Here is a 72,089-nt window from a genome sequence, read left to right on the forward strand (position 1 = left end):
AAGGAAGTATAGGTTTAAGGAGGAGGTCACTGTAGTTCGTATGTAGAAAGAAGAGGCAGCTCTTTGAGGCAGCAGTTTGATTTTTTTTCAGTGACAGAAAACATATTTTTCACAAGGTAAGTAGCAAAATCAAGGCTTTCATTAATTATTTGATGTGCTTTGTGTATGACACACGTTAGACATTTGCTTAGTAGGCAGAGGACCTGCAGATTTTCTGATATGCTCTTGTGTCTAATTTAGTTTGATGCAGCCTTTCTGCCTGGTCCCCAAGAAATTAGTTTTTTAAGATGAGATTCCCCAAGTCATTTCCTATCATCTGGGACCCCAACCCAGGAGCTCTGGGTTTCGCTTATTGGAGCCCTCTCAGGTTTTCCAATAATTTGTTTATTCAACCAACAACAAAGCCACCGGCTTCAATGATTTTAAGCTTTAACCCTTACCTTGAAATAACAGGGCTTTGTTTTTTCTGGTATATTTATATTGATTATTAATAATAAATACATTATTTGGTTTTATCCTCCACTAATGGATCATGAGCAGCAAGAGTGCAGAGATGAAAGAAAAAGTTATTTCCTATTTCAAGTAAATTTTATGAATTGGCTAACCCTTAGTAAACCAAAGATGGGAAATCTGACTCTTTGTCATAACCCACATTGATCAGCACTGTTGTAACCATATGTATTTAGCTATTTTTATCTAACACCTGGCAGCAACTTTTGTATCACTACTGAAACCATCAATGGAACTATTAAGAAGGAGGACGCATTTAATAACCCCTGCAGTTCTCATCGCAGCAGGGCTAAGCCTAACAGGGATGTTCTTACCATCAGCACTGAATTTCAGTGCTTTTTATTACATTGGCCGTGTTTCATTAGAATTCAGCCTTCTTCAGGCTTCTTACAAAACATATACTTTGTACTTTGCAGACTCTGTTGGCTGTCAGGGGCGAACTTGTGTGGCCAGAAGACCAAATGACAGTGTTCACAGAAGAGAGGGAAAAGTCAATTTAACTTTAAAATATAAGCACTTACTGAGGCTAGAGATGAAATAATGGAGGCAGGCTCGTCTGCCTAGTGTGACAGTGGGATCTGAAAGCAGAATAAGACAGAGAGGAAAAACAGGGTAAGCAGCTGGAGTGAAATGCCATGTTTGTTAGGCAGGAAATCAATAATCTTTGATGGTCAAGTCTTATATAAACCTTTATTCTGGGCCTGCTATGTTTGGAAATTACAACAAAAGAAACAAAAGCTAGTTACTTGGAAAAATCCAACCTCAGGTTGTTTACTAAGCTGAAGGAGTGCCTGGAATCGCTCTTCTGTAGAGGAAAAACAAGTGAAAAGGATTTTGCTGCTGAAGGCTGAATATGTACTCCTCTGGGAACAGAAAACACATGGATTTGATCACACCTCTTTCTCCTGCTTCCAGATATCCGTGCTTGCCTAAAGAACTGCACTCTCTCTGGGATAGCTCAGAAAACCAACATGGTCATTAACTTTTCCAAAGATAGCAGTGGAGAAGCAGCAGCTGAGGCAATGCAGTGACTCAATATGTGACCCTCTGGAGTCCCTGGTGCATCTTAGAAGGTCATTTCAGGAGATACATTCTGGTGGGACCAGTGGGAAGTGGACCCTAGGGAGCAGCTGGACTGGAGGATGATGTGTTCCAACCTGAGTGCTCAGATTGCAGCACTGCCAATCCCAGATGTTCACAAACCATGAGGAAAGTCTGAGAAAGGCCTGAGATTGAGTAAAAACTTAAAATTGAGATTTTAAAAAGAAAATAAGTTTAGGGTGTGGTTTATTGCCTTCAGGTTTCTTAGCCTTTAGGGTGCACTTGAGTCATGTTTTTAAGTTTCTCTTTGCTACCATGAGGTCTAGGAAACTTACTTAAAACCGTAAGCCAAGATTCTCACCTAATCATTTGGTTGTGGGAGCTGAAAAATACAAAATTATGAGAGGTGCAGCACTGACTGGTGGGGCCAGGCATATGGCAAGTAGTTGGGAAAGGCCTCTTGGAGAGGGAGGGCAGGCAGCCTGTGAATGGGGTGCAGCAAAGAGGCCCGTGAAGTCAGTGGGGAGAAGTGTTGAGAGGCAGGTAGGAGAAGAGGATCAGCACTTGAAGAAAGTGAAGTTGGACATATCAGGAGATGGGAAAATGTTTCCTGCAATAATCTCCATCAGTTAACCCCTACGAGTCCTTGGTGGAACAAAATGAACTGTTTATCAGGTAAATTTGCTTTCCCACAGAGACTGAGATGATTTCATTGATTTACAGAGAGAACATGCCAAAATAAGTATGTCAGCAGGCCAAGGAAAGTGATACTGCCCCTCTACTTAGCCCTTGTGAGGCTGCATCTGGAGTGCTATGTCCGGTTCTGGGCTCCTCAGTACGAGATACATGGAACCCCTGGAGTGAGTCCAACAGAGGGCTAAAAAAATGATTAAGGGACTGGAGCATCACTCTTATGAGGAAAGGCTGAGGAATTTGGGCCCATTCAGCCTCGGGAAGAGATGACTGAGAGGGGACCTCTTCGATGTTTATACATATCTGAAGGGAATGTGCCAAGAGGATGAAGCCAGGCTCTTCTCAGTGATGCCAAGTAATAGGACAAGAGGCAATGGGCAGAAAGTTCCACCTGAATATGAGGAAGAACTTCTTTACTGTGCGGGTGACCACACACTGGAACAGATTGCCCAGAGAGGTTGTGGAGTCTCCCTCACTGGAGATATTCAAGAACTGTCTGTACACAAACCTGTGCAATGTGCTCTAGGCTGACCCTGCTTGAGCAGAGAGGTTCAACTAGATGACCCACAGTGGTCCCTTCCAACCTTACCCATTCTGGGATTCTGTGGTTCTGTAATTGTTACTCAGAGAAGTGGATGCTTGGTCTGAGCAGAGTGAACTGAGGATGATGAGTGGCAAGTCCATATTAAAACTAACTGATAAAAAGATAATCTGTGGCAGCCCTAACTTAGCTTTTCAGCATAGTAGTAGAGTAAAAATCTTTAGAGCCTGCAGAAAGCCAAAGAGCAACTGGACTGAAAAGATGAAACAGTCTTAAGGCCATGAACATTTACATTTTACAATTTCCATCTTTAAAAAATCAAGTTGAGACAGGAGTGGATGAGAGTGTTGAGAGCTGTGAAAGGCCTTAGCTTTGAATTAGCCTTCCTTTAGCTGTGAGGTGCTTCCAAATGCAGTGCAGAAGTGTAGATAAGACTGCCTCACAGTTCAAACACAGGGTGAAGATGTAAAAATTGCAGTTGTCCTCTCAACTCAGCCACCAACGGTGGGATGAGTGTGCTCAGTGTGATCGATTTTATAGGTGAATGTAGGGAGCTATGTATGCAGACCTTAATAATTCCTCCATGTCCTTCACTGTGAAGCAAAGAAGTGGCACAAAACACTCTATGATGTGTTTTACTCACAGTTCAGCAATGCCTCCCCTCAGAAAACCCTCAGCTGAATGCAGAAATTGCATTGCATTTCTGCATGCTCTGTGGAGTCTTTGCCCAACCCAGTGTTAGGCATGTAACTTAAAGGACTGGTCTCTGTCAAGCAGAAAAAATAAATTCTTGCAGGTGGTGAATGAGAGCGCAGCCTTCTGTGTCCTCTTGCAGTGCTGGTGGCACAAGTGCACTAGCTGGACCCTCAGCTGCACACATCTGTGTGTGCAAATACCCCTTTTCTCTGTCCAGAAGCATCCTTGGATGACTCACGATATTCAAGGATGGAAGTTCTGTTCTGTCTTAGACATTAGAAAAAAATTGCTCTCAAGAAAAAAAAAAGGAAAAAAAAAGAAAAAAGGAAATAAAGTTTTGTTCATTTTCTTTTTGCCACACAAATACATACTCCATTGGATGATGGTTTTATTATGCTTACTGCTGTACTGAGCAAACTCCTTGCTGCACGGAGAGCTAGTTGGTGTTTTGGGTTGACTAGCTCATACTTAACCATGTCTTCAAAGACTCTGCAGTGATGCTGCATACTGAAAAAAAAATGTGCAGATTAGGCACTTTTGAAAATCCCATTTGAAGGATCAGTTCAATACATTTTGTTAAGAAACTTGAACTAAAATAGAACCATGAAATCAAAGCCTAGCTAGCATTAATATTCCACGAAAGTAAAAGTGGAGCATTACGGACATCAAATCAAAATCAAGTCAACAAATTGACTGCAGCACTGGATCAAAATGAAACCAAATTGCCAACTTGATGAAAACCCACAGTGTTTATGATCTCTGAGGATCTATGAAAGCACGTCTGTTTAGCTAGAAATTTCAAAAAGCACATTTTTCCAGAGCCAGACAGAAACATAGGACCGAGCTGGGTTATTCAATGGTGAAACCACTATTTCAGAGCCAATTATCTAGCTTCCTTCTTTGGATCCTCTTCCTCAGTAATGAGTAAATCCTAATCCCACCTCCTGAGTGCCATCATATATAGCACAGTCTCAGAAAAGAACACTCCTGATAAGCAGAAGTTTGTCAGAAGTTATTTACCAGAAATTGCAGATGACAATTTCAGGTCTTTTAGGATCAAACAGAGGCCCCAGAAAATATATTAAAGAGCAATTTTATGCAGTGTTATATATAACTTCTAAGCCTCAGGAACTTTCCTTCCCTCCTCTTCTCTTTTTCAGAGACATTTGTGCACATCTGGAAATATAAAGCTACATTTAAACACTAGGAAACTGAATAGTATAAAAAGACCTGGGTGTCTACTACCTAACAAAATAGGAAAAGAAAAAAAGATGACTAAGACAAAGGAATGTAACTGCTTCTTTAACTCTCTTACTCCTTCACACTTGCAGAAGAGAGGTAAGGACTACAGCTGAGGAGTGAAATGGCAGCGGTCACAACTCTCTTTGAGATTAAGGCTTTCCTGGTTTTGGGAAAGACTTGTGGAATACTGATGCTGCTGGTTGGTGCCATAATTCCAAATAGAAAGACTCTTGGAATACTAATGCTCCTGGTTGGTTCCATAATTCCAAATAGCTAGAGATTTTAGAGAGTCTGAAATTTCAGTACTTTTCCAGCAATACAGGTTGCTGTCCTGAAGTTAAAACTTGTTTGAATTTTCAGATGTCCCTCAGTCAGATTTGCAGTGTTTTCCTCAAAGGATGAGCTTGCAATTTGGTACAACAGGGCTCGAATGTACTCTTACACAGCAACTATAGTAAAAAAAAAGCTGTTTAAATCACAAGAATATTGCACTTTGAATGCCACAGAAATAGATACCTTAATAGACTCAAATGCATCATTCAGATGAATACATAACACTAAGTAATGGGAGCACATCTTACTGCTTTTGAGGGAGCTGTTACTATTTTTGGTGAGGCAGAGGTCCCAAGATGACACCATGCCATTATTCTATGGAGTGTTCAACACTTAAAAGAGTTTTTTTTAAAGAAGCTGTTTGGGAAAAATAAACTCCAGAACAACTTGGCAACGTGCGGTGTCAAGACTGTCAGCAAAATAAAGAATAAAAATGTACTGTGCATCTCATCAACTCAGCTGCATTTCAGAAGTTCTTGCTTTCTGTTTTGGAAATGAACTATAAGTCAGTTTCTCAGCAGGAATCTTTGTCTTCATATGCTTTATACAACAATATGTATCAATATAAAATTTGCCGCCAAATCTTACATTTTATATGCAGTCTACATATAAGCTATTTTTTCCAAACTATTTTAATCCTATATTTTCATACTATCATTTTTGAACTTGTTATCATTGTTGATCCTCTTGATTTTGATTGCCAGAGTCATTGCTATACGTTAAAATTCCAAAGAGATCAACGCATGACCTAAAGGGCAGTATAGTTCCTGCTGGAAAGCTGGTGATTTGATATCAGCTGTGCCCAATTTTGAAATGCAAAATTTTGTTGGAGTTTGTTTTTTTTTTTTTTTTTTGCTATGTTTTTCCTATTGTTTGGTATGGTAGACCACGTTGTGTCAACACTGTGGAAAAAATTGTGCAACTCCAGTTCTCACCCTTCTTATAGGGTATGCACACAGACTTTCTTCTCCCTTTGAACAAGCTACTACACCATGGTTTTTGTCTGTGTAACTGGGGTAGCAATACACATTTTATCTCATAAGAATTACTGCTTTTATATTTGAGATTTAAGGCATTGTGTATTTCCCATTTTATTAAGGACAAAATAAATGTTTAGATTTTCAGGTTTTTTTTCCAGTGGACATATAAATGTATATACACACACACACACACACATATATATATATTTTTTTTTTCAGAACTGTGCAGAACAACAGAGAGAGGGTGACTGGAGAATTGAAAGGAGAATTTTTGCCTAAACAAGAGTAGCTGAAGGAAAAAACCTTTGGATCAGTAATTTTTATTCTGATAAAGTTCCTTCAGAGTTAGTAAATTGTGAGGTTTACTTTTTTGACTGATGTTTTAAGTGAAATCTCAGGATTAAAATCAGTCAGTAAAAGAGAAACCTGCCTTTGTGAATCTTTAATTATGAAAAATTATATCAACCTTTTCACTTCCACATTGAAACTCTTAAACTGAGATTACAATTGAATGTAATTTAGAATGCACTGTAATATTAAGAAATCTTAAATATAAAATCATCTCCAAATCAGAAATCCCACAATCTGGAATTGTTTTGAGGGCAAAAGGACAAAAATCTGAGATTTTTGGAAGTCTAGGATTGCATCCAACTCCAGAACTCCATTTTTTTATTTTAATAAAACTTGGAAAATAGAGTTGATCTCTTGCTTTGTAGATATCAGCTGAAAAAAAACCCACCAAAAACCAAATCACAAAACTGTGCCCAGATTGAGTCTGCAAGTTAGAAACATGATGCCGTTATTTCTCCTGCACAAAGTTTTGCATAGGAAATTGCAGTTATGTATAAAATACTAGTTCAAAAATAGTTTTCCATAAGGGAACATACCTAAGCATAAATACAGAGGAGCGAGTTAAATTGGAACTTTCAGGTCAGCTTTTTTGGACTGAATTTCCTCTCTGGTAGAGAGAGGCAGCTAAAATGAATGATAAAGTGACTGGGTAAAAGCTCTTTTCCCAGTCTGTGATCCCAGCTATCACAAACTAAAAAAATGTGTTCATATTTATAAGCCATCAGAGCTTTTCCCTAAAAATACCATTATATTAGGTATTTTTTAATAAACACATAATCACTATAATTGGTACCTCTAATGAATGCAAAGGCTAATTCCAGTGCTTTCTTCCTATCAGAAAATATTTCCTGCCATTTTAATAGCAGAATTCAGTGGGCATTTACATCAGGTAATGCTAGTGACAAATTCCACTTTGGCTGCAGTGAGGACTGGGACCAATTTTTCTTATGTTTAAGACTTGTCTTTTTATCCCATTCAGTGTAAGGAGCAGAGATGAGCTTTCTTTTTGATGAGAGAGTTGTGAGTCTCTCCCAGAATGAAACCTCGGGTCCGGATGTCTCTTGCCTCCCTGTACCCCCACCTGTGTAGCTATTGCTCACCTCCTGCTTCTGATCAGAAAAATGGTGCTTTCAGTAGCTATTCCAGTTTTAAAATATTTCCTTAAGAGAGTTCTATACTACAGATTCACAAACACTTCTTTAGTTTGGAAGAAGGATGTCAATCAGCAGCACTACCACTTTATGAACTGCTCCTATTTCCAAAATCACCTCTGTTGTTACAGTCCAACAAACTACTGAAAGAGTTCAAAAAATTGCTGGCTGCAGGGGCTAATTCAGCTCCTTTTTGAGGTGCTTCGTTCTTTTCTCCTGCCATGATTACTGTCCTATTTTTTTCCCTGGTGGTTGTTAAATCACTAACTAATTATGTATTATCAAAGCTGCACATAACAGTGGAGTTTGTCTCCTGTTTGATGTATATAAAAACAAGCCGAGTGAGTGAGTCAGTCAGGGTACAGATGGCTGTACCGCTCCACCTGGTGCCTGTGTTAGCACTTATTCATGCCTTCCCTTTGTTCTTCTGGGCTCCTTTTACTTTTTACTGCACAGCTAGAATAGGTACTGACTGCTGCATTATGTGTCCTTTAATGTTTTTTTTATTATTACTATGGGAGAACAAAAACTCTCATAAAAGGTATGTTTTCTTTCTGGGAAAATTTCTCAGTAATGCAGTAGCTCCTGTGTTGGGGAACTTGAACCTTAAAGGACGTGACAAAGATTACTAGATGCCCACTTAGTTTCTCTGGTAGTTACTCAGGCAGTTATTTGGAAGAAATGAAAAATCCCTGAGCCTTCTTCCATGCTGATACGAGTTCAACAGTCTGCAAATATCAACATAGAAATTTACATGCTTATCCCTTGAGAAGTCTGTGCACATATGGTATTCTTTTTCAAATTATTTAATTAAAGCTCAAAAAACATGTGAAATCTGGAATGCTCACTTCCAAGAACACCTACCACATTAAATCAAACTCCCCAGGTTGACACATGGAGGCGTTTTCTAAAACGTAATTTAATTTTCCCTTCTGTATTCTTCACCCCCCTCCCTCCCCCAATTCCCTCACCTTAAGGAACAGTGAGAGACCTACATTCTCTTTGGCAATTTACTCAATTGCACAAGTGAACCTGGTCACAGATGAACTCATGCAATGCTGAAATGTGGAGGTTGCTACCTTACATGTTAACTCTTTTTTTTTATATAGAGGTATAAGTAAGGGTTTTTATTGTCTGCAGAGTCTTGTTCATGTTGATCAGTAGAAATTCTAAACTTTCAGGTCTCAAATGTAACCCAACAACATTCCTTCTTCTATATTTGTTTAATACTTGGCAGTTGAGGAAATATATAGCAAGGAAAGACGGAGATTACCCACTTTGAGGTAGGAGGTTGGGAATTACCTCCTATATTCAGCTGCCACTGCTTGGAAAGAGATACTGTGCTTGGCAAAGCACACTGCCTGTAATTATTAAGCCTGTCAGTTTGATTTCTGCTTTGAACAAATTGGAAAAAAAGGACGAATTCAAAGGAAAAGCTCCAACCCTTGCTAAAGAGATCATAACTATTTTTCAGACCATATGCTGTTTCATTTGGCAAGATGTTTACCTTGGTACCTGAGAACATGAGGAACAAATCCTGGATTTTTGCTAGACTGTACTCAAAGGAGCATACAATGGCATGTGGAGCCATTTCTGGCTATGAACACCCACAGCCTTCTGCGAGAAGGTTGTTCAACCAAACTGCTGGTCAGAGAGGATCAATATTTTTCAGCTCCAGCATTTATAACTTGGTGTTTTTTAATAGAGAAAAAATGGCACTGTGTAGCCATATCTGCTCTCTTGCCAAAGCTGCTCCAAATGTTCATATGGACATGCCCAACCTACCTTGAAACAGCCCACAGCCAAGGCCTTGCCAAGCATTTGACTTCCCAAGCAGTTGCAGAACTTGCTGCCGTGGCTGCCTGCCTTGCAGTGCTGGAAATAGGTACCTGAAAATTGCCTCCTTTATGGTACACGTAAGCTTTTGTCACGAGCAGTAACAAAAGCTCTAACTACATATGTAGGGTTATACTGATAAGTACAAGAAAAAGCGAATTATTGAAAACTCCCATTTCCACAGGATGATTCATTTGCCCCGTCTTGCTTCCCTCCCAAAGTGTCCCTCTGGAAAACATGCATCTAATTGTAGCTTGTCAAATTACCGGGGAAATTCAGATAGCTTAGGCAATCAGCAGAAGTTTCATTTTGATTACTTCTTGTGCAAGTTTTGTACAGAAATGATGCTCTGAAGACTCATTTTAGGGAGAACACTGTTATATTGATGTAGGTGGCAATTTCCCTCTGATACAGTAACTTTTGGGTTCAGTGAGGACAGCACCATGTCTGCCTCTTCCAGCAGTGAAAGCTGATGCCTCTTAAAATGTAGGACCCTTAAAACAGGAATGTGAGAACTAAATGATCACCTTGAGTTATAGACAGTGCTAATTGCAGAAGTGAAGGAATCATTATAAGCTGTAAATAGAGGTTTCTGCTACTTCTTTCTATGTGCTGTAGCCAGATGGACATATTTGGTTGGGGGACCCGGCAGTGAAAAATGCTGAGAGTGAAAAACATCTGAAAGTGACAGCCCAGGGAAAAATAGGCTTGAACTTGCATGGATAGTTCTTGGATTATTTTCATGTGAATGGCAGAATGAAATAATTTGTGATTTTAGATAATGTATGAAGCAATTACCAGAAATATGGTATTTTGGCCCAAGGAAATTCATGTTCAGGCAATAATTTCAAATGTTTTAAATTCTACACTTCTGTACTAGGTGACACAAAATCCTTTTTTGGTAATGGTTATATCACTAAGTCTGTCCTTGCATGCCCTTCCTTGTTAGCTGTTCAAGCATTAAAAAGATTTATTAACCTTGTCTTAGTTTTAGTAGCCTCTTTTTTCTGCTTTTTTAGTTTGCAGTATTTGACATGCAAAATGTTATGTTTTTTTAAACCAAGTGCTCCAAGTAGGAAACTACTGCATTGAAGAATAAATAGGCAACTTTAGCTCTGCTCACTTGGACCTGGGAAAGGCTGTACAGTTACAGAAATCCCAGCATTTATATTCCTGGTTAGCCTAGTCCAGCCAGTAACAGTGAAGATGACAATATTAGATATTCCAGAGGTATAAGCAAGATATTTCAAGATGAACAGTACAGAACTAAGTATAATGTGTTAATTTGTATTTTTAATTACTTTTAAACCTATCCAATGACTTTATGAAAATTTGGCAATCTAAATCAATAAATATACTTTCACCAAATCTTGAAAGAAGTTCTAGTCCACAGGACTAGTATCTTTTTTCCTTTATTGTATGGAAAAAGGATGTATTGAATTACTTTCTCTCAAAGTCCTTTATATACCGACTGCATATCATCTCTTATTCATTTTTCTCTTTAAATCTTTACAGTATGTCTTCTTATGGATAATATTCCAGTTTCTTTATCCTTTCAAAGTATATTTTCAGAATCCTTCCTATATGTACTTTTTTTTTTTTAATAACATAAGAAATACAGCATTCCATATAGAACACTGCAAAGAAATAGAATAAAAGTGTCAGTATTTTTGCTCATTCTTTGTGCTCTCTGCATTTTGCATCCTTTTGTATCTTCTGGGTTACACAGGTGACTCCCAGATCTTTTTTTTTCTGCATAGTGCTACTTAATTTATGTGCATAATATTTGAGGAAACTAGAATCAAAATGAATCCAGAGCAGAAATTGAAATCCAAGGAAGAAATAAACTGAGCTGCAATAAATGACCAGAGAAAATAAATAAGAGATCAGCCAACAAACCCCAGGTCTCTCTATTATTTATACCTCCTGGAATAAAAATAAATTGGCTTTGAGGAGACATGCATCAAATTTTTTAGCTGGTGTAAATCTTTGAGGCATTACGTCCATTGGGAGTGGGAGACCTGTGCAGTGACGTGTGCTGGAAGCAGCCATTTCATCAGTTTTTCCATCTGGGCACAGTCTGAAGAATGACACACCTGCAAAAGAGAAGCAAGCTGCAGTTTCCCAGTTTGCAGGGAGAGGAAAGTCAGGGGTGGCCTTCACCTCTGCCAGTTTTTTACATGACTGGACGTGGCAGTGGCCTCTAGCAGCTGGTGGCAAGATGCCAATGGGGAGCCTGGCTGGCTTGGGCTCTCCTTCTCTACCACCATAGGCAGCTTTGGCACACACCCAAATGTAGCTTAGGTACAATTGCAATGTTTACTCTTGAGGGGAGTTAGTGACAATTCCCATGCCTGATGTTGTGGAGGTCTAATCAGTGCCTGAGAAGAGCACAGCCGTGGGCTGTGTCCCCCCCACCATCATACCAGTGGTCACGGCTGTGGGCTCCTTACCTTGGGGCATGGGTGGACCATGCCCACAGCTGTGGTCCAGTGCATTTTGGTATATGTCTGCATCATAGGGCACTCCTGAGGTACCTACCCAGAGAGTGAGCCTGTAAGTGTAACCTTTCAACAGTGTCTGAAGTGCTTCCCTCCCTGGAAGTGTGGGCAACCCCACACCCTGTGGTGTGCCTGGTAGTCCCTACTTTGCACAGTTCTGTGTTAATGAACTGTGGAGCACACTGTTATCTGGACTGCTCCTGCAGCTGGCCTTCATCAGGAAAGAAACTTGGTTTGGGGTAAAAAATGTGAGGCCACATTTCAGTCTCAGCATCAGAGAAATGCAGTGAGCTCACAGGCAGGAAACACAGGGGGAACTTCTGCAGAGCATCCCACAGGGCCTGGTGCTTTCCTGCTGCCTTGGGAGAGCATGTCAGGGTGTTGGGGGAGCTCCAGCAGTGCCAGGCCTTCTTTCCCTGTACTGTTTGGGACAAGGCTGGCCCTGTGGCGTGTAGGAGAAGCTCTGGTCCCTGAGGCAGGTAGTTCCCTTCAGCCAAGAGGGGTAGGTACAACACACTCCTGCTGTCCCTGCAGCACATAGGAAAAGAAATTTGGGAAATCACACATAGCATCTTAGCATATCCTGAGCTGGAAGGGACTCACAAGGATCATCGAGTCCAACTCCTGGCCCTGAACAGAACAACCCCAAGAATCACACCACATGTCTGAGAACATTGTCTGAGCACTTCTAGAACTCTGACAGGTTTGGTGCCATGACCACTTCCCTGGGGAGCCTGTTTCAGTGCCCAGCCATCCTCTGGGTGAAGAACCTCTTCCTAATATCTAACTTAAATCTCCCCTGACACAGCTTCATGCCATTCCCTTGGGTCCTATCATTGGTCACCAGAGAGAAGAAATCAGTACCTGTCCCACCATTTCCCCTTGTGAGCAAGCTGTAGAACATGATGAGGTCTCCCCCCAGTCTCCTCTTCTCTAGACTGGATAAACCAAGCAACCTCAGCCACTCCTTATACACCTTCTCCTCTAGGCTCTTCACCATCTTTGTTGCCTTCCTTTGGATGCTCTCTAATAGTTTAATATCCTTCTTATATTGTGGCGCCAAAACTGCGCACAATATTCAAGGTGAGGCCAAGAGCAGAGCAGGTGGCGATGCTTTGCCTGATGGTCCCCAGGACAAAGTTGGCCCTCCTGGCTGCCAGGGCACTGCTGACTCATATTCAACTTGCCATTGACCAGAATTCTCAGGTCCCTTTCTGTGGGGTTGCTCTCCAACCTCTTGTTTCCTGCTCCGTACATACATCCAGGGTTGTCCTGTAAGACACTAAGGATGCTCCTCTTACCCCAAATGGGACACTAATATGCACTATAACAATACATGCTATAATACAGCTGTCTGCCTCAAGTGTATGTGGCATGCCTGGGTAGATGTTATTTTGTTATGACCTGACATCCTCTGTAAATTTCTTTGGATAAGAGAATCGTGGAGCCATTCTCCCAGCTACGGACGAGAAAAGAGCTTAAAATATGTGCAAATATTGCTTAAGTGCTGTAGATGTGTTAATGTGCTTTTTTTACCTCCCAGGAGTGATGTAGCATGACAGGGTGGGGATGTGATCAGTCACTGGTGTTACTGTTAGCTTTACAATAATGATCTTTTGATATTTGCTCTTAAACTCTGTCACATATTTTTGTTCCATCTTCAACAGGTGTTAATCTCTTTGCAGAAACAGCTGAGCACTTAACTTTGCTCAGCTGTTTCTAATCAGAGCCAAAGGCAGTCCTGAAGCAATTGTAGTATTTCTCTTTTTAAATTGTCTATGCATATTTAAAAGGAAATACTGCACTTCTGTGAGCCCCGAATAAAAGCGCATCTTCCCCTGCCTCCATAATACCTGCCTAGAATAATGCAGAACCAGCTGGAGGCTGGTTGCTCAGTTTTGCTTTTTCAGTACACACTGAAACATCCAGGGGATAGACAAAAAAGAGAGGAAGAGCCAGCAAGTGAGCCTGCCCTTCATTCTGAATTACTGCAGGGACCCAGTGCTCTGCAAGGGGGATGGATGGGCAAAGTCCCTGCAGGATAGGATCATCCACACAGTGGTGGTGGAGGCATGCACAAAGCAGGCAGCATCACTAGCTGTAATAACTGGAGGTTAACATACAGCAAAACATCTCTAATATCCTTGAAAACTAGTTACCTGGAGAGCAAAGAATATATTGCATATCTGCCACAGAAACACACTGCAAGCAGAAGCTTATATGATGTCTGTGCTCTGCTGAGCTTGCAACTGACTTCAGGGGTGCCACTGTCTCCTCTCCCTGACTGATGGGTTCATCAAAGAGAAGATCCCTGTGGGACCCTTCTGGAGTGGCCTTTTGGGATTTGGTCACAAGACGAATTTTTATCAGGCTGTACCAAATGTTTATTGTCAGTATATTTTGAGTTTTGGCTCTCGGTGTAACTAACAACTAGTATTTTTTGTAAGTCCCATCAGACTTTCAGGTCCACCATGGTTGAAATTAACTGACTCACCATACAAAATCTGTGCATTTGAGCACCATGTTGTTGCAACAACAACACTGCCAGGCTCTACTAGAGGGTTATTTGACTATCTGTAAACATCAAATTGTTTTACAGAGGAAATTCCAGAACATAAATCCAGGAAATTCCCAGTAAATATCAAATCTGGAAGAAATCCAAACACATATTGATATTGAAGTTCACATACCTGAGAAATGTTATTAATTTAGTTTGCAAAGCAGAGCATGCTGGTAAGTCAATTAGGCATTCACTTCCATTATCAGGAAGCATCCCTATGGAAAAATACTTGGAGCAAGTTTACCTCACTGAAACAGTTTGTGGTTCTGTGGTAACCCAAATCCTCATTTCTGTCTCTCTCTCTGCAGCTGCTCTGTCCTTGCCATCTGAAATGCCTTCATTGCTTTCCTTAATTGTTTTAACCCAGAGCCAGTCTTGGTGGTTGCAGAGTCCTGGAGCTGTCCACAAGGAACTGGGAAGAAGGAGGAGGCAGTGACCAGGGTGCAGGAGGTCTTCTGGCACTGCTGGATCACTGCCTGTCCTGAGGCTGAGGGGAATTTCCCTGTTATTCCCTCTTACCAGGTGTCCTACATATAACAAGTTACATCCAGGAAATCACAATAGTAAAATTTGTTGTATTTGTGTTGCTTCTCAGTGTGGCAGTAGTCCCTCAGGGTGTGTGAAGACAGAGTGACTTACAGCAGCCCTGAAAATGTCCTAATGGGTACAACTATTTCTCCACATTTGGTTTTTTTAATACCAAATAGATATGAATATAGTCAAAGCCTCCATTTTAAAAAATTTTTATTTGACATATTTTAGAAGTATCTCTATAATATCTCTATTTTAAATTGTGTTTCAAATCTGCGGTATTATTGAAGAAGTGTATTTCAATTTTTATGACATTCTGTGACACAGGCAAAATCATGTGCCAGGCCTATCTGTTGTTGTTTCTTGTGAAGTGCAAGAAGGGGGCAGGGGGAGTAGAATACCATCAGAAAGCTCTGAGAGGCAAGCTAGGTGTCATGACAAAAAATCTAGTAAATCTTACAATTAGAGTAGCAAATGTGGTGGGCTGTGCTAGAAGGGTTGCTCAAGAGTTAGGGAATCAGTGCATTTGATATCAATAGTGAAGGAGAGTGAGCTGATGCAGAACAAACTTGTAGTTTGCTGCAAAATGACAGGCTCTGTGTGGCCGTGTGGGAATTACAGACCTTTGGTCAGGGCTTGTTTGCCCTTGACTGTGAAACCTGCCCTCTTCTACTCTCCATGCATCCTCATTTACTCATGAGGATCCTGCTTACTAAGTCATTAAGTAAGGTCTTGAAGGTGCAGGGAGAGAAAGAAAATTGTAAGCTATTGACAAATGCAGGAAATAAAGAAGCACAACTGGGAAAGCATTAAAGAAGTAAACATTATTTGCTTGTTTTCTTCTTTCAAAATTAAACTGCCCAGTCTAATATTTTGCTTTATCACTTTGTAGATATTAAGCAAATAAGCAAGAAATGACAATGTGCCTCTCCAATCAAGACTTTTTCAGCACTATTAAAACTAAAGTTACTTCTCATCAAGTGCCTGAAGAAACGTTGCTCACTGTATACTGTGAGAAAGAGAATTTTCCAATTCCTATTTCTGCTCAGATGTTGTACTTGCATATGCTACACAAAGAAATTAAAATTGAAGATGGAGAACACATAGGATTACTTTTCTACAATAGGCAGACCACTGGACAAATCAATATCTGAGTTTCTATTTGCTTTTTCCTACTCCCTAGATCAAATAAAGCTATTAATTGGTGTTATATTCGTGGTGCTGTTGCCCTTTGCAAAATATACTCATTAAAAATGCTTCTTGGTTCAAATGGTTCTTCATAAATCGTTCTCAACCACAGTTTACAAATGAGATAGAGTGTTAAGAAAAAATACATAATGTCCAAGAGGCAATCAGAAAACAATAAATAGAAAGAGATTTATCTGCAGAGCACATGTAGCACAGTAACATTATTATACTTCAAGCCTAAAGAATAAAATGAAGAAAATCATTAGGTACCTATTAGGATTACCCAGAGCAGCTCTAGAGAGTTGGATGCCTTATTAAAAAAAAAGCAACATTATAAAATCACACCAAATTTCCTGCCTCAGACTGAAGTTCGTCATGGGCTTTATTGCACACCAGCTCTTTGTGCTAGAGAGTGCTGGTCATGCAACACCTCAAAAATGGGGCTGGGGTCCTGAAATCTGTTTCTTTACTGCTTGAGCAGCTGTCTCAGGATGGCCAGGCACAATGAAATGCTATGCATAATTATTTTATCCATGGCTGAATGATAGCCAGCTTTGCTGGAAAGCCAACAGCTGTTTAATGGTGTATAGTCACATGCTGTACCAGTCTATTGATGGAAGGGATAAATACATAATACAGCTGATGTTTTAGGTCATAGTTAAGTATCTCAGTTTGGAAATAATTCAGGACAAAGAATGCATCATGATGGGTTCAATTTTATTATTGAGCTCTTGGTAGCATCAGGGATGCCCAGATGATGCCCTTCACCCAGGTGGTGCCTGAGGAGTGTAATATCTCAGAGTGATACTGTGCTGAGTACTTGGCACAGGGCTGTTTAACAGCTGTGACACTCCTCTGAGTATCCTTTTGAGACTCAAACGCTTCATACATAATGTTTGAGAGGCTCTGTCTGTATTCTTAGGAAGGCTCCTTGCTCCATGTTTTCAAGGTAAAATATGTGTTCCCCCAATCTGGTCAGTGCTTGGTTCTACTGAGGACACGAGGATCAAGGTAATTTAATGTTTATTAAACATTACCCAGTTGGTCTTCCCAGCTGGTGGAGACATCTGCAGTGACCACAGCCCTGGAAGGGATGTGGTGAGTCACATCTACAGTCTTTGTGCAGGCTGGTCTCTGTGAAGGACCCCAGAGGGGAGAGGGGCTGAACCTCTCCCCCAGATGCACCTTCTCCCAGAGGGAGGATGGAGATGATGAGTAGGGCTGTCTGTCGACCCATGGCTGCCATGGCTGCGGGCCTGGATGCTCCCCTGTCCCCTGAGCAATGGCCCAGTGCTGGGGACAGATGCTTGCATGCCCTGCAGCCCAACATGGAGCTTAGGATGGCAGCTACCTCTTTGGAGGCCTATTTTGTCCTCATAATACCATTTTTTGCCTTTGCTAAATTCAGTGTTGTATTCATTCATACGTCAAATCCTAGTCTTATAAATAGTAGCATAAATCAAGTACAGGTAAAGCCACAGTCCTCTCTCCAAGAACTTCTTCAGCTTATGGCAGCTGGTGTCAAATGCTGCTGTCCGCCTCTTTTCCTTCTCCTGGTCTTGCACTTGATTGTCAAAGTAAAGTATAGAAGGTCCAGCCAGGTGTTGAACCCTTTTAGCAATGCAATGGATCCTACTTCTAATAAAACTTTGTCAGCAGAGCCTAAAGGAAGGAAAAACCTGACTTCTGTCTCTTCTTTTTTATTGCTACCTGTCCTATCTCGAATTTCCTCCCAAGGCCTAGTGGTTTTTGATTGTACTCCTGTCCTTCTGTGCCAGAGTGCTGCCTTCTAGGAAGGAGACTAGTTTGCTAGAATCTGTAAACTTGTTTCATTGACGAGGTGCAATGAGCAGCCCCAGTTGGTGGTTCATGCTGTCAGACAGGGTGGAGTCCTTAACCTGACAAAGGAGTAGGGCAAAAGTAGGCTGCTTGAAGCTTATTAATTGACCTTCAACAAAAGAATCTTTCAGAATCCAAAAAACCTCTACTATTTGTAGAGTAAGAACCATACACCAAGAAAGTAATCAAAAGTCACCTTTCAAAGTCACCATGGAACTGTGTGTAGTACCTTGTAATACAGAGAGAGACTGTGTTTCTCATAAATTAGTTTTTATATTGGAACTATGAAACATGTTATATTAAAGCAACTTTAATGCTAATCTAAAATCCAGACTCATCTGTTCTCAGGAATATCTTTGAAAAATAATGGCATCTTGATAATCCCCCTTATGTTTACCATCAGCTAAGACTGTTATATCAGAGTTCTATCAGTGTGAATAGAATGTCTTTCCTTCAAGAGAAAGGATTTCAAAACTGTGATTGGTGGTTCAATGTGACAAACAATGGGGAAAAAAATCTTCAGCACTGTGATTAAAGAAAAAAAATCACAGCATTAAAAGAATAAGCTATTCTCCAAGGAAAAATGTTAGGACAAACGAACAAATAGCCCTTATTTTGCAAAAGGAACATTAGAGGTCTTTCGGTGTTTTAATTACTTGTCAAGAATACTTCAAAATAATTTAGCCTCTCTCATAGTATTCTGTCATGTGGGGTACTTTCTAGCTCTGTACTCCTGGTCTAGGATCCTGTTTGAGAGGAAATGTTAAAATACAGGTTGTGTTTATCAGCAAACAAAATTAAGAAATTTTTCACCTGAGTAATGAATTTACTAAAAAGAATTGAACAAGAAAATGTAGGACACAGCAAATGTGCATGCTGCTGTAGAGCTTTATGTCAATTGAAGTATTGGTCTGCTTTTAATTGGATGCTGTATTTCTATGATCTCTTGCAGACAGATCTTGTGTTGAGATTGTACTCCTTTACATTAGCATAAAAATGAATGACTTTTGATCGCTTTGGTGCAGTGTACAGAAATATTTTCACAAAACCCAGGATCTAGTCATTGAATCACAGTAGCAAATAATTAGAAATGGAAATGCTCTTCTGGGTTATTCAATTCTCTCCTCTTAAAATGCAAATATATATCCAGTGATACATATTTTCTTTTTGTGAAGTTTACTCTTGAATCATGTTTCATGGCCATTTCATCATTTTCCTGTGCATATCATCCCACAGATTCAACTATTAAGTGCTTCACTTATGTCTCATTAATCCTAGTTTCATCTCTTTACTGTATCCTTGTTATCATGTTCTCTAAGAATTAAGGAGAGCTGTGGTAAAATCTGTTTGCATGAAATGACATTTAGATTTCTCCAAAACTGCAAATGTAACATTTTTGAGGTGCAAATATGTTTTGCTAACCTTTCATGTTTATTCATATTTGATTTTTTTCATTTCTGATCAGGACACGAATCTGAAATAAAAAATAAATGAAGAAAATTATTCTTATGGTATTTGGGGAAAGAAAGAAAATTAGCATCTCATAAAACTTCCCATTCTGTCTAGGTACATTTTGAGAACCAGAAGGAAAATTAATTAATTTTGCGTTCTTCTGAATACCCATGGAATTATCCCAATAAGTGTTTCATTTGGTGGGCTGTTTCCCATATGGTGGACATTAAATATGACCTATTCTTTAGAAAAAGCCTGAAAAGTAGAAATAAGAAATATACATCATTAATCACAGACATTAAGAGTAATCAAAATAAACTTTATCCTCTAAGTTTGGAGATTTTCATTTGACATAGCATTCTTGGAGCATAAAGATCTACTAATAGTCCTGGGTACAGTTAAGGGCGTAAGCTAGAAAATTACTGGTGTAGTTGGTGGTTTAGTCAAGTATTTTAATGATTTCTCTATGTAAAATAGCTGTAGCCCTAATAAGTCTAAATAAGTTACCTTAATAGGTGAGGGTCACTGTGCCATGGCTTGGGAAGTCACTGAGGTGGAACTGGCACAGGAGTCACCACCTGGATCTGAGAGGAAGTTCAGAAGCACCTTGCCATGGATATCTGGTCCTGTGGAACTCAGGAAGATTTTATGGCTGCTCACCAAACCACACGATGAGTAAGAGTCAGTAGAAGCAAGTGTCTGCCCTGGAAGAGGATTGCCCATGGAGAACAAAAGAGGACTGTTGCTGGCTGCTTCATACACATTATGAAAAATATGACTTTATTTAGAGATCCCACAGCTCTTCTGTAGGCAAAACAGCTGTTCATTTCAGGTCTGAGTAGCAACTCCAAATTCAGGTCCTGTCTCTGAATTATTCATCAATGGTAGCTTTATTTCTCCAGCTCCCTGGGAATATTTTTTGATCCTGGAAACAAGGGATTTGATATGCCAGAGTCCTACCTAGCCCTCAGTGCAGAGGGCTGCCTTTCATCTCCTCTTGTCCTGAATGCAGCAGCTCACCAAGGAACTGTTGGGACACCAATTCTTGTCCTTTTGTCCAGCCACACTTGATAATGAATCAGATAAAATTTAATGGAGATGATAATTGCTTTTTCTAGTCACTGTATTTTTCTTTTTAATTTCATTGTTGGCTAATGATCTGTCTATTCTTTCATCTTGCATGTCTGCAGGGCTGAAGAATAGCTCCTCAAATTGCTCCCAGGTGAATACATCAGCAAGTGGCTACTTCTTAGGCATTTTATGATACTCCATAACTAATTAAATCTATTTCAGGAGATGTAAATCAGGAACAATTTTTCTTATCAAGTACTTTACAACTGCATATCTGAAAACTTTCTACAAACAGAAGGGAATACCTTTATTCCTTTATGAGCACTTATGAAGCTTCTTTTTTATGATTTCATTTGTACCTCAGGTGTGTGCCTTGTAGGCCAGATGGACATTGCTGTTCTTGGCCTTGCTTACAGTCTTTATCCATGTTTTGGACACTTCTGGGCTATGGACAGTCTCTGCAGGAAACATAGGTTGCCATTATTATATATCATTTACAGCTGGGGACTCAGAGCTATTGCATGACACAGAAAATCTGCTGGACAGCTTGGAGTCCTGACTCAGGCTGAGCTTGACCATGACAGCTTTACTTTTTGGTCTGAGCCTTGTACAGGCATAGAAAACATATAAAGCCATAATAATTCACAGATGAAGAGCAATACTTTTGCATTTAGACAAAATGGACTTATATTTGCAGGTTTTAGGGGGACAAAGTGCTCTCCAGTACTGGTTTTGACCGTTTTTCATAAAGAAAACTGGTTGTTATAAGCTACTACTTTCTTTTTTCAGGGTTGTCCTGCCTGAGCGCAGGGAAATGGCAAACTGAAAACAACACATGACAGAAAAGTGTTCAGAGATGGCAAACCAGACTACAGAAGTTCTGGAAAATCAGAAAAGGGGTTTTGGAAATTTCTGGAGAACAAATAGACCCTACATGCTTTTGTAGGGTCAATCCAGTGGTGCTTCATTATTTAAAAGGAAGGCAGATCTCATATCTTGAGAAAATTATTCCTACCTTTCCTGTTTCCTGTCTTCCCTGTCTTTTAATGAACAAGATGCCATGCCACTCATTCATCATCTAGAGTACCTCAGTAAGGTAGCATATCCCCATGTGGCATTTACAAAATCTGGAAGGTTTATATAAATGTTGAAAAGCCAAAGTTTTCCAAATTGGTTTTAGCCCACTGTCTCAACATGCAGCTGCCTGTCTTCCATACAGTATTTGGCATTCATGTGCAGATACAGTCCCGTTTTGAAAATTGATCACTTCAAGTACGGGCACCTAAATGAACGTACCCATGAGATGATGAATGCTTTTGTATGTTTGCAGCAGCACAGTGGGGGGCTGCTTTCTTTTCCTGGTCAATCTTCTGAAGATAGAGAAGCAGAATGCAAATTATTTCTTACATATTTTTGTATTTTTATGTCCAAAAAAGTATTTGTTTGAGAATTTACTTTGATAATGAACTATGAACAAAATTTTCTGGCCATCACAAATTGAGGAAGCTTGGGATATGAGAGGTGGAGAGACTAGACAATGGCAGCCTGATTAGGGAACATAAAGGGCTGATGTTAAACATGGAAAATTTCCTTTGCCCTCTAACTTAGCCAAGGGGAACCTTGTTCATTAGTATTTGCAATGTAGCAAGTCCATTATGCAAATAGCTTATATGGGTTTATTGCTGTTTTCTTCCAATTCCTTCTGCTCTCCCAGTATATAAGCACAAGGTTGAAAGTCCTGGAGTTATCAAAACTATAATTTGTTTTAAATCCTTTTCTGTGGGGAAAAGTAATTTTCTTTCTTCTCAGATTAATTATGCCATTTAACATCCCCTTATTTCTGACAGTGCAAATCTTAGGGGAATCATGCTGAAGAGTGGATCAATGAGATGAGAAGTCAGCAAGGGCAACACCATGTTGGGCCTTCTCCGTTGATCCCTAAATGAGGATTATTATTTCAGCAGAATCGCCCCAAATGAAGATATTAGTGCTAAGGGTGAAGAAGGGTTTTAATTATGAAACTGTCCAGGAATACAATGAGGGAACAGTTTAAGTGGAGATGACTGTGAAGAGTTGGTAACTTTTCCTCAGAAGATGCAGAAAACAGAAGAGAGGATCCTGTATTTTTATTAAAGCCTATCCAGTAGGCCATGAGTGTCAAGGAGGGAAGAAAGGGTGGAGCTTCAGACTTCTGGAGTAAGAAGGAAAAAAACCAGTGAAAGAGAGACCATGAGTGGGCGGAAAGATGGATTCAGCTACATCAGAGGCCATCTTGCTGAGGTCCCTCAGGAAGCAAATCTGGGTAAAAGGAGCTGAAATGAATTGGTTATTGCTGACAGAAACGGTATGAAGAGCACAGCTGAAAATCGTCCCTGTATTAGGATTGTGAGGAAGGGTAGCTAGAGACCCACTGGCTGAATCACAGCCATTCACTTACCCAAGCCCAAGAAGGATTTGTACAGAAATTGGAAATTAGGATTACTTACTGAGTATAAAAAGTTATTACAGACAAAATAAGAAGCCTCTATTATATGGTCTGAAGGTTACAAAAATGGCTTTGAAAATGAGCAAAAATAGCATGTGTATAAACCACACCAGAAGGAAAAAAAGATTGTACTTGCCTCACCCTGTCAGTTGATTGCTCCCCTTCTGTTGCTCTGGAATATTTACTGAACTTATTTACCTTCTCACATCCCTGCCCTTTTTTAAAAAAAGGAATATTTCCTGTCATATTACTATATTAGTTTGGGAGCAATGGGACAGACTTTGGTACAATGAAGAGGAAAAGAGAATGCAGAAATGAAAAAAAACAGTGAGAAAACCCAGATTTCTTAATTTAAACTCCCCGAGGAAGCTGAGTTATTTAAATTAAGAACCACTTGCAAAAGGAGGGTTTCTTTATAACGTACCTTCTGTGAGGGTGAAATGTGCAATGTTGACCTCTTGTAAAATTTCCAAATTCCCCAGACCAAATCAAGCATCTACCATGCAGACATATTTGAATAGCTTAAAACTCCCTGCTGTAGCAAAAGCTTGGAGCAAACAAAGCCCCCATTTAAATGTGCTCCTGAGGTAAACACGTGAGAGAAAGGATGGGAAAAGGTGTGTTACAAGAGACTTTTGTAGCACCATTGACCATTGAGCAAACATTAGTTTCTTAGTCACATTGCCCAACCACCTGAGTGGCCAGTCCCATCACCTGGCCTGTAAAGGTAATTCAATTGAGTCTGAGTTTAATCTTTACAAAAAGCAGCTCTTGGTCTTCCCACCTGTTATCTGTGACCTCCTTTGTAGTTTTCATCTACTCTCTAGTTACCTTACTTTCGCTCAACCCTCTGTTGCACCCTTTTCTCTCCTGACTTGTCATTGTCCCTTCCTCACTATAACGACTGTCTCCGTGGCATGCCTGCTTATCTCATTGTCTTTGAGTTGCCTGGATTGGTCTCTCCTAGATGCCTCTTTTCTTAGAATCATATATTTTCTTCTCTCATCTTTCACCTTAGGTACAGCTTACTCTAAATAGGTAATAAGCAGGTAAAGTTCAGTAGTAAAAGTTCACATCCTGCAAAGGGAGGATTGATTCTTTCCTGGTATGGCTATGCAATCAGCATTTAAGCTCCAGTTAGTGGCAGAGTTTCAGCTGGTTCCTTATGTCTGTCATTGTTCAGTAACAAGGCAGGTTCTGAACCTCAGGCACGTACTTTTATTTGAAGTCTATGTGGAATCTTACATCCTAGACATTAATGATGATTAAAAAATCTTTCCTGCTAGCTCCATTACCAGGCCATTTGTTTTTTTTTCTGTGTTCTGAGTGGAATGTGCACTCTATGGAATTTTTAGTAATTTCTTAGTGGTTGTGTAAAGTATTCTATTTATGCCATTTATTTTAAAAATTTGGGGACTGAGAAAATATTTTAAACTATTGTCACATCAGCGACAATGAAACTGAAGCAGAACCTGTGATCAGCGGTCTTTACCCTGTTTTGTTGTGCTGGTTTTTATTTTAACAAGTGAATAGAAAAATGCCTGCAAGTGCAAGCTGAATGTTACAATGGAACCCTCCTTTCTTAAGCTTTCAGAGCTTCTGATTATGTCTCTGTAGCAGTACATGTTAAAACCCTGTCATTTATTTCTTGATCACTGTTCAACCTACTTGAGGAGTGGAAGAAAAATCTCATCAGATGAGTCACACACTCTGAAAACATAACAGTAGTTTGAGTTAGGGCAAAAACTTCTTTTAAATGAACCCTTGCCTGCTCCTTCTAACACCTCATTGCTTGCTCATTGTTAGATGTCTGCATGCATGTGAATGTATGTATGTGTATTTAAATAAAGCACAGAGAATTTGTGGAGACCTGCATTCTGTCATACATTCATTTACACAAATACGATGGTGGTATCCTTATAGCAGCCCTTCAGTACCTAAAAGGTGTATACAAGAAAGCCAGAGGGGGAATTTTTGCAGGGGCATGTAGTGATAGGACAAGAAGAATGGTTTCAAACTGAGAGTAGGTTTAGATTAGATATTAGGAAGAAATTCTTTACTGTTAGGGTAGTGAGGCACTGGAACAGGTTGCCAGAGAAGCTATGGATGCCTGGAAGTGTTCAAGGCCAGGCTGGATAGGGCTCTGAATAACCTGGTCTAGTGGAAGGTGTCCCTACCTCTGGCAAGGGGGGTTGGAGCTCGATGATCTTTAAGGTCCCTCCCAGCCCAAACCATTCTGTGACACCGTGATGATACTATTCACATCATTCTTGGCTGCGATAATAAAGCTGTCTGAAAAAAAACTAGAGGGGAGAAAAGTGAACTGTGAGAATGCTACCTGATGACCCACTGGCCACCTGATTGCTGTTCTTGGCTAAAATCAGAAGCTGTTGTTTCACTTGTTAGGGGCTACATACCAGGAGGTTGCCACAAAATGGAAGCAAGCCCAGACCCAGGCACGAAAAGGTAATTAGGAAGTGGATGGAAAACTTTAATAATGGAAATTGAAACTGCTGCAAAACCCAGGTTCTCAAGAGACTGTCTTGCAACATTTTTACGTTATTATAAGTTTGAGGAATAAAAACAATTCAAAGTAAAACAAATACAAATTTAGTAATTTACAGCGTTATTTCAGTTCATGCTTGTGTTATAATGACATGACTGTTGCTTGAAAGACCGTTGTCACATGACTTCTTACAACACATATATTCCTCTGGAAATGTTTAATGAAGTTATGAAACTCTTTTAAAATATATATTTAAAGGGAAAATTAGTACAGTCAGTTTGGATTTCTATTCCTGATCTTTTTTTTTTTTTTTTTCATTTTATACATTCTTTTATTCCTTCTTGAAATATCTTTGGATATTGATCAGAGTATATTTTCTTGTTTTGTCTAAGCCTTTATCAATATTAAAGAAACAAATGACCTGCACACTGCTCTAATAATAAGAAGAGTAAACTGCTCCATCTCAGGCAGGGCCCCGGTTGTCTCACCAGTGCCCTCCATCAGATGAAAGAACATAGTTTACATTAGGCAGGCAGTGCAGGTGAGGGAAATTGCAGAAACTCTGCATTGCAACTGATGCTCCTACCTCAAAGCCTTGTGGCTCACTACTAGGCCATTTAGCACTCAGGATGGCAAAAACCTGCCAAAATCTCTGGGATTGATGGCAAAATCACACCTTGCAATAATCTCATTTTCCTGCCTTACTTGGTCTTGCTCTAAAACTGTTACTCTTCCTTAAATGTATCTCCAGTGTATCTTTTTTCTCACTCTCGTACAGCAATCAGATATATTTTCTCTATGCCTCACATGGTCTAATGGATTCTACTTTTTGTGCCTGTCCCCATTGTCTCCCCTTTTACCTCTTGACTGCTTCCTACTTTCCTCTGCCCTACTGATGGTGGGACAGGGTGCTTTTGGCAGCATCTCTGTGCTGTCTCCTCATGTAATAACCCATTCCCCAATGCCTCTAACTTCCAGCACCTCTATTAACCTTTCCTGACAAGGTTGACTTCCTGTACCTATCCTCCATGAAATGCCTCTTATGGAGGGAAGGGATGGGGACATTTATTTCTCTCTGCTGTCAAACCTGTTGCTACCTCTCTGAGACCTTGGAGATTGAAAAGGCAGAATCATCCCTGTCCTCTATGGGGTCACTGTCTCTCCCTCATATTCTTCCAGTTTATACATGATCTTTATTCCTTAGATCCTCCAAACATTAAAGTGATTTGCAGTTTTTCTTGGGACATCCCAGGATATTTTCCTAAGACTGGAAATATTAAAGCTTTGGCATAAAACTTATTGAAGACCCCAAGGAATTCCTTCTGTTCTTTGAAAGCACTCAAGATCTAGCCCCACATTTTCCAAATATTTGGGATTAAGTTGTTTGCAGTGCTATGCTGTATCCTCTGGAATGCATGTCTTCAAAAATGTGGCCCATACTGTTTATGATAGAGAAAAAAGTCTAATGAAAGGAGTTTCAGTCAGGTTTGTGTGCAATGGGGAATTGCTACCAGATTTTTTGGAAGTCAGCCTAGAGTGAAGATAATTTCCACATTTTTGTTAATTGTCTTTGCCTTTTCTACACACTTTGCTAATTTCTTAGGCATGTTTTTTTCCCCCCAGCATTCATAATTTACTCAAAACTTGGTCAAATGACAATAATTGCATGGGCAATTTAACCACATTATTTTTCATGAAATTAGAATTTACTGTCTAGCCTAATGCTGTGGTAAGAGAAAAAAGACATATTTGAGCATCCTGTTAGTAATGGCTAAATTAATTTCAGCTCAGCTGCAGAAACATTTTGAAGAATCTTTTTTTCTTTCACGGGATTTGCAACGTGGAAAATCACAATCTAGATTCACTTTCTTAAAAATGAGTCTAGTGGAGTAATTCAGAAACTATCTGGTGTAGCTGAGAGAAGAATCTGATCCTTGTATTTCTGCTGAATTGTGCCCTGGCAAAGAAGAATGGAAATAAATGATAAAAACAGACTCAATTTACTAACAATCTGCATGACACAATTTCCATAGATTGTGCTAATAGAGCAATTTATAAAAATTGTGGTAGTATGTTAAGGAGAGCAATTTAGCAAAAATCCATTTAGAATAATAAGTTAAGCATTGTTGGTAATGCAACTGTATTTTCCAAAAGTGTTTATGTGTAAAACAAATTGACTGTCTATTCTCATTCACTCTATTTTATGTTAATACTAAATATAGACAAGTGCAAATAGTGAAATACTCAGATTTTTGTTTATCTACATGTTGCATTGATGGTTGACACATGTTTCTGAGGAACTACACTTTTCTATGAGGAAAAAAAAATTCAGCTGGACCATTGCTGAGGTCTTCTGGTTTGTGAGAATTACTGAAAAATGGTTTTCTGAAACTATTTATTTTGTCACTCTAATGTAAAGCTCAGCATATGACATGAATACATTAGAACTGCAGTAAGCCACTCTCACCTAAGTAAAATGCTTCAAAATCTGTTTGGAGCTTAGTCGTTCCTCCCCACATATCAGTGAAGACTTAACAGGAGATGCTACAGTGAAGTTTTACATGACTGAGATTGTGTAAGGATTTAATACAAAGCCTTAACAAAAAAAGTAAATGAAAAGACTGAAAGGTGTGCTGCTTTATCCCTGATTATGGAGGGATAAATCTTGCCCTGTATTTGCTCAGCTGCTGGGGTTGGGCTCCTGTGAAGAATGATTGTAGTGTCTCAGGTTGTTTGGAGAAATAGGATGATATGGAGTAGTCCTGAAGGCAACTGAGTTTGCACCCAAAGTGCAGGGGACTTCCCTCGGCTGAGCACAGAGCCACTTAAAGAGATGGCTCCACATTGCCAACCCTCTCCTGTCTCCTCTTCACTCTCTCTCTTCTCCTGTAGCACCTTGCTACAGTGTGTGGTGCCCCTTGGCTAAGCAGAATGAGATGAAACCTCTTGCTAAAGTTGGCCAGATGGTACTGCAAAGCCCTGTGCATATCCAGCTGCAGATTTGGCTGATGAAGCCAAGATGAGATGGTGATGGGGACAACTCCATCTGCTACTTTCAAAGCACCAGTGTACACTGAATGATCCCCCAGTACTTGTGTATAAGGTTTCACCCTCGCTGAGCTCCTGAGTGCCAGAACTCATCCCAAGCAAGCACTACCCCATGGCTTGGGTGAGTTAGGAATTGAAGACAGGCTTAGGCTTGTTTAAAAGAAAAATGTAGAGGCAGCTATGGGATTTTCTTTCATTTTGTTTTAGCTGGCAAAGATAGATAGCAGTGCAGAAGAGCAAAAGTAGGAATTGAGGTGGGTCAGTGTGTGCACATAAGGATATTAAAAATATGATGATGTGCTCCAGGGTTGGGGGTGATGGTTTACTACTTCCCATCCCTGATGCATCCGGGTCGTGGAAACAAGTTTGAAGCTGCAAAAAAGGCTCCCAGGAAGTGCCTTGCACTTTTCTTTGCACGGAAACAACATGTATAGACTCTCACTGCTTATGTGTACAGTCTAACTTGTTTTTTGACATCCCCTCCTGGAGGGGAATGCGCAGCTCTTCCCACAGTCCACAAGTTCTGCTACCACAAGACAAATAGTTTAGTTAGAGCCCTGGGGCAATGAGCAGAGATTCACTGTATGATTTAGTTACTTTGTGATGACTTACCTTTAAGGAACCCTAAATTTGCTTAAAAGTCTGTAATGGATTTTTTTTTAATAATGACTGAACTACTGTGAGAGTAGTCTCCATTCTTACACTATTCTAAAGAGCTCTATATCCAGCTCCAACAATATCACACACCTCAATTTTCAGCAGAAAATTTAATTTAATTCTTTTTAGAAAGTATTGTCAGTTTACTTTAAGTAAGTGAAAGAATAGATGATTAGTCCCTGAGAATTCTGAATAGTGAAGACAAGTATATTTGCATATTCTTTTAAAACACTGCTGAGAGTGAACTTTTCAAGATAATATTTTAAATATTTTTAGAATAATTTGTAAGAGAGTATATATACCTGAAAGAAACCCTACTAGACAGCGACATGAAGAAACACATAAAGGAAGACTTTTTCAATACATAATATTTGATTGTGTAGTTCACAAAACTTTGAAAGAATATCTTTGAACACCGAATAATGCCAGTTTATCAATTAATTATTTCCATGCCTACAAACACATGGTATTCCTGCAACATCTATTTTTGTGCAAATAAAGTATCCACATACTTTTAAAAACAGTCTTTGCTCTTTCATGTCTGCAACCCTATTTCATTTTGATTATTTTCTTCTCTTGCACTTCAGCGTTTAAGAGATTTCTGGGCTGTTAGTTTTCCTACTGTCACCACCAGCTCCTGACAATGACTGATAAGTTCACGTCCCTCCAGTCACTGCTTTCTTCATGTTGTGGTGCATGATGGGGAAGTAGAAATTAGAGCACACGCACACTGTGCACACAGTGAAATGTCCTCCAGCAAGAAGGCATACTGCAGCCACAAGGCCTGACAATGAATGTGAAGATGGAGATGGGATTTTCTTATTAATTAAATGCAAGATGTTATCTCAACATAACTTTACAGAAAACATAAATATATGGCTGAAAAACAGAGTTTTCAAACAAAAAAAAATAGGACTTGCTCTGTGTTTGACTGTCAAAAGAAGAAAAATCGTGTGCATTACATGTTCAGTCAGCATATTCATTTGAGAAAATATATTGTACTGGTACAGTTAAGAGCTTAATTTTCTCTGTGGTGTGAGTTACAGAATGGTGTGACTATTATGGAAGCATCTGACACAGGAAGATGCATTCCTCCTAATCACAAAGCTTTTTCAGGTAGTTAGTGAGCAAAAGTGTCTGAACATCCTAAGAAGCTTGGGCATTATAAATTAGGGAAACTAAAATTAGTAATCTGTGTGTCAGATTACTGTAAATTCTGAAGTTGTCTTAAAGTTCATATCAAAGTACTCATCTGAAACAAGCAGTGGCCATGGGCAGTTGTCTTAGCAAGTCCACAGGTTACAGAAGTAACCTGAGGATCCTTTCTCTATAATTGTTTGGAAGAAAGGATGGATATAAGAACCTGAGTTCTTGGCTTTGTGTGAAAATGAATATAGGCTGAAAAAACTCAAGAAAAATAGTATTAATGAGGACTAAAGTATTAACATTTCAGGTCCACTGCTTTGGTTCATAACCTTTGAAGGGGTTGAGGTGCTTGAGACCAATCTCTCTTTGTGCTTGGTGGTATTTAGTAGAAGCCTTTGTGGATACGGTTCTTGTACCTACAAACCAAATAGCAGATAAAGGTACATCTTTGCACATATCTTAGAAGATTAATCAGACGGTACTTGAAGATTTATTTTGATGATGCGATTTGGGTAGACAACAGAGTATTAAGCAGAGGGCACTCAGACTGAAGGCAAAGTGCTTATTTCCTGTGGATCACCTAAACTGAAGGAATAATTTGCCACTTCTGGGTTGAACACAGCCTGTTATTTCAGTTAGAGAGAGATTTTGGTCTCAAATTGTCCTCAAAGCACTAGATGAAGAGGCAGATTCTTTTAGTGGCATAGCACTGCAGTAGCCAGAGCAGTCACATTTTCTGACTTAGGTTGCAGGACATATGTGTCAGTTCAGAATCTCATATTTACTGTAAAAACATCTCAAGAATTTGTTGGCCCTTGTTATATGAAGTATTTACTCTTGAGAGAGGACTGGAAATCAGGTAACCACAAGATATTAACCATACCAGGAGTTATTAATTATTTCAAGTAGTTCAGGTGGGATTTCCCACTTCTAGTGGGGCTATGGACACTTTTTAATAATATCTTTTAAGAAAAATATTTGATTCAGATTAATTAATTTTAGTAGGTGAGATGGAGTGAACTGGTAGATGATGTGGCAGGGAGCAGTTTTAGGGAGAGTAACTCACCTTGTGGAAGCATGATGAGATATGTGAGAAATGCAACCTTCAGTCTGAGCGTACAGGGAGCAGGTTAATGTTACAAGTGGACAGAGAGTATCAAATGCTATTTCCACACCATAACTTAGAAATCAGAGAGCTTGCGCACATGTGATCACAACTGCTTTCAAATCTCTCCAACCTTCTTATAGCAGAAGGCATGAACTCTATGGTGAGGCAGTAGTTTCCTTTAACTAATGGTGTAGGGATGCTTTGGAAAAGGGATTGTGGATTGATAAACTGTTTTGTTTTCCAGTGAAGGCATGATTTCTCCTGATTTTTTCATACTAAAATAATAATTTAATGGATATGATGGTAATTGTTGCTGGCTTTTTGTTTATAAATAGTCTAAAACATGGGCAAAGTATTTGTAGGAACCTTCATCTTATAGAGAAAAAGGAAGGACTGCTTTCTGTAAAGTCTAATAGAGTTGACTGTAGGGGATGGGTGACAATAAATGTAGTGGTGTAGGTGGAAGGAATATGAATCCAGCCCTAAAGCTTCAGCATGGTGTTGCCAGATCAGAGACAAGCCCCCCTTCCCCCTGCCCATTTTTTCTTAAAAGAAGGAAACACATTCACAGAGTGTGTATATCCCTAGTTTAGATACAGTAAAAAAAGGAAATGCAGAAAATCTTCTCTCAGCTCTCAGACACTTCCTGAAATACCTCCGGGAATGCTTTTTTCTGAAGTACGTAGAGAACAGAAATCTGAGACAGGAAAGTGTCATGAACTTCTTATCAGATAGAGTGACCAAGGGAAGAACAACTAGAAAACTTCTGCCAGATCCTTCAACTCATTACAGGAGCCAATGACATCAATTATATCTCTGTAAACAGGCTGAAATAATGACCAAACCAAAACAGGATGGGATTAAAGTGGAAGGGTGGTAAGCCTTCAGAGCAAGTATACACACCCAGCTACCGATGGGGCCCTTGTAGCAGGTGACAAGAGACAGAAAGGCATAAGGCTGTGTAAGCTGAAGACAACAGGGTCTGAATGAACATGATATCCTGAAAGCAATAAGAGGTTCAGCACCGAGAAAGGAGGAAATCACTCAAATAATGTGCAAAGCTTCTCGAGGGATTGTTGGCACATGTGACATCTGGATACCCTGTATTCTTAAACCTGCTCCTTTTCACTGAAGCTCCATTTGTAGGTTTCCTGCATTTGTTTCTGGAATGGGAACTCCTGTGTTCTTCACTAGGGGCTCTCCTGCCAAGCTGTGCCATGGGCTGGTGGTGACTTTTCAGTGCAGCCCTAGTGGTGTGTTCTGTGCTGAGGAAGACGAGGGCATCTCTGATGCTGTGAGCTATGTGTGCAGTCCTGGGAGCTGTGATCACTCATCTCAGCTATATCTGGCTAGTGTTGGCTTGTGTTTCCTATTAATGCAAAGTAATAAAAATATTATTATTACAAAAGTCAGGCTCAATGACAGCATGAAATAATGAGAGAAAATTCTTGGCTGCCTAACAAAGTTCTCTTCTGAGTAGCATAAAAGCAATTTTATTTTTGTTACTGTTTTATTCTCGATAAAAGATGTTCCCTGGAAGTAGAGGGAATGTATTGTTTTGCAGTGTTTCAATAACACATTAGCTCAGGAATTCTTTTTAATTTGTGGAAGAAAAATCTCAGTTCAGGATTAGAGAAAAACAAATTGAGAGAAACAACATCAGCAGAACCACTTTGAAATACCACAGTCACCTTCGGGATTTCTATGCTGTTTTTGTTGAGGAGTGAGCATCTTGTATTTAACTAATCATCAGCAATGTCCTGTCTTTTCCTTCAGCTATATGTGTTCAGTGTGACTTACTAAGAAAAGTTTCAGCCTTTTTGGTTTTTTTTCCTTCTCTTTTCCCCACACTAAACAGCACTGAAAGTCTACGCCAGAATCAGAGGTGTTGGGCGGGTGCTGCTGTGGCTGGAGGGAGAGCAGACGTTGCTGGTGGAGAGCTTCCACAGGACGTCCTGTTTGTATGCTGTTGCTCAAGATGGTCTTGGCTAGGGCCACATTAGGTGTAGAGGATAGTTGGATTATTGTCAGCTCAGACATGATGCTTTGAAGCAGAAATAACTCCATTGACTTCAAACCCATTTTGGCCATGCTGCTCTGAAGAAGGATGTGCAAGGTACAGGGTGAGATTACAGAAGGACAGCTGGCATCTGAAGGGGCATTTTCCTCACAATTGCAGCTGAAAATAAGTAACTACTTCAGGGCTGTCAATGAAGGAAACCTGAGAGTGAGGTTCAAGTCAGCGTGCCAACACACTGACCCGATCTGTATGAATGGAAACAGGGCAAAATCATCATTACCCAATTCTCCCATGTGCTGAACACAGATTAATGAACTGACCTCTTCCACCTTGGGAATGGAGGAAAAGGAGTTAAACAAAACATTGTGAAGTGGAGGAAAGACAGAGGCAAACTTCCCTTTCTGTGGCAAATTTCCCAATGTCCCTTCCCATTAGAAGGGTCTCGAACCTTCAGCCATGGAGTTACAGGTCCCAGTCTGCCTCTTTGTCCAGTTGTACTCATGTGAGATAAGTGCTCAATCCTCTAGTCCAGTTACCCCAGTCTTCCTCTGTTTCTTCATGGGATTCAGAGTACATTTACCTTCTTAAGGCTAAGTTTCTTGGAGAATGGAAAGCTGCAGAAGTTCTTCGATGAACTTAAAGCATGATTTTCAGATAATTAACAAAATCAATTAAAATTAACATTAATAATCAGTGGATTTCTAAGTTATTTCTGGTTATTCTTGGATGTTGAAATTTTGTGCAGAATTCAGAGCAGGTCTGAGGCAAAACTCAGGGAATAAAGATATGAAATGAAGCCAAATCACAACAGTTCTGATAAGTGTAACAGGCTAAATTAATTAATTTCCCCCCTATCTTACAGGTGCAATTCATGCACTAGTTGTTCAGATACTGGCATTCCTTCTGATCTGCCTACATGGGTCAGAAAAAAAGGATGAGAAGTCTTAGATAGACCAATCCAGACATGATGACCAAAATAAAAACAGATTATTATCTCTTTCATTCATACATTTTTGAAATAAAAAAATTAAGGGACTAATTGCAAACATATGTTATTGGAACTATTGTTCAGCAGCAGCACTGAAGTCCTTATGTTCACACAAATCTGTCCTTGTAGCTCAGAGCTGACCACTCGATGCTGGGCAGATCTGTATGAAGCTTTATGTCAAGAGATGGCTTTCCCAAATATAAAAAGAAAATGTATTCATACTGCCAGTGTTAAAATTCAACCCTGTTCACCAGTGTACTTGAGTAATTCACTGAGAATCTTACCATCACAAAAGTAATTAATGTGAAGTTTATCAGTGTGTTTGCTTAGAAAGGATTTTGTGCCTAAAATCTCCAAACAGGACTTAGAAAAATGGGAAGTTCATCTCTGGAACGGATTGCGGAGCACAGGAGGAAGTATAATATCAAGAAAAAAAAGGAAAATAAGAGAATAAAATTTGCTTCTCAGAATTTATTTTAAATTAAAGCTTAAAAGCTTGGCAATTGCACTCTCAAACAAATCTGCCAGAGGACCTGATTAGCATCTTCTGAAGGAGAAAAAAATAAATCAATTTCTTAGATAATACAGTCAACACATTGTAATTAATGCGTTTAAATATGTGCATTCCTTAAGGGCACACACCATGTTAACAATTAGGGTCTTAGTAAGTTTTGCAAAAGAAGCCACATCTCATTATATAATCTTTTAGACCCATGTTATTCTTTCATAAAGGAGCCAGTTATCTTGTTTATGGATTCTTGGGAGTGCAGAGCTGAAAGTATTAAGTATTAATGCAAACGCCTGAAAGTACACCACTGGAAATTCAAGCTCTTTCTTTTCCCTTCCATATTATTTCCTTTTTTTTGAAACTGTTTTTGTTACAAACAGAATGTTACATATGTCTGTGAAAAAACAAGCCAACTTCTCATTTACAGAAGTTATAGACTGAGCCAAACATTGTACTTCTTACTCAGGCAAAACTCCTGACTAATCTTTCTCTCTCAGGTTCCATAATAAGTAAATTTCAATAATAAAAAAAAGAAATCAAATCATTGATATAAAACTAAATTAACTCTTCAAATACTAATGATGAGAAAGAGTGCCTCATGTTACAGTATTAAATTTGTGTTTAGTGTCTCCTGGAAGTTCACAGAACAGAACTGAAGATGATTAACTCTGTTCTCAAATAATTTAATATGTTTTTTCAGTTACTTTCATCAGAAGTAGAATTAAAATAAAAGGAAGAGGCTTTTACCTGTCTCTCTTGGTGCTCAGTTGAGAATCATATTAGATACATTACTGACAACTTAGAATTACATCTGAAATGTTGCAAGTAGAAAATGCAGGGGTGGTGAAGGCTGTTTATACAGAACAGACACTTTGTAAATTTACACAACAGTGAGTTTTATACACTCAGTCTTTGGATCGAGTTCATGAAATGGTCATGCCCTTGAGTGATTGCTGGTACGTGTGCCCTTCCTTGCCCTGTGCTGGCCACAGTCATACCATTTGTTGCCCATCAATCCAATCTACCAGACAGTACAGTTGGGGAACACTGAAAACACAGAATTGTCCACAGGTAGAGACAAGTAGGACATTCCCCTGGCACAGGGTAAGGGCACAACTCTACAATTGCTTGAGATTTCCACAATTGCTGTGACAGGTCCTGGCTGAGGAGCTTATGTGTGGGGCTTGCATGAGACAGCATAGCGTGTTTTCTCCTGTGTAAAATGAGAACACTATATTTTGTGACTTAGTTTATGGCAATTCGGGTCTTAATGCCTTTTAATTAATTTAAATAAACATTCACTTCCCTGTCCATCTCCAGAGATCTGTGTAACACTGAAGATGCACACTGGGACACTCGGGGTTTCCTGTAAAGAAACTAGAGTCTTCTTTACTTCTCTGTTTTTTCTGAAATTTTCCTCATCATGAGTACAAGTGCAGGTACTGAAAATTTCCGTGTCCTGATTCACACTTGCACCATGGTGCTACCTTGTTGAGAGTAGAAAAAACCCCAACAAATACCTTTGGGAGCCAGAGGTTCCAGTTCCTCTTATTTAACTTTAGATGTCCTTAAAGTCAAGGTGGTGAGAGCTGGCTGTACAGGTCGGTTCCTGAGTCCAGGAACAGCCAAGCAGCAGCCCTGCAACCTGCAAGCCCTCAGCAGCCAACTGGACAAGGAGGGGGTTGGTGCTGGGAGTGACCAAGGGAAATTTAAATGGCTCCAGGGAGCAGTGAACACGAGCGTGGCATGCCAGTGAGGCCATGACATGGCAGTTCGCACAGCAGGGCAAGCAGGAAGGGCTCCTCTCTGACCATCTGTGAGCAACCAATAGAGGCAACAAAGAGACTCATTAGCTGGTAAGGAAAGCAAAGAGATCCTTTCAGCCCCAGTCTTATTAACATACTAGTTTAGGATCCTTCAGTTACGGTGTTGATGCACCATAAATCTCAATCCCTTGTAGCTGCTGGAGTCACTTTTTTTCATTTTGCAGAAGGTGTGCCACGGTTGAAGAGCTGAGTCGCCAGGTGAAGGAGCTGCAGGAAGAAGTGAACAGGCTTCGTAGTACTCGAGCAAATGAGCAAGAGAGAGATCGATTATTTTCAGAGACACTACAGTCTCAAGACTCTTGGGAGTCTCAAACCTCTGTTTTAGTGGAGAAGAAGGGGGATTCAGAACCCTGCAGTGTAATTATTCAAAGGACTGTTACTTCAGGGTCTGTTAAAGATGAAGGGTGGAAGCGGAGCACTGCATGTACCAGGAAGAAGGTTCCTTCTCCCTCTCAGCTCTTGACAGGCAGGACCAGCACCTTCTACAACAGGTATAAGGCTCTGGATCTAGAAGGCCAGACAACTGATGAGGTAGGCAAAGGTCCTTCTGGGGCAGTGGGGCTCCTAAAACAACACCACCTGTACCCCACATCAAGACCTCTTCTGTTAAGAGGAAAAGAAGGGTAGCTGTAATAGGAGACTCCCACGACCTAACTCACGGGGAGGTCTGCTGTCTCCCAGGGGCTTGGATGGGAGACATTACTGGAAAACTCTTCAGTCTAGTGAGGCCATCTGATTACTATCCACTACTGGTTGTTCAAACTGGCAGTGATGAAATAAGGAGAAGTCCAAGGACAATCAAAAGAGGCTTCAGAGACCTGGGACGATTGGTAGAAGGATAAGGAGCACAGGCAGTGATTTCATTGATTCTTCTGGTAACAAGGAAAATATTGATAAGAGTAGGCAGATCCATCAGGTCAATGAGTGGCTCTGAGGTGGGGGTAATCAGAAAAAATTTTGGGTTTTTTGACCATGGGATGATCTACTCATCACCTGGTCTATTGATACCTGACGACATCCACCTATCTCAGAGGAGAAAAAGAGTTCTAGCACAAGAGCTAGTGGGGCTTGTTGGTAGAGCTTTAAACAAGCTTGGAAGGTGGAAAGGGGCAAAACCAGGCTCAGCAGTGATGAGCGATGAGATGGTGTACCAAAACTTGAGAAAACCAGCACTTATGGGATCCCTCAATCTGCCTCATGAGGTGTTGGCTACAATGTACCACACCTGAAATGTTTCTCTACCAATGTATGCAGCATGAGGAACAAACAGGAGAAGCTTGAAGCTTTGGCCCAGTCCCAGAGATTTGACATCACTGGCATAAGGGAAACCTGGTGGGATGAGTCCTGTGACTGGAGTGCCCCGCTGATGGTTACAGGCTCTTCAGGAGGGATAGGCAGGGCAGAGGAGGCTGAGGGCACTGTATATAGCAGAAAGGTTAGAATATATGGAGATCACAGCTGGCAATGGCACAGTTGAGAACCTCTGGATAAGAATTAAAGGGCAAACAAATAATGGAGATGTCATTGTGGGAGTCTGCTACAGACCTCCCAGCCAGGACAATGACTCTGACAAATTATTCTTTGAGGAACTAAGGGACACTTCCAAATCAACCGCCCTTGTCATGGGGGACTTCAACTGGCCAGAAGGAGCATCACACAACTGGTACAACCCAGGCCAGAAGATTCCTAAAAAGCCTGGATGACAACTTTATGGAACAGGTCCTAAGGGAGCTGACTTGGAAAAATGTCCTTCTTAATCTGCTGCCTGTCAACAGTGAGGCTCAGCAGGGAGACCTTGACAAATTAGAGGGCTGTACAATCACTAACCGTATGAAGTTCAAGAAGGGAAAGTGCAGGATTCTACAGCTGGGATGGGGCAACCCTGGATGTACAGACAAACTGGGGGATGAGATGCTGAAAAGAAGTGCCAGGAAAGGGCCCTGGCGGTTGTGGTTGATGGCAAGCTGAATATGAGTCAGCAGTGCCCTGGCAACCAAAAGGAACTACCATGTCTTCAGGGAGTATCAGGTAAAGAATCACCAGCTGGTCGAGAGAGGGGTTTGTCCCGCTCTGCTCTGCACTGGTGCGGCCTCACCTTGAATACTGTGTGCAGTTTTGGTCACCACAATACAAGAAATATGTTAAGCTATTAGAGAGTGTCCAGAGGAGGGCAACAAAGATGGTGAAGGGCCTTGAGGGGAAGATGTAGGAGGAACAGCTGAGGTCGCTTGGTGTGTTGAGCCTGGAGAGGAGGAGACTGAGACCTCATTGCAGTCTACAACTTCCTCGTGAGGGGAAGAACAAGGGCAGGCACTGATCTCTTCTCTGTGGTGACCAATGACAGGACCTGAGGGAATGGCCTGAAGTTGTGTCAAGGGGAGATTTAGGTTGGATATTAGAATGAGGTTCTTCACCTGAAGGGTGTTTGGGTGCTGGAACAGGCTCCCCAGGGAAGTGGTCACAGCACCAAGCCTGACAGAGTTCAAGAAGTGTTCAGGCAGTATTCTCAGGTACTTGGTGTGACTCATGGGGATCGCCCTGTGTAGGGCTGGGAGTTGGACTTGATGATCCTTGTAGGTCACTTCCAACTCAGCATATTATGTGTTTTTGTGGTTCTGTGAAAGTCATCTGAGCCATGCACTTTATAATTAATGGAAAGAAAGAGGAGCTCCAGGAGGGAGATTTATTCCATCCTGATGTAGAAGTCAAAAGCTGGTCAGATGGGACACACCCAAAAGGATCTATTTTCTTGCACTGACTATAAAGACAAAGATTTGGCTGAGGTGTAGATATCTTTGCTTTAACTGTCTGAGGTTAAAAAAGGGGGATACCATCTCAAGTGACTTAAATGGACATTGGATCATAGGTCTGCTATGTGCGGTAAGAATGTGCATTTGAAACCAGTATCACTTGTTCAGATTCGCCCTTTGAATACTACTGTGTAGCTTTAATGCTCAGTAGCCTTTTGGAAGGAGTGCAGTATAACTGTGACTGTTTCATTGATGAAACTGCAGAGCAGACTTGGCTTAACATAAAGGTCAGGAGGGCAGAATGTAATTCACTGTTTTCTACTTCACAGTCTGCAGGTTAAAAGGTTTCAGGGAGGGAGGAATAATGCATAATATCATTTGCAATGTCCAGTGACCCTCCCAAAAATTATGAGTCCAAATAAAAATTTTTGATAATCACCCAAAGATTAAAAAGTGTTTTATTCTAATTACTTGGTAAATCCTCATGTTCAGATCAAAGTCCTGTTATACGTAAATTCTGGGACTATTTGAGAGCAAGCACAAATCAGAAATGTTTAAACATCAGTAAATTTGCTTGTGGGCAGGAGAGACAATGTTTACAGGATCAGATTTTTAATTAGAAAAATAATACTATATCTAAAGAAAAAATAAAGCATTTCTACTGATAACATTATTCTCTGGTTCACTGTGATGTAAATTACATTTTATTTACTCAACAACTGCACAACGGTTTTCCAAGGTAGCCATCATAGATCAAAACATCTCTAGATAAATACATAAATGAGAGTTTATCTTATTTACAGTACAACTTTCATCCTGTATATAATAGAATTTTCTTGCATTCTGTGTCTGTAATTGCCTTTTCTCTTTTATAGTATGTAATCAATTACTTGTTATAGTCAGTTACTTTAATTTAAGTGAATTGAAGCTTTATCATTATATTGCAAGACTTTCCTACAGGTGAGAGTATTTTCTGGCCTTTCTCAAGAGAGGTTGAAAGCTGATGTTTATTGATTTAGGTATTTCCCTGAATTTAGCCCTGCTTGCATACATCCAAATATTTTTATTTAACCTCTTCCTTTGTACTCACAAGCAGTAGTCTTTCACTTTTGGCAGCTGAGTCAGCTCTGGGTCCTCTGTTGTATGGCAGCATCATGCACCAGATGTCAAACATGATTTGTTTTAAATATGGTGCTGTTAAAGTAGCAGAGTTTGTTGTTGATGGACTAAATTCCCCTGCCAGTCTGGGAGTATATATTATGCTGTAAAGGTAATCTAATATTGCAGCTGTGTGAGTGTATATACACACATATGTGTTCCTACAGTGTTTTTGAGGGTATGGAAAAACATCCTTTTAAAGACCAGATTGGTGCGTATATATATATATATACACACACAGAGAAACCTGTTATGGAGTCTCCTGTGAAGATGTATTAGTTGGAAGTTCATGCTCTTTTCTGTTATCCCACTTTGCTCCAAAGAGGAAAGGAGAGATGTTCTCCCACTGTGATTTCTTCTCTACCTGGAGTGAAGCTGTTTCATGGCATCTGTTGCAAGTGAGGAGACAAGGATTTATGGACAGAAAGAGAAGGAAAGGGGAGTCAAAAGTGTTGCAGCTCACCCACCAGCCCTTTGGCGGTGCATGTACCCAGACATGTGCCATGGTTGTGTTTGCTGAGTCTGCTTGTCTATATTATGGTTGTGTCTTCCCACACAGGATGCCCATGTTATAAATCAGCATAATCTTACATGTCAAAGCTCATGACGGGTCTAGAGACTATCTGGTTGCTCTTAGCTTTGCATTTGAAGTTAACTGTTGCCGTAAGTTAATGCTCCACAAACTATTGAAAGGCTGTTTTTTTGTTGATTATCCTTTGAATATTCATCAGGAATGAAAAATTGGGTGCTTTTGCTAGTGATCTTCATAAATTTCTGGAACACAGACTCTGTTCTTGAAACTGAGGATTGCTTCAGTTATAAACATAGAGTTTACTACCTCAGCACAGAAAGATGGGTAAAACCTTCGTGGAGGTTATAGACTGAGACATAAACGCCGACAATGCTCTCCCTTTTTGTCAGAAAAACAAGGTCCTAACCTCACATTTCTGTTCAATACTGTCTTTATGAGGAATGAAGACATCTGCATCCTGTAGTGCTGTCTTGTTCCAGTCTTACTCAAACGTTCCTTTACCTGCAAAATAGAAATGTGAAACTAGGGTGTGATCATAACACTCTCTTCTGGCCTTAGAAACCTATGAATCTGCTTAACCGTGGTGATAGACCAACAGGTTAACCAGCTCTCTTGGGAGTCTTGATAACTTGCTGCACTCACTGGGCAGTGGGTGTCACAGCACTGCCTATAGCAAAGAAATCCCACCATGGTGAAGCAACCTGTACTGTCCCAGGCAGGCACACAGTCATGTGAAAATGCTAACAAAACATCTACAGGAAGTCCCCATTGGGAACAGTATTGTATGAGAGGACATAGTTCATGTTTGCATTGGAAGGGAAAGGATCGTGATTACTTAAGTTTCCTCTAGTCAAATCCAACTTAAATCTTACCTGCATAGTCTACTGTATCCATTTGTCTTTTTCTAGAGGGTAGGAGTTAAAAAGTAAAATCTATTTGAAGGATTACAAACAAGGTTGGACATGGAATCTGTTTATGCGTTTGAGAGACTTGCATGGTTTCTTTTTAAAACCAGTATTGGCGAAAAAAAGAATTTTTTGAAAAGATAGGAAGGCAATGAACTGTTGTCAGGCTTCAAGACACACTGTGTGCCCTGTGGGAGTTTCTTTTAGAAGACCCCATTTGAAATTTATACTTCCATTCAAAGATCAATAATCACCCAAATACAGAGCTGAGGACCTCTATATTTGGACAAAATAATGGAAGGCTCCTTCTCCTGTTCTTGGACTTTCATGTAGTATCAGTGATTTTTCCTAGAACTATTATTTTTTTTATATTTGTCGGCCAAATAATTTTAAACAAGCCTTCTCTGGTTTGTGGAAATTCATAAATTCGCATGCAGCAAGTCTGAAATTCAGTAGTTTCTTTTAAGCTAGCTTGTAGTCTAAATCATAGGGTGGAAGTTTCTTTTCCTAATCAGATGTCCAGATTCAATGAACCGAACAGCTGATTAAGCAAATAATTGCAGGTTATTCAAGCAGAGTGAAAACTGCTTGAGATATTCAGTGAAAGGTACAGCTTGCCTAGGGAACTACAGATGTAGATTTCCTTTATAAATCTTTCCCACATCTCATTGTAAACTGAAATATTTTTCATAATACTTATGGGTTTCAACTGTAAGTGCCCGAGCTTGACCCTTGTGGCCATTGACCCCGAAAGTTGCTTTCCAGTTGGAGACCCCATCACCTAGGCTGGGTTGCTCCTGTCTGCCCCTCTCAGTGGGGTGCAGGGAGCTGGTGTGTGTGTGTGTGTGTCTGTGTGTGTGATAAACTCTTAAGCCTTTTAGGTATTTGATGAATATTTTGGTATATCCACTTAAAAATACCTGCACTCTACTTGAGACAGAGAAAATTCACAGTCAGTGCCTATCTACCTGAGTTTAGATTTTGTTTTCTTTTATCACTGTCACACTATTGTAGTAAATAATAATTTACTATGGTTATATTAGGGGATTATCTAACATTTAACTTGTTCCACATTAATATGCCAGGACTCTGGCCACTGGAAATAGGAACCTGATGTGTATTGTCTGTAAATCAAACACATCTGCCACATATGGGGCTCTAAAAATCCAGGTGACTATTTAATGTCACGTTCTTATCCAAGACTTTCATTTTGTTGTGCAGTTTATAAAAGGTCTCTCAAGACACTGCTGTGTATTTTCCACTGATTTCAGTGCAATGGGTATGGGTGAGCCAGCAAGATTTTTGACAGTGTTATTTGCTAGAGGATGTGTTAGAAACGGATTTTTAAAAGAATGCTAGATGGTTTATGACCAATTCAACAGACAAAACTGAGAATGTTTCAAATAATTATGTAAGGTAGATTTTACTCAAAAATAAAATGTTTGAAAACTCCTTGAAAACTCTCAGCTGCATGTGCAGCTCTTCCTGCTGCCAGGTGAGAGTGGTGAAACAGGAGCTTGTCCAGGAGAGATATGGCTGGGTCTCATTCCTACTTTTTCCAGCAGCTAGCCCTTGGCCCTGCTTTTGCAAAACATGTATATTAACACAGATGCAAAGTGTTGCTCCAAATAATGTTATTAAATGTATTGTTTTCTGGGATCATTAACTACTGCTGTAAAGTACAGAAAAAAAATGCAGCCTGGTTGCAATTTATCTTGTGTGTCTTCAGAGAATGAAGGGAAATAGTGATCCTTATGCTGACCCTTTCATTTGCCTCATCAATCACAACTGGAGATGAAAACGTCACAACTAGCTCTTAATAGTGCCAGAGATACATCACTTTCTTTTGTCTTCCATCATCTTTCCCTCTCTGCAGTCTCTGGGTGATGCTTGTGGGCAGGACCAAAGCTGTCAGGAGCAGGATTTCATACCTTCTCGGTTTATCATCAGGTTTTTGCAAACTGTAGACCAGACTAAAGCAGTATCTATTTTGTATGGCTCACTGCCATGTTAAAGGTAATCACATCTGGGATCATACAACCCCGTGAGCTCTGGTGGCCTTTAGCTATAGTTTGTGGTTCTTTAACATCTCTGCACATGTGCCAACAAAACCTTCCAGTTGGGATGCTGGGCTCTTTATCAAGAGCACACAAGAGACTACGCTATTAGGTAAATATATACGGCCATGGCCACCAAGAGACACAATGAAATATGAAAGCACAGGAGACAGAGCAGAAAGAGTAGATATACAGGCAGATTTACTGCCAGATTTGAGTGACTTCTGGCTCTCCTGGTGTCTGTGAGCTACTGGAAAAGGTCAGGAGGTTCCTCCTATTTAGAAACTCGAACCCAACACTCAGTAAAGAGCTTCTCATAAAGACTGATGTACAGAGAGCAAGGAAGGTATTTTAGTGAGGAGGTGAGGATGTGGAAGACAGTGGGTATAGTTTTAGCTGCTAACAGTAAAAATGTTCCATAGTGTCAAAGGGGGTCAGCAACTCTTGTGTGTGTCTTACTTCAAGGCATGGACTGAGCAATGTAACTGGTGCAATACCTAGGGTATTGAAGCCAAAAAACCAAAGAGATACTTTTCAAAGGGAATGTATGCATAGAATTGAGTGGTGGGGATTTTCCATTATATTGATAAAAGTGGTTCAAGAAATGCAAGTATAAAACCAGATTTGCCACAGATTTTTCAGCTGTGTCTTTTTATTGGTTTTGGTTTGGTGGCACCAGAAACAAACTCTAACCTGAAGACATTCAGATGATAGTGAAAATATATTAATAATTTCAGTTATTGTAGCAATAAGTACAAATTCTTCAAACAAGATCATGTCTCTTGTATGACTCAATATGCTGTGCTGAAAATAAATCTGGTTTGTGGGAAATTCTTGATCTGAGCAAATATTTTAGGTGATGGGAGACAAACAGCATTTCTTACAGCAAGCCAAGTTGAGAGTTAACCGGGAAATGTTTGAGTAAGCTTTGATACTTACCTTGGATATGATCTACTTTTCTGAAAACACACCTGTGTAAACTTTATACCATTGCTGGTACTATGAGATCTTTCTTTTTATATATCAATAACATAAAAAAATTAAACTGAAAAAACCAAGTTTTTGGGAGGTTTTTCATCATTAGTTGGTGTAAATTTTTATTGCTTGGTTTTACTATCTGTATGCAGATGTTTTGAATACTCTCATAAACAAAAAAAATGTTCTAGGCACAGTCCTTTCATTATTTGGCTGCTATTCAAGTTCTAATCTTTTTTTGTGAAGAAGTGGAGTTGAGGAAGGAGGAAAAGGAACTGGTTGAATATTCCATCAGCTCTATACTGGTTTAGGAAGGGACACTTTTTGATAAAGGCTAGGAAGAGAGCATATAACACATTATTGTAATGGTAGTAGAAAGAGTAACAGAAATAATAGTAATAGCGTTGCCACCCCAACTGAAGTCCTACCCTAGTTGTATTTGTTGTGCAAAATAGCAGAGAAATTTTATTCTGGTGCACACAGTCTTCGATCAGAAACTTTCGGAAAAGAAGGCAGAGACAATAATTATAGAGCTTGGGCACATCATCTGTAACATATGGAATTGTTATCTGAACTTGAAGAAAAGAGTGTAACTTTTTGCATCTGCTCCCTGTGGAAATATTAGCTTTAATTAACCAAAAAAATGTGATTTTCTAGAAGAATTTTCATTATTTGCCTCATTTTAAGGGTAAATTTTATGCATGCACAAGTAAAAGCGCTGTGGTAATGGTTCAAGTGAATGAAAGAAACAGCAAAAGAAAAAATTAAATCACACTTTCTTATAAAAAATAAAGAAAAGCAAAAGCTGCAACATGAAGTACTGTACTTTGTAAAAGTAATTCATTTAAGTAATATAAAAAGAACAAAATAAATACTAACATGCATTTCTAAAAACATGATCCTAAGCATTTAATGAATGGAAACCCTTCATAAAACCATCAGAACACTCCTTTTTAAAGACTCTTTATGGTTTGTTAATGGGATTTGTTAAAAATTAAAAAAAAAATAAAAAAACCTCTACTGATATTAAAAAATATCCAAACAGTTAAGCACATACTGATCTTTCAGCACACAGGACAGCCATTCATATTTGGTAAAGCATTTCAGCATGTGTTTACTTTCACATATGTGATATATCAGCTATATCTGTCATATGGGGATATATTTTAAGTTTAAATTTAAAAAATGCCTTGAAAGTTAATCATGTGCTTAATGTTTTGCGGAAGTGAGGCCAGTTCACAAGAGAAGCTTTGTCTGCTGTAATATTAAAATGCTTTTGTTGGATATAAGAAGAAAGAAAAGATATTGGAAAAGACCCCTCACTTGCTGAGAGCTTTTGGAAAGCTTTTGAATGGGTGGAGTGGAATAGCCACTTGCTGTTTAGATGATATAAACTTCGACAAGGGCATACATAAATTCTGAAGATTCAAGGTACAGTGAGATATATTTCAGGAGGATTTCCTTTGTGTTAAAGCCAAGGATTTGCTTTATTATTTGCTATCCTAAATGAAACTTCCACATAAATGCTTAAGTAAAAATGAAAACACTGTAGCTGAAAAATAACTGTCAGTGGGCATAAAATACCTGAATATGCAGAGACATAATTGTATTTCTAGCAAAACCAATTATCTTCCCAAATTTAGTATATTTATGCAGACTGTTTGGATAGTTCTGTAGATTTAACATGTGACAGAGTAAGCGTGTAGTACAAGAAATTTCTATTTCACAGTCTCTTAAAAATTGCACAGAAATAAAATTTCTTTTAAACAAACAAACTTTCTAAAACCCACCTCACAGTGACATAAAACTGTATATTTAACTGTAAACTACCTTTACAGTTAGGTAAAACTATATATGCTTTTTTATACACCGTTCGGGGACAGAGGATCACTAAATGTAAGTTATAGTTATGTGAGATAAAAAGTTATTTATCTCACATAACTATAACTTACATTTTGGAAACAACTGTTCAAATTTACTTTGTTTCTGGAAATATTTCCTATAGTGTTGTCTCAGTCTTTCCAAACCACTAAAATTTTCCATATGAAAGTGGTTTACTAGAAAAAACAATCAAATTTTACCTCCATGGTGCATCAGCTAGTGTTACTTAGCTAGCTAAATAAAAGTTAAAGAAAATGAAAAAATTCTAATTGTCTTGATCAAAATAGAAATCTGACCAATAACAATAATAATCATAATAATCATAGTAAGTAGCATTCTTGCCTGATATCTATAAATATGCAAGTAATATTTATGGTCAATATTATAATGAATATCACTGGTTTTAAGCAGTGTGAGACAATCTAAATCTGGTTCAATATTAGAGATTTGATCACCCGTGGTGACAAAGTGCAGCCTGTTCCCTAATATACCATGTGCATATTCAACCATTTCAGTTTCTAAGGTTGTTTGAGTCTAGCTCTGTATCCTAACATCCAAATTTTCATCTTCTTTAGGCATGTGGGAGATGGCAGGAGGCTACAAAACAGAGAATCTTAGAATCATAGGATCATTTAGACTGGAAAAGACATTTAAGATCATTGATTCCAACCGTTAACCCAGCACTGCCCAAGTCCATCACTAAACCATGTCCATAATTGCCACATCTACTTGTCTCATAATTGCCTCCAGAGATACTGACTCAGCCACTTCCCAGGGCTGCCTGTTCCAGTGCTTTACAACCTTTCCTATGAGGAAATTTTCCTAATATTCAATCTAAACCTCCCCTGAAACAACTTGAGGCGGATCTCCTGTCTCGGGTGGTGGTGCCTGTGTGCAACCTCTCCCCTTGCACACTGCAGCAGCTTCGGCTCAGAGAGCTTTGAGCTCCTTCCGTAGGCATGCCTCAACAACACGCCTATACTTCATGTACATTTAGGGAGATAACTAGAGAGGATTTTCTACTTGTTTTCTGATGAACTGAGAGGCTGACAAAAGCCAGTGTCGGATGTTGTATGAGCTGGCTGCATAAGGCTTTCTGCAATGCCAGACTCCAGTGACTTCTCATAGAAATTGTTGTGCTCCAAGCACATACATTTCTTTTTACATGGACACGGCACTCCCTTCCTGTGTTCGAAAAAGGTTTCCAAAAGACAATTAACAGATTCTTTCCTGTGCTGTGGTGTTCCCAAGAACATTCCCAGCTATTCCTCTGCTGGGACATGGAGTCCTGCAGGAAGGTAAAGGCAGGAGTTTTCCATGCCCAACATCACACAAAAAGTTGTTTGCTGTGCGGTGAAATTTTTAAACCCATTTCATTCAGTGAACTTTAAAAGACAGATAAGATAATTAAGATAATAAGATTAGCCCCCTTTTTTATTTCCATGTGCCTATCCACAGCTACTGATTTTTGTGTCCTTTTCTAATTTTGCGTGCAGATCGATTTTAGCACAGATTGCGAGTAACCACCTGCTACGTAAACTATTACCTTTCAGCATAACATCTGCCTAAGTGTACAAACCTGATCAAAGAGCAGAAATCAAGTCATATCACAAGTGGCCAAAGATGTGTGTCAGTGTTATACAGAAGGCACATACTGTAATGTCTTCTCCGGTCACAGTGGAGGAAGAAGGAAGAGAAGCTGTCTTGATGATACATATACATATGGAAGGAAGTGCCCAGATTCTAGTTTCTAAATGGCATTGTTGAAAGTCACGCATTGTACTTGTTTTGGTCAGACAAACAAAGGTAAGCCAAGTGCAAAGTGTTTTTACTAGGTGACTTCTAGATCTACTGGCAATGTTGGCCTCTCCTGAGGGAAACGGTGGGTGTTGGCAGGACCAAAACGTCATCCCTTCTTTATCTGAATCATTAGAAAATGCATCCTGTTCCTGTTGCCTTGGCAGCAGATGTTGGGTGTGTGTCTGCATCCCGGGATATCTCATCTTTTTTTGTCTAGCATGCAAATAGGTCGGGTAAGGGTAGGGCCATGTCTGAGGGCAGTTCTGAAATAGTTATTGGCAAGGATGGGGTGAATAAAGTGGAGGAATATTAAAGCCTCCAGAAGACACATTCTGAAATGGAGGTCTGCCCTTCTGCAGAGCACTTTCCATAGCAAACTGCAAAAGCTTAAATGCTTTTAACTAAATTTAACAAAAAAATTGTGTGTACACTGTTGGGGTTAATTTTAAACTGTCACAGTTGTGAACAAGATGACCTAGCTGGTATTAGCTCTATGTGGATATTGAACTCTTTGGAATGTTGTAGATAGCTAAACTCTATACTGTAGTATTTGAAACTAACTTCTGCTATCCTAACTTCTATTTGGTACTGACTTGCAGTGAGCAAACATGGAATAATTAGCTTCTTGGTGAATAACACCACTGATCAAAAGCATTTTTTAAAGTTTGCATCAAACAGGAAAATAAAAAGAAAAATACTATAGTTTTTCTTTTGTCACTTCTTTGTATAAAAAACACCCCCAATATTTGTGCATGGAGAAGTGCGATAAAATGAACAGAATTTAATTTACTTAGTTGAGGATACAGTGTCACATAATATAAAGATTTCCAAAGGGCAAGTGTTAAAAACGCTAAAATAGCAGAAATAATTGTAACCCATTGCATTTAAAAAATAGTTGATTTTACATGCCAATTAAAAGCAGGCATTAAGCTTTACACAGCAGGATACACAGGGAATATGCAAACTTTATGTGTCTGTTAATACTGTTGAAATGGGAAACTAAAACTGTCAAAGACACTTACAATTAGGGTAACAAAAGAACAACTTAATCAAATAGCAACATACCAGCTTAGCTCTTCCAGACAATTCAGTGTTAGATATTCACTACTGGGACTGATTCCATTTGTGAGCATGGCTAGCAGGACACTAGTGAGCCTCTGAAATTTCCATGATGAAGTACAGGTAACAAAAAGATGACTCTGCTAATAAGATTAAACAACACCTTAGCTTTTAGTTTGTACTCAGAAAATAATCTCTGTTTCAGTTGAAATTAAAGTGGGTCACGTAATTAAGAAGGAAAAAAACAACAGTCACGTCCCCTTAGACCTGTATATGCTGTCTATATTGCTAAAAACAACAGTGGGAAGAAGTTTCTTTTGTTGGTTAATAGAGTACAATGTATTTAGAATATAATCAACAAGTTTTGAAGAGAAGACAATGCAATTTCCACTTTGAGAGGCTTCAAATAATAATTTAAAAGAACTGTTGAAATTAAAATGCATTAATCTTAAAAATATAATCTAGGTTACCTGAAAACAGCAAGTTGATATTACACTGAGTATTGGTGGTCTGTGTTCTGTTTTAGGAGACTTGGGGAGGGGAGGTTTAGCCAGAAGTGCTGCCTCGCCTGCTGCCCAAGTGGTGGGCTGGTGGCAGAGGCAAGCTTTCCTTGTGATGAGCTCCGTGGCCTCTCCAGGGCCATCCATGCCAGGATGTCCCACATCTTCATCTGTACTGCTTGTCAGTCTAGTCTTGAATCTAACTTCAGAATGAACTTGGTGGATAATCCTTGGAGTCAATCTTGTCCCTGGCAAAATGGCAATATTTTGTTTTAGAATAACATGGATGTTCTTCAAATAGTCTGATAAGGAAAGAAATGGCTTTCCCTTAAGTTCCTGCAGAAAGTGGAAGGACAGAGCTGACCAGGAGGACAGAACAGGAGGGAGACTGATTGAGGTATCCCAAACTAAGGTTTAATCAACACCTAGCTACCCTCTGGCTTACCTGTGAGGTGGAAATTTACCTCAGGAGCTGTGATTTTTGGCATCATTCTCACTGAGCAACAATTAGAACAATTCAGTTCTCTACAAAAAATTTACTCCTAAGCTAGGGACACACTTGCCAAGATTTAACCTGATGTGAATAAAAACGGCTACATTATAAAACACTCAAATAAGCAGGTTTTAAAGGCAATGTTGAAAGACCCTATGACCATTCAGTGCAACTGCCCAGCTGGGTGCCACTCTCTTAAACAGTGACAGAAAACAAGCCTTTGGAAAAAAAGCATCTTTATAAAAAAGTTAATTATAAAGACACATAATGTAACATAAGTGCCTTTGGAACACAGAAAGTCAGATTTCATTTTCTTTTCAGGGATTTTAAGAAAGGTACCTGAGAGATGGAATTGAACAGAGCTCTCTGGGGGTTAAAATAAACAGCACAACTATTATACTGAGACCTAGGTTATACACTTGCACTGCTTATGACTTTAAAGGAAAGTAAGCTCAATTGTGTGTTATTGTGAAAATGTTCAATTTCCAGTTGAGGAGAGTAGTGAGATATTAGTCAGCTGCAGCTTTCAAAGTAGCACACTTACAATTGAAATAAGGGTTTCTTTGTTTTACTTTGGTAATTAAAATAAAGATTTGTGCATTCCTTGCCTGATCAGTGACAGCCCCATTTTTAACATAAAGGCAAATGTAAATGCTCTACCACTTTCCTGTGAAAAACGTTCCATTGGAACACAAAATTTATGTAGGAAGACTCACTGTAAGATAGTATCTGAAAAATAAAGTGTTTCAATTCTATTTGAAAAATTTTTATTTCCCAAAGTGCGAACTTCCATTGGACTAACACTGGTATAAATGGAATTTACATTCTTCTACAATAATTAATTATTTTGGCAACCTTATGTATAGTTTATAGTTATCTTATATGGAGTCTTAGCATAAAATGTTGAAAATACACAAAGGTTTCAGCTAGACTTTGCTTAGACTAATAAATTATTAAGACTGATTCATCTGTGCAGATCATACTTTGTTTTCTTGGCTTCCACCCAAATGTATATTTTTGAGGACATGAGCAGAAATGTTTTAATCTGGCTAAGGAAAATCAAATATGTCATTGTCCAGTGCTCAGCAAAGAAACAAATTCCACAAACCACCAAATCATTTTAGAACAAAATCCCTAGTTAAATACTTTGCAACAGGTAACTTGTCCAGTATCATATAGATAATGCAGTGTGTGTTACTTGGAAAAATGAGGTATGCATGACTAAAAAAGAAACTGTTTGGGTCACTGTTGATTTTGAGATGGGTTGCAAGAAAAATTCTACCGGGAGGGTACTGTAAGAGGTTTGTAGACCTCAAAGTCATATCTGAGCATGGAAAATGTAATTTTGGGTGTCCTTAACATGGAAGTTAAGAAAATGGGAAAAAAGATGCTACTAACTGTGGCTCAGATGCTCACAGGTGTAATAACCAACAGCTTTTCACTAAATAATCACTGAAAGAAAAAGAGGCAATATTTCATTAGACTTGATTTAGGTAAGCAGCGTGTGAAGTTGTAGAAGAAATGACATTATAGAAAATAACTGTGGACCAAGTGAACATGAACTAATCCCATTTGAGACACAAATAGGACAGCTAAGACTAATAAATTGAAAAGCTTAACTTTGATAAAATGTGGCAGATAATTTTCATGAGACTGGACTGGAGAACATAAGACCTGAATGCAGAGGAGGCTCACAAATCTGTTTGTGTCATTAGGAGTTTGTATCGGAAGTGACATGGAAAGATTTTTGAAAAGAAGCACTGGATGTAAACAGATAAATAACCACCATAAGGATATTGAGCCTAAGCAGGCAGACAGAAAGCCTCCAAGAAACAGAAAAATTTTGTAGCGGGTAAAGAGAGCTGTGTGTTATAAGTGAAAAATTGTAGTGCTGAGGTGAGAATTGCTAAGTCAAGCTGACTCATAACTCAGAAAGAACACTGTAAAAAAACATGAAGTTCTTTAGCTGCATATTTTTAAAAAAATAGTGCAAGAGAAGGTGGGGTGGATACAGATTCAGAATAGGCACATATTACTCAAAACTCAAATAAATATTGCAACTTTGTTTCAGTAGGTGAAATGAGGCTGCATATGGAGAGAAAAACAACACTGATGGCAGGAATACATCTAGCAATGGATACTGGAGGCAGAAGTAAAACTGCAAGAGGTTCATGTAGTCAACGAAGGATAAATGCTTTCCCACAATTTCGGCAGAATATATGCATGAATTTGCTAGTCCAACTGTGTATTTCTCCAGGAAAACTATCAAAATGAATGTAATATCATAAAGCGGGATATTAGCAAAGATAATACTGTATTTAAGAAGAGGGGGGAAAAAGGAAAGATGTCGGTAAACCAGTTTTTGTCTCCACAGATGAGACCTTTTGTGGAAACGTTTACTCTTGCTGGTGCCTTTCAGCTCTGCTGGGTAGAGTCAAAGGGAATTCACCTTTGCTGTCTCCCAAGAGCAAGATGCATGGAGGTACTAAAGTATGCCATCTCTTCCCGAAAAATAAGCACTCTACAAGATAAAATTTAATAGTGCTTTATTAAATGTTGAGAACTTAATGGCAATCAATAATAGTTTAACAAAAATGTATGGTTACAGGTGACTGAAATAAAAGCCAGGATATCCACAGAGTATAACTAAGAGAAGGATTGGGTAACTTTCTCAAAGCTGGAAGAAAGTTCTCGGAAGACTCATTAAGTACAGAAAATTATTGCTCTGGAAAACAGGCCAAGAATAAAAAAGCTTTCATTTTCCCAAAGGAGATCAGAGAGGGTTAATCCCTTTGAGTGTCTTTGACTCCTCCATTTGTATATATTCCTCATGTAGGAATTAAATTTTACATGAATGATGAGATCATCCAAAGTAAAGCTAATATTGGTAGTAAAAGGATCCCAAAGGCCTAAAATTTTTTGTTTAAGAGGAAGAGGAAATCTCTCATCTGGGAGCAAGGAAGAAGACTTCCTCTTTGCAGACATGGGTCATTTCAAGGGGGCCTCTTTCACTGTTTTCTACAGCAAACAGCCTTGACTTCTCTTGAGTAGGAAACGTTGAAGTTGGAGGGTTGTGTGGTGACTTGGAGTGTCCACGGCTGTATACCAGTTTGCTCCTGACTCTGTGCCTTCTCTATGCACCATTTACAAGGCCACATTTGTCACCACATCACATCAATCCCAAAGACCAGAACAGGAGATAAGGAAAGCTTATGTCATTCTATCCAAGCATTAGGTATGGGAAATTTAGATTTTGGACTCCTTTTGTGATTTCTGGAGTAATTATTTTATTTCTTTGTGTCTTAATGACACCTGTGCAAGAAAAGGGGCAATAATTCCTGCTTTGTCTTCCATAGGTAAATTGTAAACTTTCAGAGGCAAGGACTTTTATTTTTCTGTGTAAAGAGCACCTGGAAAAAAGCAATGTTGTGATCTCAGCTGGAACCTCTTCATGTTACTGTAATACAAATAAATCCTACATGCATATTTGCCTTTAGACATCCAGGAAAAGAAGGCCTCTCTGTGAGAGACCTCCTGCTGTCTATGCTAAGATGACAATGAAATTCAAAGAGGTGCGTGCATGTGCTCTTCAGGCCAATTCACCGAAGTCCAGAGGTTGTTTATGCTGATCATCAGTTGCTACAACACTTTCTTTTCCTCAGAGGAACTCAGGAGGATGTAGAAAAATTAAAAATACCCCGAAGTAAGGGGATTAGATGAGACCAAAGGCTGACATTTCTCTTGGCTGTTGAGTAAAGATGTAATTTCCTAAATGATATCCCATCTATGCAGAGGCTTTAGGTCATACTAACAGTTGCCTTTACACAGTCCTCACTGTAAAGTCTCCTTTCCTTATGTATTTTCCTCTTCCTGTTCTATTTCTTTTTAACTGCTTCAATCCTAACCATCACATGAATAGCTCTTCCCTTCTTTTTTCATATTAAGAGTGAGAGGCAGGAAGACAAACAGTGAAGAACATCAATGTAAAAATCTCAGAACAAGAGGCTTTTCCTGAATATTTCCTCACCTTCAGGGTTGTCCGTTTCTGAGCTCCATGACCTGCCTGAATAGCATAATTTTCTCCAGGTCACAGCCAGTGGGGCTGCAGTCCAGCAGAGAGCAGTAGGGATTTAGGAACTTGCCCATATTGAATACAAAAGATTCTGCTATTGTGATAAGGAGGAGAGGCTGAGGTTGAAGAGAGGCTTGACTGTATTCATGGGGACATAAGCATAGCAAAATTCACAGCCCTTGTGCCATTCTTCATAGTATACATGCAGTCATCATCATTTGTTGGGTTGTAATGGAGCTTTTCAATATGTTGGGCCTCATGAAAAAGAATTTGATGCAATTTTTATACTAATTTAGTTATCTTTTAGAAAAAAAATCTACTGGTAACAAAGATACCTGAATTAACTCTTGCCAAGCAATTCTGTGGCACTTTGCTAATAATACTTGCCAATGGTTAAGTTACCTTGCACTTGGAAAACACGATTTCTTTTGCTTACTGGACTTCCAAAGAACAACACATCGTTAAATATGTTACTTTTTATCCTCTATTTGAAGTTTTGAGATCTTGGTCATAAAAGACCTGGTTTGACAGTGAAGCTGGAACAAAAATATCTTTTGTGAAATTTTGCTGTTTTCTTATAAAAAGCCCCTGTGGCATGGCAGTAACTAAACTTGTAGAAATGAGGGAGAAATTTGATGAAAATTGTATGAAAACATACTTGGCAGAGTTAAAATGCAGTAGCAATCTGGTCCCCCTTTAGGGAAAAGATCAGGGAGAAGAGAAAGATTAAACAGCTTAGCTCACTGTAAGCTTCAATGAAAGTAAATTTCTGGGCCAACCTGACATAACCAAGCCACCTTTCCATGTAAAACTAAGGATGACTTTAAAGAAATATTTTCCCCCAGGACAAAAAATAATCCTTAAGATTTCTCACAGACTCCTATGTTGAACGTGTTTCTGATTTTACCCACTTTCCCCACAGGTCTTCCCCTCCCTCTCAGCTTTTCTATTGAGAAGATTAAAATGTGAAGGGATAAGAGGGTAAGAAAAAAATCAATTTGCTAAATACTTACAAAAGCCCATGACTTTTAATAGGAAAAAAACCATAAATAACAGGAATTCTACTGCACTTCTCTTGAAAAATTCCCTTTCACATCTTCTGTTAGATGAGGAGGCAGCCAACTATGATCTGATGCTTCGTGGATGCCCAAACTGCAGCATAAACTGAGGGCAAAAGACAGAATTGGAAGAAAACCTCCATCCTTTTGACAGCAATCTGAATCAAGTGGGCTCACCTCTCATTAGGCTGGAGTCAAGCCTTAACTGGGCCCTGCTTTGGCCCAAAGTTCTGCAAAAACTCCTAGCCTTTTGCCTGGTGGGTCTTCTCCTTCTGATCAATAGAAACGCCTTCATGGACAGATATCCTAATGAAACCCTGCAATCCACCAAAGCTCCAGATGCCCAGGTTTTTGCGTGGGGCCTCTGCCAGGATGTGAGGTGGGTCAGAATGAGAAGGTGGGTGTGTTATGCTCCAATTGCTCAACTGCAGATGGAGAACCAGTTGAGGCAAATTAGATGATGTGTGCATTTTCTGCATGTTTTCCTAATGCTTTCTTGGTACTGTAAGCATTAGAGATGGCATGTCCTGAGAGTTTAATTTCACCTGGATATGTTGCTCATCAGATGATGACTTTAAGCAAGACACTGATTGTCAGTTCTTGAGTATGGTTATGTAGGAGGCCCTTCAGGAAGCCCACCTGGTATCACTTCAATTCCACCCCTCCCTGTTAATACTTATGCGCTTTCAAATGCCACACATATTTCATTATTGGCCTTTTAAAAGCTACCTTTTAGTCTAGAAGTGCTTGCTGAAGAGTGAAGATTAATTGCAACTTCTGTAGCCAGTTTTTGGTGTATGCATCTGCGTAGTCTGAATAGTCAGCAGTTTGTGGATGGCAGTCATCTTCTTGGGGAAGATGGTAGGGAAGGGGTCTAAATACAGGTGAATTGCAGCATTTCCCCGTCACTCTTATCTGTTACTGCCAGGGTCCTACTGGGTCCTCTGGACTACTTCTGAGTTTGGTGTCAGGTATTTCAGATGCCTTGGGATATCAGCTATCTTTATGTGTATTCACAGACACAAACTGACTCACTGGTAGCTGCCTGCTGCTGAAGGTTTATGGGAAGAGAGAGCCGGCAGTATTTTTAAAGTTTCTAAGTTTCTCTCTGGCTAAGATTAATTCACACTTTTTATCTGCCTTTCCTTCTGGGTCTGTTTAAAGTTTCCCATATTTCCTTAGCACACAGATTATTCTTGGGCTTTTTTATTTATTATTATTATTATTACAATTTTAGTTTCTGGTACTCAAGGTAAAACTAGAGATGGCAGCTAATCCTTTGATTAATAATACCACCATTAAATTAACCTTTGTTTTTCCAACCCAATAAATTGCCCTTAAGCTCACATCTTAACATCTCTAAGATTAGAAAAGGTAATGTTATAGAGACATCAAAACCACCAACATACGTGTCAAGGAGCTAAGCAAAGGAGTCTGCTTATCTACTGAAAGAATTTAATAACTCAGAAATCTACATAACTGGCATTGGTTGTAGTTGTAATTAAACTGCATTCCAAAATTGAGCAAATAATTCCTCTCCAAGTCTCAGTTATCTCTGAAGTGGACAGGGGAGTGATCACTAAGTACTCAAATGAAATGTACAGGCTCCAACATTTCTCATGAGGGAGATGGAAGAGGTCGCTCTTGGTTGCTGGCCCCACTTCTCTGCCGGAGCTACTGACCCAGTGCAGTGGCCAGAGAGCATCCCATGGACCTGTCCCTCTGCTATGGAAGTTTGCTGTTCACTGCATCAGGTTAGGCCATTATTTAGATTTACACAAAGTATGTAGAAGCCCATGGACAGTAGTTCTAATTATTATTTTTTGAAATGGAGGAGAAAAAATTTTACACAGGAAGTTAGAACAAGGTCCTGATTTTACTGACTTGGATAAGTATTGATCTGTTGGAATCCTCAGTGGTACAGCTCTTGTGTTGGAGGTCATTCAGCTGCCCAAGTGAAGGACCAGTGTGCCACAATGTGCCAGAGAATAAGCACATGAACAGTTAAACTTTATGTTTCATGTATTGTTCATCTACTTAATAAAATGACAAAAGGATTTCCCCACACTGAGACAAAAAGCCTTATATTAATTAATACTTCTGAGGACTAAAAGGAGCATATGAGCTTCACCAGCACATTAGTGGAAGTGGCAGAGGTGATTCCTGTAAATGTCTTCAAACAAGAGTTGCTTTACTAAATAAAGAATAACATGAAGAGTGACAGAGGTGAAATAGTGGTCTATCAAAAGATAATGAAGCTGGAATCTGACAGCAACGATGAAATGCAAGGATGACAAGCTGATGTGACAAAGCAATGTATGGCATACATATGAACAAAATGGCACTGGATATGTTTGGACAGGATGTTAAGAAGGAAAAATAATCAAGGATTCTGTTAGTAGAGCAAGGTATTTGTAATAAATCAAAATGGAAAGAGTAGTGCCATGCTGCATTTACCTGGAGATTTATTAGGAGGTTAAACTATTAATGAACGTGTGAGGAGGCAAGAGATTTTCAGTCTCCCTTCATATCAATTTTGATGTAAAATTAAAGGATATATTAAAGACCTGCCTCTCTAAAATTCTCCCTAATCTAACAGCAGTTCTTTTCCTGTGGAGCACAAGTCTGTCTTTGGTCCATATCCGTACAGGTTTCTGAACAGCAGCCCTTGACAGAGGTGTTGCCAATACCTTTATCGTCTATGTGACAGGCAGTGGCCACAAAGCAGCTTTTGCACAGTCTCGTTGTGAATCTTCTTGACTGCCACTGGCTAAAAGACATTCACTCTTTCTCCTTGAGTTTCATTCCTAGGAGAACTTGCCTCATAACATACCAATGAATGATGCAAGTGGTATAAGAGAAGATAGACAGAGAAATGCATTCAGAGAAACATGCATTTGCATGGTGAGAAAGAACAGTGCCTCAGCCTGAGCCCTGGCTTTTACCCTGTGCTGGGCTTCAATTGCAGAACTGTGCAAACATATAGGAGTTTTGCCCAGACGCATTTTAGCCTAATAGCTGTTATTTAGGAATGGAAGAAAAATATTTGGCTGCCAGCTGTAACTAGAAAATCATAATCAGTAATCAAATAACTACCACACCCTTTCCCCTAAAGTTAAGCAAGCATTAATAATTAGCTTTAATACAAGGGTGTAATTCATTGCAATGAAAAATTACTTGTAAATGTCCATAAAATTTTGCCATAGCAATTAATTATTCTTGTTTTACTTATCTGGAATTCTTACACAACAACCATGAAATTGTAAAATATAATTATTGACAACATTGATTGCTGGCTTAAGCTACTACACTTTTGAGGGCAGATTTCAGAAAGATACAATTTATTAAGTACTATATTAGTAGCTTACCATCCAAGTAAAAGAAATATATACTGAGGACAAAAATATAAATATGGATATTATTTTTTCCTTTCAGGAAAAATTATGAATTGTGATCCTTCAGGAAACAACAAAATTTGTTCTTTGAAAGAAAAACAAACAGACTATTTTGTCTGTATGCAATTCAGACATCAACTCAACAGTGACCAAACCACTCCCTCACATGTTGAACTGATTAATTCTTTGCCACAAGGGATCATGACAAAACTGGTTTAAAAAGGCCTTTTAAAACTTCATTCACCTACAAAGCCTGCTGCAGTTGGTTTGGTCAGTCAGAAGCCTGATATCTATTCCCTAGTAAATACTAGAGAAAAAAAGCTGCATGCTTTATTACAATATGTGGTCCAGGTCTGATTTGTTCCTCCTGCTCATATTTCCTATCTTATGTGTATTTGTTCTTCTCAGCTATAAGATAGGTAGCAAAGAGGAACAGGTTTTATGGCACAGATTGAGTGAAAAGGAACACCTGGGATGTGAAAACAAACTGAGCTAAGTACAGGTCTGCTCATTCAGGTGTATCAGACCCTGTGCTCATATCTCTGAGAAACTGGGAAAATAAAAACATAGTGTGAGTGCTTCAAATAAAGCTAGTGAATGTATTAAGAACTTGTTCCTTGGGCCAAGTAATTCAGATTTTCATGTGTGTCATCTTTATTTGTAGGTATTTCTCACATAATTCCCACACTGGACTAATTTCTTCTGGGGAAAATTTCACAAGAACCTAAGCAAACCATGAGTTCAAGTCCAGTTTTTAAGTTTATAGTGGATTTCTGTGGCTGGGTTTTAGGTGGGGGGGGAGGGGCTACAGGGGTGGCTTATGTTGCTAGAAGCCTCCCCTCTCCCGTGGAACCAATGCCAGCCAGCTTCGGGACAGACTTCCTGCCGCTGGCCAATTAGATGTAATAGTAACACCTCTGTGATAACATATTTAAGAATAAAAGATTGTTGTGCAGAAGAAATTGCAGCCAGGGAAGAGCGGAGTGAGAACATGGGAACAACAATGTAGACACCGAGGTCAGTGCAGAAGGAGGGGGAGCACTCCTCCCCCTCTGCCGGAGCTGAGGCCCCTGCGGCCCGTGGTGCAGACCATGGTGAAGCAGGCTGACCCCCTGCAGCCCATGGAGGAGCCCATGCTGGAGCAGGTGGATGCACGAAGGAGGCTGTGACCTCTTGGGAGGCCCAAGATGGAGCGGGGTCCTGCCATAGACCTGCGGCCCATGGAGAGGGAAACCCATGCTGGAGCAGGTTTTTCCCAGGTAGGTCTTGTGGCCCCTGTGGGGGACCCATGTTGGTACAGCTCATTCGTGAAGCACTGCACCCCATGGAGGAGTGACTCACGGGACAGCAGTTTGGGAAAAACTGCTGCCTGAGGGATGGACTCAAGTTGGAGAGGTGCATCAAGGACTGTCTCCTTTGGGAGGGACCCCACGGGAGCAGGGGAAGGACTCCTCTCTCTGAGCAGCGGCAGAAACAACTGACTGCAACCCCCATTCCCGTCCCCCTGCACTGCTGTGGCTGAGAAGGGAAAACATGGAAGGAAGAAGAGGTGGGGGAAAGTGATTTAAGACTGTTTTATTTCTCACTCTTTGGCTCTTCTCCTGTTAGTAATTGTTATTGTTTACCTTGGCTGAACGCCAGGTATCCACTGGGCCTGCACCCAGCCTCCCCCCTGAGGAGAGGGAAAAGGAAAAAAACCCAAAAACTGCGAAACTGAACGTGCTAAGAAAGGCGTTTAATATTTACATAGAGAGGAAAAAAACCTATAAACACTATACACACAGAGAAGAACTAACAATAAACTTCCCCATGAGAACGCTCTCCTCCTCTGAAGAAACGGCCCGACTATTCCGCACAGCTACCCGGAAGAGAAGAGAGAGACTTTGCTTCCTTCTCATCTCTTTTATATCTGAGCTGACGTAACGTGGTATGGAATACCTTATTGGCACAATATGAATCAGGTGATCTATCTGGTTCCTTTTCCCTCCCGGGGAAGCTAACAAACCCATTGCAGTAATAAATATAAGTATTATCCCCACTTTTGAGTCTTGTTTTGCCCGTGAAGGTAATCAGTCACTGACCTCTCCCAGCTCTTAACTCTACTCATGAAATCTTAGCTGGTTTTTTTTTTCTCTCTCCTCTGTCCAGTTGCAGAGGGGAGGGTGAGAGAGCAGCTTTAGTGGGTACCTGGTATCTGGCCATGGTCAACCCACTACAAGTTTGACTATCAATTGTACGTGGAATCTGAAATGCCTAAGGATAGTGACATTAAAAGCAATTTTGCATTGCAAAAAGGATCTTACTGGAAAATGGAAACATAATACTCATTGATGTTTAATGGTCTTTAATGTTCAGTGCACAGACACCATTAATGTGGTGCAGATGCCTAAGAGGGGCTGTGTGACCAGCACCTGAGTAGCTGCTGTACTGCCTGCGGTGGAATGGTTTGCCTGGCTTTCTACTCTGTGCTGTCACAGAGACAGGATCTGACACCTCCTCGGTCCTTTCTGTGGCATTCCACTCACTGAGGTTGGGCTGAAGCATATTTAAGCTGTTTTGAAACTACCTGTGCTAGCTTGTACAGTAGCCCCCTGCAGTCTTGCCTCACAACCTCCTCACTGTCCCCCAAGTGCACAGATGTCTTATGGTGTGTGCCTATCGGCTATTGGGATTTTTTTTGTCTGTTGCTTGTAGTGTGCTATAACACTTCTCTCTTCTGGGTAAATGATGAAAACTCTTCTGCAAAACAAGGTAATGAATGCTTGGTAGGAATATTTTGTGGAGTAAATAGTTGCACTGAATTTCTAAGATTTGCAAGGATATTCAGAGTGCAGGCTAGACACCTGAATACTCCTTGAATATTGAGTATCATGAAGCTAAAATTAGGATAGCCGGTGGTTTTCATATGAAGAAGAAAAATTAAAATGAGTTCTTCTTAAAATTTTTATCCAACTTTAGTTACAAGAGTGATAAACCAGAAACAGACTAAGCTAAATGGAAAAACTATCCCCTCATGCGAACATAACGTCTGAGCCCCAGTGCACATGACTGTAACACCAATGCTTCAATTTGGGGCTGTATTTTAAGTTTCACATCTTATTTTTAGGTCAACATTTTCTCACTACATTGGACTCCCAGCTATTACCTAGAACTTTTTCAAAAATACACAGAGTACATGCAAAGGGAAAAAATAATGAGTCTACTCCCAGATGCCTTTTATCAGCCTGTTTTTCCTGACACATTGGATGTGATGAACAGCCAGCTTCTCTAAGGGCAGGCTGAGAGCTCCCACACTTGATAATAATTTCACAACTCTTGGGCAAAGTCCTAACATTACTATACTCAATTCCCTGTTTATTTCCATAAAGCCAAGATTTCACCTTCAGAATATGTTATTTCAGTTCACTTGCAAAACAAAAGTTTTTTCTGATGAAGCATGTACAAATTTAAGGTTCATTGTGAAGGAAAATCTGTATTTACAGATCTTATTGCTTCATTATGATCATAAAAGCTCAGAGTCCTTAAACACTGTTAATTTTCTCTGTCACAATCACAAAAGGGCAAAGAGAATTTGCACTTGCTTATTTCAGACTAGGATTTGAGAAGGCTTAAGGACCTTCTAGAGGAGCTGATTGCAGAAAATTACCTTGCATTGTATGAGCAGGAGTTGATTAAGTTTAAAATAAATAGAGTAATTTCAGGAGGGCAAAGTTTGAGAAATTGAAGGAAGTGGTTAGTAAAGTCAACTGGACTAAAGTGTGCAGGGATTTGAATGTGGAGTAGGCTTGAAGTCTCCTTTAATCAAAATTACAAGACCTAGAAGGAATTTGCCAAACAAGCAGAGGGAGAAATTTGTAAGAAAAGATTCCCAAAGCTATTTGAGTCAACAACTACCTCTGAATGATGGTAGGAGTGAGTGCCCAGCAAACAAAAAGTTATTACAGGGACACATCAGCAAAGAAGTAGGTTCATACAGATCAGAAAACACAGCACACAGTAAAAAGCACAAAATATTAGGATGAAATAAGCCTTCTAAAGAAAATGTTAAAACATATTAAGAAAATTATTTAACCTTTAAGTGACAAGCTTGAAAAAAGTAATAGAGGTGGGACAGATGGGACAGATGTTCAAGTCGTCTGAAAGCAACTCAAATACAAAAGTAGTCTTTTATCAAAAAAGAGAAGGAAAGTGGCTCTCGGGAATCAGGACTGGCAGCAGAAGGTATGACAAGAGAGGTGGAAACCAGATGGGAATAAGAATTTTTTCTGGAATTCTGAAATATCTCTGAAATAGAAAATCCTTGCATATCATATGTAAGAAATAGCAAACATAGTATGTAGTATGAAGAAACGAGTAAAAGGGATTCTGCCACCAAACAGCTCATATGGGTGCTTGCTGGGAATCCAGAGAGGAAATCAAAAGATGGTCATTTCATCTGTCCATACTTGTCCAAAGCTGCTGACTGCTGAGACCTCGCTGACCACGTCTGCTCCTCTAGGTGTGGAGGGAGCAGAGCACGTGTTCATGAACTCTTTGAGATGGCCTAGTTGAGCAGCTGGAACATCAGCCTTGGAACCTTCAGTCTCAGACACTTTCCCAGACCCTGTAATATCAAGGACAAATCACCTGTGGAGCTGCTCTGTACTCCTGTTTGCAGCAGTAGCAGAGACCCCTAGTCCTGTAACTAGGTAAGATGAGAGGGAGAGATGGAGTTTGTGCACTTACCAGCCCTAGATCAGAATTAGGGCTCTCAAGGTAGGGCACTGGTTTCTGCACAGAGACAGAGTACAAGGGCCGAGTGATGCAGCCAAGGCTGAGGGAGAGGGTGCAATACAAAGACTGAACACACACCACAGGCAAGAACAAAGGATATGGTACAGGAGAGTCCTAGAGGATGGTCTTGGAGTTTCTTTTGCTCTCTCAACATACCCTGTGGTTTCTCTATGGAAAAGCAGCACCAGAGAGAAAAATACAGAAATTGAAATTTACCAGTTAAAAAACATTTTTTAGTCTCTCTCAGTAGAAATTAAGAAAGAAGCTGTGGTGAATTTTAACTATGTTCATTTAGGGTGTAGCCTACCTGATCTTCTGAGCATAAAATTATGGCACCACAGATGAATGTCTAGCTTCTCAGGCTAATGGCTTACTTAGTAGCCTGCCATAAACAAAACTTAAGGACAACTTAGTGCAGGAGAAAAGGATTTTGAAAGAAATAATAATGAAAAAGAGAAGTGAATGGAACAGAAGACAAAATTGAACAAAGCCATTCAAAGAGCAGTTCACACGAAACCAATCCTATATTTAAATATTGATGAGGCTACTGATTCTTGAAGGAAGTGAAAAGTAGTACCCATACAAGATCATAGAGTGAGATCCAGAATATGCACAGATAACATGATACCCAATTATTAAACTTGGAATTGAATTAAGTTTCAGCTGTCAGACTCTTAGCCTCTTATTCTGTGTTTGCATAGTGAAGTGATACTAATAGACATTTATGACCATTTATACAGTTGTATAGCTAAGAAGAAAATTGGTAGAAGCCATGATATTCATTAGGGGAACACAAAAAACTAACTAGTAGAAGGTAGTACAATTGTGTTTGAAATGCTATTTCTTGCCTCATTTTAGTACATCTGTAAACTGGGCTTCGTGGTATAAACCCTTTCTCAAGGGTTATGAACTTGAACAGTTTTATTTGAAACCAGGCAAAGGAACAATACTCTTTTGGGGTAGTTTTCCAGAAAGAAAACCTCTGTGTCATTTAGGAAGTGTTGCATCTTCTGTTCCCCCCCATCATCTGTCAGGATTTCTTCCTGGACAAGGCAGTTCTTCATAGTTTTCTTATGCCCCTTTTGCAAGTTTTCATTCCCAGGCACAGGCTCTTCCTGTCCCTCTCATTGGCACTTGTCACAGGATAGGGGAGGATGAGGCAGCCTGTAAGCATGAAGGAGAATATAGTCTTCCATCCAGGAAGAACTTTCTCATCCCATTCGCACTCTCCTAAATGAGTTTCTAAATTAGGCTACTCCTGCAGTAGGTTTTTCCTCCTGGAAAACTGCAGGATTCTCCTAGTCAAAGTCCCGCAGGCAAAGATGTACCAGTCTATAATGGCTGGGAGAAACAATCATCAAAATTAGTATCTGGTCCTCTGTTTCAACACCTCTTGAAAACACAAACTCAAAACCAGCATTTACCCAGCCAGCAAAACAAGCACGGAAACAACCTGTCCCAGTTCCTTCTGAGGACTGCCTCATCTGTTCAGTGGCAGTTTACTAGAGAAAGAGCATCCTGCTTTCCAATTCATCTCTGAAGACCCTCTGGCTGCAATGGTTAAAGCTCATCCTCTTGATATCTTAAATTTGAAATTGCTCAGATTAGAAAGAAGGACAGGTGATCAGAGAGGAGAGAGAGCGGAGGGCAGTAAGGCAAGGATTTGAATAAACTCTCAGCCACAGGTCAAAGCTGTGACCAGCTCTTGCAGCCTGTTCTCTATTCTTGTAAACAGGAGGAAGGTCCACACCAGAGACCCCATTTACAAGTTCGTTAGAAACACCAGAATATCTTGAGCTGATTCTCTGTGCAAAGAACCTGTGGTGTGCTGGGGCCACATTACTGACCAGTGCTCTTGAGGTGCAGTGAAGCATCTCAGAGGGATGCTAAGTAAAGAGCTGTGGTCTATAGCTGCTGATCCATCCTCTCAGGACTGGATATCTTGCATACCTCAGCTGGTTTTCTTGCAAGACCATCTCAAAATCTGGACATTAGATTCATCTGGGCACCAGTTACTATCTCCTCATGTTCCCAAAGGGTGGCAATATAACAGAACCAGATTCACTGATCTTCCTAATCCTTTTGTGAATTTAACACCCACAATAGAAGTTTCTCATGTGGAAAATGCTGGAACTAATTGCTTCTTCAAGTCCATTTTTTCTTTAATTTTCTCCTAAACACAACCAAACCTCAATTTTAGAAAGGCTTTTAGCTATTTTAAAACTGTATGTCTGGTGGTTAAATATTTTGCTGATAAATGTCCTATGCAATCTCTCTGTGACTGTGAAAGTGTCACTGTTGATGGTAGTGTTTTATTTGCTCTAGGTTGATGAAATTGTCTGGTATTCTTCATCTGATAGCCCATCTGCCATGTTTCCTTTGCCTTCTGCCTTCCTTATCTGTAAAAATTATGCTGTTTGTTTTTCTTCATGAAAAGAGACCAGGATACAACAGGTAAATAGTGGATATTATTTGGGCTTTGGCAATATAATCATACATGTATTTGTCAACTAACATATTGTTTCAAAAAGGCATTTTTCAAAGTGCCTCAGTGATCTTTGCTTCCTACCTCACCCCAGCTGCTATAAGGGATTTCATTCCTTGTCAGCATCACAGGCTTGATTCAGGGAATGTGTGCAAAGGGATCAGTAAGGGAAATTCGCCTGAAGCTTTACAGATATACCAGCAAAAAAGAGAGAAATATGCATTCAAGACTGACAAAACTAGAGCAGGAGAGCCAGGAGTTATGTGACAGGAGATATGACAGATGTAACTATTATGGTAATGCTGCTTTGGTCTGCTACAAGAAAATTTAAAGATGTACATATTTTTATAACCCATTTGCTTTACCTCAAGTTTTTCAGATATGCCTTGATGTAGGGTAGGATGTTCTGCATAGTGATACTGAGAAATTTTGTTTGCCTGCAGCTTTCCGAAGCTGCTTGTAGATAATTTCTTAATCCATTACTGGGATGGATATTTGACATATTCACTTGCATTAATTAAGCAGATGTAGGAATAAACAGGTCATTTTTCAACAACCCTTCAGGACTTTTTGAAGAATCTGATTGAACAGTTTTGGATTTTTTTCCTTAGGATATAAAAAGAAATGAATGTTGCATAATTATTTACATATTTAGCTAGTTGTCCATTTAAAAGCATTTACTCACAACTGTTTTTTCTTATTATTTGTGCTGATCATAACATCAGTGATAAAAAAAATGCCATTTTGAAGGGAGAAAGTCCATACTAAAGGTAAATACTTTTTTTGTCATAATGAAATTATTATTAATGTATTATTTAAGTTTTCTAATATTTTGCAAATGGTTTATCAAAGTTGTTTTCTAACATCATGACAGAAACCCTACATTTCCTGAAAATGGTTTCTTTATTTAGAAATTAAGCCTTCCTTTCTTGCATATTCTGAAAAGAGTTTTATTTTATTGAGCAGTATTTTCTAAACTGTACAATGCAAATGACTGTGACACTCCTGTGCTATAGTCTCAAAATCATGACAGTGTTGCATAGATCCAATGCTCATGTTAATATGGATTTGAATACAAATGTAGTTAAGGTACCAGGGCTAATTTATACTGAGATGTTCAGGACTCCTCTGATAATGCCTTTGTTTATAGTGCTACTTCCAGGAGAACTTCAGGAGGTTCAAGTCTTTCTATACACCCTTCTTTCATATGCCCCCAAAGAAAACCTCCATCTTGAAAAATACCCCCCCCCCGCTTTTATCAGTAACATTTGCTATTTAAAAACTGTTTATCAAGTTGTGCTGCAAAATACTCTTCTTATATATGCACATAAATCTGGAGCATTTCATGTTTCCCAAATGCAATACTGGCTCTGCCCTGAGGAAGTGTAAAGTGTCTAAGTTCACAATGAACCATGAAGAAAACAAACCCAGTCTACTTTTTGAATTTACTTTAATTTGAGAACACGTTCATGTTATGATCACTGGAACAGCATTTCCTGTAGATATCTGCTACCATAATCTCTTTTTCTGTGCTCTAAAAGATTTTTTTGATTTTTTTTTTATTCCACTGTAGATGCTTTCAAAGAAAGAAAACCCCCCTGAACCTACAAGTCACAAACTCTCATATGACAATATATACTAAGGAGAAGTTCTTTACTATGTCCAACCAGATTCACAAATTCATGCTATGGGGTATGAGCAAATTTTGATCCTCTCCTGCTTGGCAATGTTTTTTAAATAGACCCCTTCCTTTTATATGTCATTTACTAACATGGGACAGTATACTGAAATTTTTTTTTTTCAGCATTCGGCCCTTTGCAGTATTTTCCAAGGTCTTGCCCCACATTAATGAACACCTTTCCAAGCCTGAAGACCTTAGAGTATCTATTTGAAGAAACCCCTAACTATTACTTTTCCATATTTTTTTCTCTTAACAGGAAGAGTTTGTAAACAAATTAAGTAAATGAAATTACTCATCTTGGCCTCATCTTTTTGGAGATTTTTCCCATATGAGAGTAGGTAAAAAGCAGACAAATATTTTAAAATTTGTTTGCTTTACCCTCTGTGAAGATGAGGGGTCCTCTTCAGGGCCGTGTCTGGGTGCTGGGAGAGCTCCTTTTACACGGAGGCATGGTAGGATATATTGACCAATCATTACAGTCACGTTATAACATGTGCTTTGTGTCTTTCGGTCTCATTCTATTTTGTTACTAGTGGACAGTTTATTGGATGGGATTGAAGAGGCAGATGCAGAAGGACAGTTTGGTTTGCACTATTTAGGAGCTCATTTTGGCTTTTAACAGCTGGCCTGCATTTGAGGGACCTCCCAGCTGCACTGATGTAAACAAAGCCCTTGGCGGTTTTTGGCTGGAGGAAGGAGAGCCTCCCCCACAGCTGCAGACCGCGGGGACAATATGCACCCCGCACAATGTAGGAAACAGCAGCTTCATTTTTTGTGGCACCAGATGGGTCTATTGGCTGGTCAAGAGAATATGAGACCCTGGTCCAGCTTACTTTTCGCTCCCTTCCTTGCTGTGACTGCATGGCAGTGCAGGAAAGAGAGCAATTTTGTATTTTTTTTTTTTTTTTGTAATTTGTAAAGGGGTAAATCTGCATTATTTTGGGAGCCAGCTTTGCCTGGCAGGCACTTGTGATGCTGAAGTGAGACCCAGGAGCTGGTGGGAGGAGAAGGCTGTGCTCCAGGCACGCTGCCTCCTGCTCTTCAGCGGCTCTGCAGAGGAAATTTTTTATATCTTCTCCCCTTCTCCTTGCATGCTCATGTGATGGCCAGAAACAAACAATCTAGCCATTATTGTATTACCCAACAGAGCAAAAAAACACCCCAGCTAATCTTGTTTTGTGTCAAGGGAAAATAAAGTTGTTTTTGTTTTTTTAAAACCCAAATGAAATCATGGTACTTTATGGATATTTGTGTCATCCTAGGAGAATGATTCCATTAAGACTAAAACAAAGGCTTCTTTTTGCTAATAACCTTTGAAATGAAATTTGTTTTCTCAAGAGTCCTTGTTTTAAGTAGGAGTCTTTCTCTTAAGTCCGAGGAAGAAAAACTGCTATTGTTTTACATAATTAATCAACAGAAATGTGTATTACGGTAAATATGTGGCTAAGTTTCTCACAATGGACAATGACTAACATTACTTACCTGAGAGATACATGCTTTAAAGTTAATCAACAGTTTGCCTTTAAAAGCTTAAGAAAAGATTGTTATTTAAAGTTAGAACTATTACCCTAAATGCACTATAGCTAAGTAGCATCAATGTGTTGAATTCTACATAATCTTAGATAAAAATGGCAAATTGTTTCTTTGAGCTCAGTATAGAAAATAATTCCTATATGCAGCAAATGTGGTTGTACATGAAATTAAAAGTCACAGCAGAAACTTTGAAATTTGCTTACTAAATAGCTTCTAGACACAAAGATGTAAGGAATATAAGAGCTGTGTAGCTTTTAATCATCCCATCTTGTGCTGTTGTCAGTGTAGATATTTGCACTGGGAGCATCTCCTTAAGGGACTCAGTACTACAGATTACTTCCTGGAAAATTTGGCACAGGTTGGTTTAGAGGGAAGCTTGCAGATTTTGGTTTTGTTCTGGCAAGTGGGAAAGAAAGAGAAAACAAAGTATGTAGTAAGGGAAACAAAAGCACAGACAACTTACACATCCCTTGCCAGCTTTTAGGGGAATGAAAGCACTTGAGATTTTGCAGTGTCTTACCGGAATAATTAGAACTATATAACATTTGAAATACTCAAGCCCAAGAAAAACTTGGGAAGATTAAAAGAGTGATGTTAAATCCCCTGTGAAGGCAGGAAGTGCCTGACCAGGCTTTGAAAGGATGCACACAAGGGAAGTTCTCTGGTCTGTGCTGGATGCGCTGCCTCACTGCAAACAAATGCACACAGATGTGAGAAATACAGCATGAACGAAAGCTAAAAGAAGAACCATCTGGTGGAAAACATTTAAAGGAAAATAAAGTGATGCATTTATTTATTTTTCCAGCTTCCTATAGGTCTGGTGAAGCAGGCTTCCCAGCTTCCACTTTTGTCAAACCAATTTTATCACCTGAAACTGTACAGTGTCAGATAAGGACAGTGTGTTGGCATTTATAGGGGAAGTTGTTTGTAGTTTCCTCCTTGTCTGGTCCTGCTGCCAAAGGGTCAGTGGCTGTTTAATGACAGGAACTCTCATTTTGAAAAGCAATATGACAGGTGTGATGCCAGGCCAGTTTCTGATAGCTTTATTGTATGCTGTGGGACTATTCAGAAACTGTGATCGTATCTTTATGTACTACACACCCCATGAATAGTAGCAGAAACTAGACAGCTGGAAAATAGTCAGATCCATGGTGGTAACGGTATGAGTGACCCCATTGTCTTAATCCCTAAGCAAAAAGATGAGGATAGAAGGGCTGTCAGTACTGACACCCAGCTCAGGAACAAACCCACATAAGAAGGATTACATTCCAGATTAGACAGGCACTTCTGTTGTCTTTGATCTTGGTTTAACAGATGACAGCAGGTTGCTAAAATCTTTGAGGCTTAAGAGAACAGAAAGGGTATTTCATAACAGGTGGGAGCCACACTGAGTAAAATGCAGAAAGGATGAATGAGGTGACCACTGGTGGTTTTCAACCGGCTGGCATGGACTGGCACAGCGAGTCACACGTGGTGAGGGCTGTGCTCAAATACTGCTTAGATTTCAGCATCCATTCTTTCTTATGACTGGATGAAACTGAATTCTGCTTCCTAGAAAGAAACTGTGGATTAGAGAGAGGTGTAACTCCAGCATGGTGTGGACCCAAAAGGCCCTGGTCTTTTCTTTCATCTAGAGTACATGCCTTAATTTGTGGAAAATCTGTCTCTCTTCTTACGTTGTCATCAACAGTCGCACCGATATCAAGCAGAAACATGAGATGCTGATGGAAAACTGACCTCTATATCTGCAGGCATGGACCAGGCTCTCACCAAGCAGACCCAGACCAAAATCTGTGATCTGAGTAAGAGAGAGCAAGGATCAAGATTATCCTCATATCACGGTGGGGACAAACACAGGAGGTGACTCCTCTGTCTCTTAACTTAGAAACATTTTTTGGACTAAAGTGTCAAGTTTTTTCTGAATTCATATTTTCCAGTCAAGAAACTAGCCAGAAAATCCCCAGCCAGTCCCACTAACAGTGTCAAGTCCTGTTTGCCAACATTTAACTGAGACTAGAAAATGTTTACTTTAGCCTTAGCAGTCTTAGCAAGACTTCAGTGAAGCAACAGAGGTTGATGGAGGAAATGCTCTAACACCAATTACCAACTGTCATCTTCAGTTGCAGAGAAATGGTTTTCAGTGGCATCCTTCTTTCTTTTGATGAGGGAAGTGT

At 39.6% G+C, this 72,089-nt stretch overlaps 2 long non-coding RNA genes across 2 annotated transcripts; both read left to right on the forward strand.

The window, feature by feature from the left end:
- Positions 1-512: 512 nt before the first annotated feature.
- LOC135411255 (uncharacterized) lies at positions 513-16,236 on the forward strand. Its single transcript, XR_010429063.1, has 3 exons — positions 513-4,819; positions 6,256-14,957; positions 15,859-16,236. It is a non-coding gene; the product is annotated as an uncharacterized LOC135411255 (long non-coding RNA).
- Positions 16,237-61,393: 45,157 nt separating this feature from the next.
- On the forward strand, positions 61,394-69,594 carry LOC135411258 (uncharacterized). The gene is made up of 3 exons (XR_010429067.1): positions 61,394-62,194; positions 66,542-66,670; positions 68,275-69,594. It is a non-coding gene; the product is annotated as an uncharacterized LOC135411258 (long non-coding RNA).
- The last annotated feature ends 2,495 nt before the right edge of the window (positions 69,595-72,089 follow it).

This window comes from Pseudopipra pipra, chromosome 3 (genome assembly GCF_036250125.1).
Source record: "Pseudopipra pipra isolate bDixPip1 chromosome 3, bDixPip1.hap1, whole genome shotgun sequence".
NCBI classification, from domain to species: domain Eukaryota; kingdom Metazoa; phylum Chordata; class Aves; order Passeriformes; family Pipridae; genus Pseudopipra; species Pseudopipra pipra.